Here is a 72,089-nt window from a genome sequence, read left to right as displayed (position 1 = left end):
CTTTTAAGGAAGCAAAACGTCCGAAGCATCCTATTAGACTAAACAATCTCCTACAAAATTCAATATTCTACTTTTGTGAACTAAATATTTCAGGTAAGTTGTTTTTTTAAAACAAGTAATTCTATCTATATGTGAACGTGAATACACACGTTTTTTTGTTCATTATTTTTTAAAAAAAATTTAGATTCATATGCCACTCTAAATTTTAGATTTTATCTAAACCTACGCTATCTAAACCTACGCATGATCGGTAACCATCGAGAACTGCCCAAAACTGACTATGCCAACTTCTGTTTCTTCCACTGATACTCTATACTTAAACCAAAGGCAGACCTATATCAACAATTCAACAAAACATAGGGATTATGCAAATGAACAATTCAACAAAATATAGGGATTATGCAAATTATGGCTACTCACAGTGATTTCATCAAAGATATAACAATGCTATGGAAGTTGAAAGTGCCATGGAAGTTGAAAGTTCGATTGTTCGTATGTGGGAAGTCCCAGATCGTTACAATTCAGACACTACTTTTTCGATGAAAAGGTATTAAAACAAATTTTTTTTTCTTACTAATTCGTTTTGCTTCTCTGTTTTTTAAGTTGCAAATCTAGATAGATTGCTCAGTTCTTCATAAAAAAAATTAACACTACTTTCTCGATTCAATTTGTTCTACAAACAGTTAAAAAACTGTTCAAAATCACTTTTTGCTTAGTAATTCGTTTTACTTCTCTGTTTTTTAAGTTGAAAATCTAGATTTGTTGTTATGTTCTTCGTACATTTTTAATACTACTTTCTCGATTAAATTGGTTCTACAAGATTAAAAGGTATTATAAATCACTTATTTTTTCTTACTAATTCGTTTTGCTTCTATGTTAATTATGTTGCGAATTTGGGTTTGTTGTTCTGTTCTTGATATATTTTTTAACAAATCTTTCTCGAAATCATTGGTTCTACAAGATGAACAGGTATTTAAATTCACTTTTTTTGTCTTACTAATTTGTTTTGCTTCTCTATTTTTTAAGTTGTAAATCTGGAGTAGCTCCGTTCTTCTTACATTTTTTTATTACTATATGTATGTATTTAATGGTGTCTTTGAAGGGCGATCGGACAACTAGAAAGGGATTAAATTTTTTGGCTTATCATGATGGTGGACAAATAACTACTGAAGCTATAAATGTAGTATTTAAAAAAGTTTTTCGAAATTTAATATGACAATTGTTGAGGATGTACGTTTCTTATGTTTACTTTTAAACTATTTAATTACTAAGATTTTTTTTTGATGATAATGTATTATGAAGTGCTCAGAATTTGAATTCTGCCAAATTATGCTTTCAGTGGAGTCTTAACTCACCAAATGAAGCTTATAACTTCTCTCATGTTCATGTCAATGAGTATCAAGTCTAAATTATTCTGTCTTTTATCAAGTTATGTAAACTTATATTCATTGTTCAGAGATAGGTTCATCTAGCTTGGTTGGAGCTGCCTGCTGCACTTTCTTTCTATATTTTCATTGCATTTGAATGTGTAATATTACCTCAATTCATAATTAGATATTTATTTCATATGTAGGAACAAGGTCTTTGAAATATGGTTTTGTTACACCAAAATACTTATTTATATTTTCATCTTGCGAATTGATGTTACATGTTTAATTAGTATTATAAAGTTTTACTTATTACATGCAATTCTTGTGTACAAGCAGGAGTTCCAATTCTGGATTCACAACTAGTTGACAAAGATAAACGAGAAAGCTATGGGTGCTACAGTTCCATTATCTATTTCTTTCCCCTTATGAGTAGTTAAGAAACTACTGCAATTGGTCGTTCTATGACCAATTGAATTCACTGGTGATGATTCCGCACTTTCATAAGTAATTACATCTTCTTATTACATCCTCTCCCTTCTTTGCCTAAAGAGTGAACCTATTTATTAATCGTTATTCTTAGAAAGTTAAAAATTTTGTTTCTTACCATTTAGTTGGCTAATGTTTGGTTATGCAGGGTGTTATGCTGGTTGGGGCATATCCTTTTGAAGACCAAAAGGAATCCAAAGAACTTAAGGAAAACCATTCAACTCTATGTTCATATATCCAAGGATTTTACAGGATGTTTAGACTTCTTAATTTGGCTATGATGTTCCTCTTTCCAAAGGGCACAGAGAAGATAGGTACACACTATTCTATGTTATTTGCACTTTCTTTTTCCCCGGTCCTTTTTTTAAAAAGTAATTCACTCTACAATGAACTTTCATGGAAATAATGCTTCCTGATTATACAAATAGTATGTCCTTGCAAACACGTAGAAACCACGATCCATTTCTGCCATTGGAAAGATGATTTCTAGAACACAATATATACGAAAAAATTGTACAGATTATTTGTCGATTTATGCATATATGCCTTTGAATTTTGTTCTGAATTTCCGCTATTCTAATTTTCACAGCTTTGCGCTTCCTCACTAAAAATATCATATTTCTATACAGATATGTTGAAATTACGATCCGCTTGTGCCATTGGAAAGACGACTTCTGCAACTACAATATTTAAAAAATGCAGGTTCAGATTCTTTGTAGATTTATACAGATATTCTTTTAAACTCAATTCTAATTTTCTATCTTTTCGCTTTTCACAGCTCTCTGTATCCTGACTAAGAAAATTATATCTCTCTGCAGGCACGCCAAAATCACAATCCGCTTATGCCGATGGAAAGAAGATTTTTAGAACTACAACATATACAAAAATAAGGTCCAGATTCTTTGTAGATTAACACATCTATGCTTTTGAATTTAGTTTCGAATTTCTGGTATTCTACTTTTCACACATTTGCGCGTCTTGACTAAAGAACCATATATCTCTGCAGACACGTCTAAACCACAATCCGCTTATGCCGTTGGAAAGATGACTTCTAGAACAATAATATATACAAAAATCAAGTCCACATTATTTGTATATCTACAAAGATATTTTTTAAATTCCTATGAATTTCCTTTATTCTACTTTTCAAAACTTTGCGCCCCCGACTATAAAAATTATGTATCTCAATAGGTACATCAATAACACGATCCTCTTGTGCCATTGGAAAAGGAATCCTGGCACTAAAATATACACAAAATTATGGTCCAGATATTTTGTAGGTTTGTCCCCTTTCTTTAGTAATATCCATCTTTCTGCATATGTTGAATGTTTTGTGGTTGTTCTGTATTCAATGTGATTCAACTATATTTTATACTTTATCAGTGTCATGATGGATTACATATCAATAGTCTTTTAATTAATTCATCCATATTTTTGACCATCACTGCTGAAACTATCATTTTTATTGGTTGAGTTCAACTCAGTAATTGTGAGGGTGAATTTTGTACCTTTTTATTAATTAGCCAAAATGCCTCATTCAAGTTCACAAGTAGTAAAATATTAGTCTGTATGTTTTTGTTTTGCAGGCTACTCTTAAAAGTGTTCAGATATAATCATATTATACCATGCCTCAGTGTGAGTTATGGAGAAAGAGTTTTGGTGCCAATACAAGTGGTCGTTCAATTAAGTACTATAAGGTTTGTGTACCAAACATTTCATAAAACCATCAAACTTGGCTGTCCACGAATTGTTCTCTTTAAGGTTGTGATAGGGATTGCGCACAAATTGTAATCGGGTCAAAGGAAGATTCACTTCTGTGCCTTTAGGAGAAACTTTGTTAATAAATTCCATCCGCATGTGGTTGCCATCAGTAATCTTATAAACTATGGAATATCCCCATATATTTTAGCTGCTCAATGGCATGGGCATGGCATATCACATGCCAAATGGGAAAGTCTGAACTCCGGCGTGCCTCATATTGTTTGACTGAATATTGAAGAGCCGTGGTAATTTCATGAAATGCCTTACATTAATATTTTTTGGTCAACCACTTATGAGATATCTGACAAAAGATAACTGGTAACTTATAGTTTAATCAATATGCAAGACTTCTTAGTTATATACATCTTTTATGTAGGAATCTCCTTCTATCACAATAACAAGTAAACTGCCTCGTGACCCTCTAAAGCTTATTAACCGACCTATTCTTTTGGATGAAGTGAACGCCAATATCATTCTCATATTTAAGGTATACTCTTTGACAAAATTTAGCTGAAAATTTTAAATTTATTTTGATTCGTAAATGTAGCATTCACCGTCGAGTAAATAATTATTAATCTCATGGTCTGTCAAAGGTTGGAATAAGTTTGACCTTTTACATAGCAAATTAAAGTTTATTTGAACCATTGATTAGCAATTAAAGTTTATTTGAAGCACTGATTGGCTTCAGTATAAAAGGCGGCAGTCAAATGAAAGTAGTTGAGGCACGATCATTTTTTAATTAATTCAGCCAATTCCAAGTCAAATGATACTTATGGAAGTCACCCTGACCAAGCAAGTTTGCAATGCAAGCACCAATATGGACCGTGGTCCTTCCTTCCTTGCCAACAACTATTCGAGCATAAACACCCAAACCAGATTCAAAAATCTGTAAGTTGTTTAATACATAAAAATTAGTTTTTTCGGGAATAAATTTTAGAAACTGAGACAATCAATGTTGAAATAAAGCATCACACTGTTTAAAGGTTTCCAAACCACATAACCACAAGCAGAAGTATCATTTACAGCAAAGGTATTAAAGCATCCACCTTTAAATTGGCTTATTTACAACAAAGGTATTAAAGCTTCCACCTTTATATTTTTTATACTTCAAAGTAATACAACAGAAAGGGAAACCAAATAAGAAAATAAAATGCAATTATGGAGAGTTTATGCAATAATTTGACTGGTGAATACAAACAAAAGCCATGTAATGTAAACTTGGCAACAATTTTATATAAAAACAAAACGAAATTCCTCCTTTTGTTTTTGGTTTAATTCTTTTGAATGTTGTCGCTAAATTTAGTATGCAATATACGTCCAATTTTTTTTATTGACTCATCATTCTCTTTTTTTAATTCTCTGCAGCTTTGGACATGACACTCCTTGTCAGATCAGAAGAAAGGCTCTATTACTTCTCTATTACTTCATTTTTTTGTTTCTCGATCCAATGGCCCTGGAGTGGCCGCCTTAAGTGAGTCGTCGTTCCATAAAAATATATGCTCTTAACTATATCCATCCTTACGTATTTACCTTACTGTCATTCCTCTCTCTTTTCCCTTTTTGGCTTGCCTTATAATATTAGGGACCTTGAATCTGTTACAATGAATTGATATCTATTAGCTACATTATTGTAAATGATTCAAATGTCCTTTGATGTTTGACCTGTAGGATCTCAATGTGATGACTTTAGTTTTGAGCATTAGACTGTATTTAGAGTGCAACTTAAATTCAGCTAATCAAAGAGTAATTACTCACTTATGTTTTTTTTTCTTTGTGAGTACAAATTCGTGTTAACAAAAAAGCTCATTACTAATGGAAGTTTGTCTTAAGTTTTATTGTTATCATTTACATTAGCAACCTACTTAAATTGAGAATTTTTTTATCTGTTTCTCAGCCATATCTTGATTTAAACTTCATGAGGGGTAAACACATTGAGAACTTTGATCAGTTGAATGCCATCTTTGACTGCAATTCTTCATCGTAGCGCTCAAAGCAGCCCTTAAAGAGGAGGTGCAATGAGAACACTTTGATCGATGATGAGTGTCATTGCTGCAAATAGCGAGAAGATTGCAAATGCTTCGATAGAGAGGGTGGTTGGTCGAGGTGTTTGTCATGACAAAAAAAAATCGGGATTCGATGATGATTTAGCAATCGATGCATGTGAGTTTCTTTCTCTCTACGAGAGAAGAGCAAAGATGTTCCTCAAAATTGATAAAAACATAGTTAGTGCGCCAAGTACTTGTTAATATTCTGTATTGTTGTAATAAACAATTAAACTTTCTGGAAAAATAAAACAGAAAGTTAGTAATACTTATTTAACGAAATAGATTCTGGAAAACAAAAAATAGTATAGGAATAAATCGAGCCCACTGAATACACAGTGTGTCCTTAAGGAAATTATTCCCCTCAAGTACCCGAGGTGCTGGAATATATCCTCCCAGGATAGAACGATTTAACTCACCAATGTATTGGTACCAAAAACTCTGATGAACTGCGAACCATTCAATGGTCGTAAAACACACTGGAAAATATTGTGCAGAAGAAGAAGAAGAAGAAGCTCAGAAAATTTCGTAAGGAAAGATTCTGGGATTCAAACTCTATTTATAGAGTTGCTGGCATTGTTTCTCAAAAGGTTTGCAACCTTTCAGAAACAGCCATGGCTGTTGGAAAAAGGGTGTTTGAAATATTACGGAAAAAATATATTTAAAATAATCCGGCCTGACCGAACCGGGAGCCGAATCCGAAGCCGAAGCCGAAGTCGAAGCCGAGCGAGCGACGACGACGACGACGGCGCGAGGCTTGCCTTTTTCTTAACTCTTTAAGAGCTAGAAGAAGAGCAATTATATATATACCCATCAAAAGCCTTTTCTTCCTCCGATATGGGACAATGTCCCTTTTCCCAAGGGAAACTCAAATATTTTATTTTTCCTCCATTTCTCATTCACCTTCTTTAAACTACACAAGCTTAAAATCCCAACAATCCCCCACATGAATGGGAAATGGCTATAAAATAAAGGAATGCACGGACGCGTGTGTGTTTTACATGCAAGAATTAATTGCATCTGGATAAGTAGGTTTCCCTTTGAACTTTCCGTAGTGAACTTATATCGGATATACTCAGTCAATCGGTAGATTTGATATCTTTGAACCGTCGAGCTTTGTTGTATACCTAGACAACATAAGTCACACAATCAATCCTTAACCATCTATGGTTCTCACGGTTGTGTTCGTTTCAGCCATAAACACCGCCTGGTTTCATGAGTGCTTAGAGAATGGGCCTTTACTTTCATTCCCCTTAAAGCGGCTTACACTTCACACTCACATAAGTGATTTCTAAACGTGTAATCCTATAGACACACTATCTGGTCATATCCTGTCAGACTTAGCAAATCATTAAAAAACCTTTAAACTTTGTTGACTCATCAAAAAGCCTTAATGCTTTACTTCGATTTCTGAACATTGTCTTCATCACGAGAATGGGTTGAGTTATTTGACAATGTTGAACCGTTATTCATAACTTTGTTTGATCTCTTTGAACCTAGCTCATGGGATTTCCAGTCTGCTAGGTAGAGTTACCGTCATGATGACTTGTCCTAGACCTTAACCTCATTCCCTTTGATGATCTTTCAAATGCCTCTCTAGATAGGCCTTTTGTAAGTGGATCCGACACGTTATCTCTTGACTTTATGTAGTCAATTGTGATAACACCACTAGAGAGTAGTTGTCTAACGGTATTGTGTCTCCGTCGTATATGACGAGATTTTCCGTTATACATAACGCTCCATACCCTGCATATTGCCGCTTGACTATTACAATGTATACAAATAGGTGCCTAAGGTTTGGGCCAAAATAGAATATCTTCCAAGAAATTCCGGAGCCATTCAACTTCTTCACCGGCCTTATCTAAAGCTATGAATTCAGATTCCATTGTAGAACGGGCGATGCACGTTTGTTTGGATGATTTCCAAGACACTGCTCCACCCCCAATTGTAAAAATATATCCACTCGTGGATTTAACTTCAGATGATCCAGTGATCCAATTTGCATCACTATATCCTTCGATCACGGAGGGATATTTGTTATAATGCAAAGCGTAATTTTGAGTATGTTTGAGATACCCCAAAACTCGTTTCATTGCCATCCAATGTATGTGATTGGGATTACTTGTAAACCGACTCAGTTTACTAATAGCACATGCTATATCTGGTCGTGTACAATTCATGATATACATCAAACTTCCCAATACTCTTGCATAATTCAATTGTGAGTCACTTTCACCTTCATTCTTTTGAAGTGCATAACCCACGTCAATTGGAGTCTTGGCAATTTTGAAATCCAAATACTTGAACTTGTCAAGTACCTTTTCAATGTAGTGAGACTCTGATAATGCTAGACCTTGTGGAGTCTTGTAAATTCCGATTTCTAAGATCACATCAGCAACTCCTAAGTCTTTCATATCGAATTTGCTAGCCAACATGCGCTTAGTAGCATTTATATCTGCCATGTTTTTGCTCATTATCAACATGTCATCAACATATAAACAAACAATGACTTCATAACCTGGAGTGTTTTTAATGTAAACACATTTGTCGCACTCGTTGATTTTAAACCCACTTGCCAATATTGTTTGGTCAAATTTGGCATGCCATTGTTTGGGTGCTTGTTTAAGTCCATAAAGTGACTTAACAAGTTTGCACACTTTCTTTTCTTTACCAGTTACCACAAAACCCTCAGGTTGTTCCATGTAAATCTCTTCCTCTAATTTTCCATTTAAGAAAGCTGTTTTAACATCCATTTGATGGATTTCAAGACCATACACGGCCGCTAGTGCCACTAACACCCTAATAGATGTTATCCTCATTACTGACGAGTAAGTGTCAAAGTAATCAAGGCCTTCCTTTTGTCTATAACCTTTGACAACAAATCTTGCCTTATATTTGTCAATAGTGTCATCAGCTTTCACTTTCCGTTTAAAGATCCATTTCGAACCTAAAGGCTTATTTTATGGAGGAAGATCTACCAATTCTCATGTATGGTTATCCAAAATTGATTGAATCTCACTATTGACTGCCTCTTTCCAAAACGCTGAATCAGAAGATGGCATAGCTGCTTTAAAAGTTTGAGGCTCATTTTCAAGCAAGAATGTCACAAAATCTGGTCCAAAGGAAGTAGATGTTCTTTGACGTTTGCTACGCCTTGGATCTTCTATACTTGGAGTATTTTCCTTTGGTTCTTCCCGAGGTCGTTTAGGTCTTTCACTTAACGACTCACATTCAATTTTATACGGATAGATGCTTTCAAAGAATTCAGCATTATCTGATTCCATTACCGTATTAATGTGAATTTCGGGATTATCGGATTTATGAACCAAAAACCGACATGCTTTACTGTTTGTAGCATATCCAATGAAACCGCAATCAACAGTTTTTGGTCCAATTTTAACCCTTTTAGGTAAAGGAACTTGTACCTTTGCTAGACACCCCCACACTTTGAAATATTTCAAGTTGGGTTTTCTTTCTTTCCATTTTTCATATGGAATAGATTGCGTTTTGTTGTGGGGTACTCTGTTGAGTATTCGGTTAGCTGTAAGGATAGCTTCGCCCCATAAACTCTGCGGTAATCCGAAACTTATTAATAAAGAATTTATCATTTCTTTTAATGTCCGATTTTTCCTTTTCGCAATTCCATTGGATTGAGGTGTGTAAGGTGCAGTAGTTTGATGGATAATTCCATATTCCGAACATATTTCTGCAAATGGAAATTCATATTCTCTACCCCTATCACTTCTAATCATTTTGATCTTTTTATTCAATTGATTCTCCACTTCATTCTTGTATTGCTTAAATGCTTCAATTGCTCCATCCTTACTATTAAGCAAATAAACATAACAATATCGAGTGCAGTCATCAATAAAAGTAATAAAATACTTTTTCCCACCTCGAGATGGTGTCGACTTCATATCACAAATATCAGTATGAATTAAGTCTAAAGGATTTGAATTCCTTTCAATAGACTTATAAGGATGTTTTACAAACTTAGACTCAACACATATTTGACATTTTGATTTATTACACTCGAATTTAGGCAACACTTCTAAATTAATTATCTTCCGCAAGGTTTTGTAATTGACATGTCCTAAACGAATATGCCATAAATCATTTGACTCCAATAAATAAGAAGAAGCTGCAATTTTATTCATACTATCAACAACCATTACATTTAGTTTGAAGAGGCCCTCTGTGAGGTAGCCCTTTCCAACATACATTTCATTCTTGCTTACAACAACTTTATCAGAAACAAATACACATTTGAATCCGTTCTTAACAAGCAAAGAAGTAGAAACTAAATTCTTCCTAATAGTAGGAACATGAAGAACGTTGTTGAGCGTTAACACCTTGCCGGAAGTCATCTTCAGGAATATCTTCCCATAACCTTCAATCTTGGCTGTTGCAGTATTTCCCATGGAAAGCTCTTCTTCGGGACCAGCAGTAGAGTAAGTCGCAAATGCTTCCTTGACAGCACAAACATGTCGAGTGGCTCCTGAGTCAATCCACCACTCCTTCGGATTTTCAACTAGGTTGCATTCCGAAAGCATTGCACACAGATGATCGATGTCATAATTCTTCTCCACTATGTTGGCCTGTCCCTTCTTCTTATACTTTTTCGAGAGACGACAATCAAGGGCTTTGTGACCGATTTTTCCACAATTGTAGCAGCTACCCTTGAATTTCTTTTTGTTCTGCTCCTTAGTCTGTCCAGAAGACCTCTTTCTCTTCTTATTTTTTGGAGCAGTCTCCTCAACGATATTAGCTCCCATGATCGTTGAATTTCTATGAGACTTCTTCTCGGCTGTTTTGTTGTCTTCCTCAATCTTGAGACGAATCACAAGATCTTCCAGCTTCATTTCTTTGCACTTGTGCTTAAGATAGTTCTTGAAATCTCTCTACGAATGAGGTAATTTTTCAATCATTGCAGCCATTTGAAATGCTTCATTCACGACCATACCTTCAGCAATAAGGTCATGAAAAATAAGTTGAAGCTCCTGAACTTGGGTTCCAACAGTTTTACTGTCTATCATTTTATAGTCTAGAAACTTGGCAACTACGAACTTCTTCAAGCATGCATCTTCAGTCTTGTACTTCTTCTCAAGTGCGTCCTATAATTCTTTCGAAGTATTCATCGCACTGTACACATTGTACAAGTCATCCTCTAAAGCGCTTAAGATATAGCTTTTGCAAAGAAAATCTGCATGCTTCCACGCCTCAACAATCATGAATTTCTCGTTGTCCGGCATGTTTGCAGCAGGCACTGGAGGTTCTTCACTAGTGAATTTTTCTGCATACCAAGTGTGGTAAGCCAGAAGAACACCCTTTGTTGCCATCCTTTAAAGTTGGCTCCGAAAAAATTTTCCGATTTCTTTGTCGGTGGAACAGCAGTCCGGCTTGACGAGGCTATCGTCGTTGCCGCAATAGTCGCAGAAGAATTTCCGTTATCAATTGTCATTTCTCACTGTATACAACAGAAGAGTTCAATTAATGGCAAAATCGGAACAGTAAACAATACTGTTATTAACAAAAATAGTATGTATAATAAATAAAATCGAAGTTTTTATATACTGTTTCACAGAAAAATGATGAAGTTTTTATGTTCTTCAAATCGTTTTACGAATTTCAATACTCTGATGAAGTTTTTTATATCTTCAAATCAGAATAGTAAAATTCAGAAGGAGTAGAAAACCACAGAGGTTTTAATTTCCACAAACAAAATACGGAATATAAAAAAAAATAATTTCCTTAAGAATGTTAATATTCTATATTGCTGTAATAAACAATTAAACTTTCTGGAAAAATAAAATAGAAAGTTAGTAATACTTGTTTAACGAAATAGATTCTGAAAAATAAAAAATAGTATAGGAACAAATTGAGCCCCCTGAATACACAGTGTGTCCTTAAGGAAATTATTCCCCTCAAGTACCCGAGGTGCTGGAATATATCCTCCCATGATAGAACGATTTAACTCACCAGTGTATTGGTACCAAAAACTCTGATGAACTGCGAACCACTCAATGGTCGTAAAACACACTGGAAAATATTGTGCAGAAGAAGAAGCTCAAAAAATTTCGTAAGGAAAGATTCTGGGATTCAAACTCTATTTATAGAGTTGCTGGCATTGTTTATGAAAAGGTTTGCAACCTTTCAGAAACAGCCATGGCTGTTGGAAAAGGGGTGTTTGAAATATTGCGGGAAAAATATATTTAAAATAATTCGGGAAAGAAAACAGGCCTGACCGAACCGGGTCGCGGGTCATGGGTTATTCCGGATTGAATTTTTCGTTAATTATTTAATTAATTAATTAAAAGGAATTTTATCCAAAAAGATTAATCAATCAATCTTTGACCAAATCCGAAGCCGAAGCCGAGCGAGCGACGACGACGCGAGGCTTGCATTTTTCTTAACTCTTTAAGGGCTAGAAAAAGAGCAATTATATATATACCCATCAAAAGCTTTTTCTTCCTCTGATATGGGACAATGTCCCTTTCTCAAGGGAAACTCAAATATTTTATTTTTCCTCCATTTCTCATTCACCTTCTTTAAGCTACACAAGCTTAAAATCCCAATAGTACTTGTGTAGCATTACTCAAGTATGTTTTAACAGCTCTTGGGAATTTGTGGTCCCTATAAAATAATTTAGACAGACATTCCAATGAAATTCATATTTTTGTTTTTGGTTTAGTTCTTTTTAATGTGGTGTATAAAATTATTCTTTAATTTACGTCTGTTTCCAAAAAATTTAGACAGCCACTTTTTAATGTGTATTTAGTTTTTATCCATTATTTTTAACGCTGAGCAAAAATAGCAACTACTCTATTAAAATTAATATGAAAAGACGTTTTTACCTTTTTTTCATGAGTACTATGTAATATTAAGGACATCATGTCCTTAGGGGTTGCTTGGTAGCCGGTTAGAGAGGAGTTATCCATGTATTAAAATTAGGATAACTTTATACATTGTTTGGTTAAAAGAGGGGGGAAAAATAAACTCCACCTAGAAGCTAGTATAAGTTATACGATGTTTGGTTATTTTTTCCTCTTTTTCACATAAAATGTAGCATTGCTAATACAATGTTTGGTTCATATTTTTCTTTTCCGCATAACTAATACATGTATAAGTTATGAGGGAATCTATGTATAATTTATGCATGATAGAAGGTGAAATAACTTATACATGTTGTAACGACCCAACTTGTCGTTTTAAGAATTAACGCCCTGTTCAGTGACTTAAGGTCTCGAGCAGCTTCGTAATATGTATTATGTCCCGCGGGTATGGTAGAGTTTAATTTTTGGAAGATTCGAAATTTAATTAAAAGAACAATCCTTAGTTAGAAGCTTAAATGGAAAGAGTTGATCGGAGAGTTGACTTTTGAATAAACGACTCCGGAATAGAATTTTGATGATGTCAATAGCTCCGTATGGTGATTATGCACTTAGGAGCGTGTTCGAAAAATTATTTGAAGGTATGTAGAAGAATTTGGCTTGAAATGGTGAAAGATGAATTTTTTGAGAAGTTTGACTGGGGGTTGACTTTTGATATCGGGTTCGGAATCCGATTCGAGAAATTTGAATAGCTTCGTTATGTCATTTATGACTTGTGTGCAAAATTTGACGTCATTCCGGGTTGGTTTGATAGGTTTCGGCATGAGTTTTAGAAGTTGGGAGTTTTGGAAGATCATAAGCAAGATTCGTGGTGCGATTTGTATTTTCGGCATTGTTTGATGTGAATTAAGACTTGTTGGTAGGTTTGGTTGAGGTCCCGAGGGGCTCGGGCGTGTTTCGGATTGATTTCGGACCATTTTCCCTTCATTTCCACTGTTGTAATCTGCTAGTATCTAGTGCCTCAAATCCTTCATCGCGCTCGCGAGGCAAGGGTCACGAACGCGTAGTGTATTTGGATGGCAGTAGCATTTTCTTCACCGCGTTCGCGAATATTGGTCCGCGTTCGCATAGAGTTGGGGCAAGTCTTCTTCGCGTTCGCGTACGAGTGATCGCGTTCGCGAAGAGGAACTGAGAAGCTGGCAATATTTGCTCTTCGCGTTCGCGAATATGAGGACGCATTCGCGAAGGGTGGTTAGGGTGTGCATCGCGAACGCGAGAGGTGTTACGCGTTCGCGAAGAAGAAAAGGAAGCAGCTGGGGACCATATGCGTTTGGCCTTCGCATTCGCATGAAGTGCGTCGCGTTCGCGAATGAGGGGGACAGTAAACCTTCGCGTTCGCGAGGCTTGTGTCGCGTTCGCAAAGGGTTAAATTCTGGCAGTCGAGGTTATGCTTCGCAAACGCGAAGCAATGGTCGTGAACGTGAAGTAGGCCTATCTGGGCAGAATTAAAAGTCCCAAAAATGGGGGTTTGAGTTCATAACACAAAAATCAAATTGGGAGCTCGGTAGAAGGCGATTTTTGGAGAGATTCTTGCGTGGGTGTTTGGGGTAAGTGATTCTTATCCAGTTTTAATTAATTTTCATGATTATGCCTTTGAATCCATCATTTAATTCGAATTTAAATGGAGGAAAATCAATATTTTTGTAAAATCTTTCAAAAACGAAAATTTAAGATTTGGAGGCCGATTTGTTATTGGAATTCGATAAAATTGGTATGGTTGAACTCGTATCAGAATGGGTGTTCGAATTTCATAAAAATTATGTCGGTTCCGAGAGGCGGGCCCCGCGTTGACTTTTGCTGACATTTTAGAATAAATTTTTAAGTCGGTGTTTTATTATTCGAAATTGTTTCCAATGAATTTTAATGAAGCTATACAATTGAATTGGATAGATTTGAACTGTTCGGAGGTCAATTCAAGCGAGAAGAGGATTTTGGAATATCGGCATAACTACAATAAAGTAAGTATCTTGCCTAACCTCAAGTGGGGGAATTACCCTCTAGGCATTGAGTCTTATGTGAAAATTGTGTAATTGAAAACCATGTACGCGAGGTGACGAGTACGTACTTGGTTTATATTTGCAAATTATATCGGTTGAAATTCGTAGACGCCCCTAAGTATTAAGTTAAAAAATTGTTGTAACTTATTAAATCCCTTATTTGTTATGTCTCATTCCTTGTTTGCCGAGGTTGTTTTATATGATAATTTGGTGTGATTGCCACTTAGATTTTTATGTGAACTTTGTGTTTGTTTGAGTTACCATTTTTATGAGAAACACTTTCATTATTGATTTTACCTACAGATAATTTTAAATAAAAAATTTAGTTAATAAGATAAATTACTTTTCAGTTTACGTTGTTGAAAATTTGGTATTAAATTATAAAGGCCGTGAATCATATTGAGGCAAAGTGCCAAATTGTGAAATATTATTCGGTTGAGTTGTTCACTCCCGACCACTTTGTTAAGATGTTGTGCACATTATGATCGAGTCATGGCTCCTTATTGTAGAAAAATAATATGTTGTAATATTTGATCATTTGATGTGCAATTTGTAATATGTTGTAATATTTGAGCACTTGATATGCAATTTGTGATATGTTGTAATTTTTGAGCACTTGATGTATAATTTGTGATATGTTGTAATATTTGGGCACTTGAGGTGCAAGTTGTATGATGCTGTGATATTTGGGCACTTGAGGTGCGATTTGTTAAATATTGTGATATTGATATGCATGCGGTGAGATAAGGGTGGCTTGAAATGCGTGGCTAGTAGGGGAACTACTAAAAGTCATGCGGTGATATAAGGTCAGGGTGTTGAAACGCATGCGGTGAGATAATGGTGGCTTGAAATGCGTGGCTAGTAGGGGAACTACTAGAAGTCATGCGGTGTGATAAGGGTAGCTAAAACGTGGGATGTTATTTCGGAAAAAAAATTATTTCTTTAAAATTAAATATGAGGGCTCCCGCGGTGATATAAGAAAATGAAAGATTGTGAATTTATTTATGATTTGGGATTACGAGACAGTACCTCGGGAGTGCCCTTTTGTTGATATTTCTCTATGGCTGCACTTGCCTTTGGTTATTTTGTTTTTCCGTAATTTGTAAATTCTTGTGTTCTCCGTGATGTATTATTTTATTTAATATTAAGTGGTTTGTATTTCTTGATGTATTGTGTTGACCTTGACTTTTTTCGTACGAGACTTTGAGGATTTGTATTTTTGGGTTGTACTTGTTTTGATGATTGAGTTGTTTTAAATGAAAGAAATTTTTTTAGTATGTTTTAATTTAATAAATTTTATATTCAAATCAGTAGTTTATCTTTTGCTTTATTTTAATGGAAATTTTATTTTCTTCACTCAAACGATTTCTAAAATAAACTTATCTTTTTGTTGATTTTTTACTTGATTTATAGATTTTTACCTTACTTTATTGGAAATAAATTGATCCTGCGGATATTATATATAATGATGATTTTATTATTGACACGTGAGTTGTCCGTGTGATGGTGATAGAAATATGGGTACAAGGTGCCGTGAAAAATATAAAAGTGGGCTGATACCCGTAATTTTTATGATTGTGAAATGAGATGTCACATGGTGACTTTTACTTGAAAATATATTTATTGGAAAGTATTATATCCTGAGAATTTTTATTTGAAAAACATATAGACGGAAGAATTTATATTTGAAGGACTTGATAAATTGGTTGTACTTGTGTTTCCTTATTCGTCTGAGCAATAATTATGATGTTCTTGTTGCCTTGTTGGTATATCACTGGTTGAATTTATTGTTATCATTGCTAGTTGTTTTTCAGTACTATTGTATGCTGCTATATTGCACAGGTTATTTGACTAGTGAGTGTCTTGACTGTACCTCGTATCTACTTCATTGAGGTTAGTCTTGATACTTACTGGGTACCGACTGTGGTGTACTCATACTACAATTCTACATATTTTTGTGCAGAGCCAGGTATTGGAGATATCGGACTTGAGCAGAGTTAAAAGCGGGATCACAAGGATTCAAGGTAGAGCTGCTTGATCGTTGTAGTCCCTTGGAGTCTTTTCATTTCATTGTATTGTTAATTTTTAATCAAACAATATTATATATTCGGTCCTCGTGATCATTCCATGTATTCGGTTAGAGTTCGTGACTCAGTATTACCAGTCTTGGGAGGTTGTTATATTTGTAATTATTTTCGCTGTTAGTTTCTATATATATATAAACAAATTAGCTTGAATTGTATAAAAATCGGCTTACTTAGTCTTAGAGACTAAGTGTCATCACGACGCCTGTGGTGGGATTTTGGGTCGTGACACATGCATTACTAATACTTGTATTAAAACACAAAATGACAAGAATACCCTTTATTCAAACTTATATTTTTTTTGTTTAAAAATATATATATATTTAAACTATACTAACAATTTTAATAAAATAAAGTAAGCTAATAATAAATAACACTCACATTACATTTATATTACTAATCCTTATATAACTACCGCATAACTAATCCCCGCATAACTTAATCCCAACATAACTCAATCTTGCATAACTAATACATGCATAATTAATCCATGCATTACTTATTCCTGCATAACTAATACATGCATAACTAATACATGTATAATTAATACCTGCATAACTCTAATCGGCAACCAAATGACTCCTTAATATTTGCACAACACTCATGAAGTTAAGGACATGATGTCTTAAAGTTTAACAACATAAGGTAAAAATACAGGACACTTTGTTCTTAATATTTACACATCACTCACGAAGTTAAGGACACCATGTCCTTAATATTTACACAACACTCATGCAGTTAAGGACACTATGTCCTTAACATTTACACTGCACACATAAAGTTAAGGACAACACATATGAAGTAAGGACATGATGTCCTAAAGTTTAACAGTAAAATGTGCAAATACAGGACACATTGTCCTTAATATTTATACAATACTCATGGAGTTAAGGACACCATGTCCTTAAAATTTAGATAACACTCATGGAGTTAAGGACATGATGTCCTAAAGTTAAAACAGAATATGCTAATTCAGGACACGTTGTCCTTAATATTTACACATCACTCATGAAGTTAAGGACACCATGTCTAGTACAGGGATATTTTCGTCCGGACGAATAAAATTTTATTAAAGCATTAGCTAAAGAGTAAATACATTTTAAACATTGGCTTAAGAGTAAATACAACTTTAATTAGTGACTAACTGTGAACTTTCCCCCTAAAATTTATGGATAACAGGCCAAAAATTCAAGGCTTAAACAGGAATAAGGCCGCAGAAACGTCACTATATAGTCGCTTTTAGGGACATTACTAGTGAGGTTATGTCCGGGCTAAGCGCGGGACCAACGGCTAGATGAATCTTCACGTTAGCAGATCCATGAACATTTTTATTTCCATCAAAATTATCAAAATGAATAGCATAAGCAACAACTACCTCTAACATTGCTGTTACTGTTCTTGCTAAAGAAACTATAGATTGTTTGCTCCACTTTTAGCAGAGCCTAAACTAAAACATGGCAATACTAAAATCTATTAAGATGTATTTGTGAGCTTAACACATATTTCAAATTGCAAAAAGTTTGTAAAGTTTTTAAATTTCATCTATAATAAAATAAAGTATAGGTGTTCTATCTTTCTTCTGAATCAAGTATTTGAGAAGACATGTGATTTAAAATGTTTTGCAAAAGCATAGTGTTTAATGTCAATTACTCAACATATCTTTGCAACTCAGAAATTATTTGGTAAGATCAATTTATGAACTTCACATAAGAACGAAATAGGAATTATGAAAATTGTGAAGGTTCCATCCTTTCGATCTTATGCTCAAAGTATATCACAAAGTATTCCAAATTTTTTATAAAATCTAAACCACAAAGCATTTTTCTTCGTTGATAAGTCATTAGTTAATAATATTAAATAAGATGAGATATCTTTTTTTTACCGTAAGAAAAAATATGTGTCATTAGAAGTGGACCTGGAAATATAAAAACAAACATTTCTAAAGAAATACTAATTATATCCTTTCTTTTTATAGACTTTTATCATTAAGTGCTAGAATTAAAGATAGTTGTTTGAGCAATTTTTGAAATATTTACTTAACATTCAAAATAATCATGAAGATTCAAATGGTCAAGTTATTAGAGTTTGAATAATAATACCGTGAATTCTAAATCGACTCCGTATCGTTTCCTAATCAAATTACTCTTTTCTTGTTCTATATATTAAAAAAAAGAACATAATAAATTTATTATTAATATTTAAAATTAAGCCGAAGCATGTTTTTACTAAATGAGAATAACTTAATTAAGTTTTAGTTTGAAATGACATAGTAATATTTACAGATTAGCCTTTTGTAAGTAATTTTGTATTCTGCTTGGTTAGAATACTTAATTATTTAGTTTGTTCTTATTTTTAAAATAGACTATTACTGAAAAGGAATTTAGTAAATAATTTTGTATTCTGCTTGGTTATAATAGTTAATTATTCAGTTTGTTCTTATTTTTAAAATAGAATATTAAGGCAAAAAATATTTACTTGCTTCTAGATATTAAATCAAGAGAAAAGAATATGTAACACACTTTAAAATTACATAGTTAGTGTAATACTTAATTAGGGTTGCCGTTTAAGAGGGAATTGGATGTGAGATGATAATCATTAATAGTAGCTATTTAAGTGGGGCTCATTCTAATAGAAATATGTAGAGAGGAATGTGTGGAATGACAAATTTATGCAGGCCTCATATTATAATAGCCTTTAACCTTGATTGATCTGTAAATTACAAATTTAATGGGACCTACTGTTGCAGCAAACTCACAGCTGAAATATTAAGCGGTATGACAAACTGTAATATAATTTTGGGCCAGGCAGACATGTTGACCATGAGCTGCATGATTATTCCTACTTATAATATAGATATAGATATAGATTTAAAATATATTTAGAATTTTGAAGGTATTTACAGTTTAATCAGATTTCAAATTTCAGATCTATTTTCCTCTTCCATCTTCACAACTTAAAAGAAGCAATACCTTGCTATGCGTTGTTATAAAACAATGAACAGACTGCAATCAAACTGAGATAACTTTGGAATTTTTTTTGATAGGTCCAACTCTGAAGGCTTTGAATTGCCATAGCTAAACGTCACTCCTAGTAAGGTTGATTTTGAGGCGGCTAATTTTTAAATACTTTATAATTTTTAATTATAATTTAAATAATGGTCCTAAAAGAGACTATTTATGAACTTGGGTGATAAAGATGATAGCTTCACTTTTTGCAAGTGTTAAACCCAAACCTTAGTCCCCTATAATCGTTCAAAGAAATATTGCCTTGAGGGACAAGTTCCAACTTTATCTTGTAAACATTGCTTGAATGCCAGTGTGATTGAAATAAAATTCGACAGTGTTATCTCCTTTCATCATCAGTTCCTTGTAATCTTTCACCAAATTTCTCCCCGTTAGATAATTTTAACTAATCATTTTAGATTAATTTTTTAAAATAAGCTAGTTTAACTATACATAATCAAACCTGACGGTTCTAATCTTACTCGAGGAGAAACACGTACAATCTTTTGTTCACCAAAACATCTGCTGCCCCTTTCAGCTGAGAATCTTGTTTGGTCATTGCTCATGCCAGCTTCCAAATCCAAAACCCTAAGCTCTATGTTTCGCTCCGCCAGTAAAATATCAAAGCAATGGAAATCCGCTGCCCCTTCTACCCCGGCTGAGGATATTGCCCTAAAACAGTACGTCTCCTCCATTAAATCGCCATCTTCATCTCGGACTACTGATTGTTCCAAGTCTCTCAGTGAAATAGCCGCCGAAAGCCTGAATTTTAAGTCAGCTGCTGATTCTGGTACCACACTTGTAATTCTTCTTTGCTGGAGCATTATAAACACTTAAAATTGCTTGATTATTTATGTTCTTTGTTTCGTTCAGGAGAATCTGCAAAAGTGCTATCAGGAGAAATATCGTCGATACTATGTGGTATGCTTTTTATTTCTGTGTTAATTTGATAATTCAGGTACATTTGTCATAAATTTTAAATTTTGGATAAGTTAAAAACTGAGGAAGGACTACTAACTTATGCTGGGATATTGCCTTCTTTTTGTTTATTCTTTTATTGCTCTGTTATTCTTTTGGTTGTTCTTGTTTTACTTCGGCATATCACATGGACTCATTTGTTAAAGTAGTAAAGAGCTGTTTAATATGAATGAACATTATGATAATTGTTAGTTTGCTCTAAAAAATGAATGCACATTATGACGAATCATGTTCTGACCTTTGAAGTCTTAAATAATAGTGGGAGAGCATCTAAATGAGTTCCTTCTAAAAATAAAAAGCTCCTAAACGAGTCACCACAAATTTTCAGTTGCCAAATTGGAATATATCAATAATTTTCAGTTTAGCTGTTCATCTAATACAAAATATAAGTGCATTCCCTAGTTTAGAATTTGAATATGTTGTGGTTGTCTAGGAATTCTTGTAATGATATTTAATAGCAGAGGGTTGAACAAATGTGTGAACTATGATCGTCCAGCTACTGTTATCCTTATATTGATATTTCTGCATTATCCAGAAGGCTTAAAAGATGGGCTTCAGCAGGTGGGATCAGAGAGGACTACCTGAAATAATTCCTATCACAAGATCCACTGTGATGTAATTAGATGTGGGGAAAAAATGCACGACTTGGAATATCTATTTGTTTTTGCATATGTCGTCTGCATGCTATTGCCTTACAAACCTTTTTATCTACATATTCTTCTTATTATCTCTTATTGTAGGTGATTTAGATTATGATTTGATCGATTCAGAAACGAGTAGCAACACAAGTTGTTTGGAAACTGTATTGGATGTACCATGGTTATCAAATATAGATAGATCCAATAAGTCATTACGGCGGAAAGAAATAGCACGAGAAAGGAAGGAAATATGGACATTCAAGAGTAGTCAGACAAGCCGTTTCCACCAGTTGGTTAAACAATGTGCCTGTAAATTGGGGACTGATACTACCATTAAAGTGTTTGGTAAATTGGGACGAGAAACTGGCCTGAAAGAATATAATGCTCTAATAAGACTCTGTATAGAGAAAGCCAGAGAAACAAATGATGAAGAGGTGTCGTTGAAGCAGCTTTCAAAAGCTTATCAACTTCTTAAATCAATGAAGGAACAGGGTTTCCAAGTAAAAGAGGAGAGCTATGGTCCAATTCTTATGTATTTTATTGATTTTGGCATGGCACAGGAGTTTGACTTTTACTGTGAGCTCATAATAGATAGAAATTCTGATTCACTTGCAAGATTAGCTTACTATGAGATGTTGCTTTGGATTAAAGTTGAGAATGAAGATAAACTAGAAGAACTCTTCTATCATCTTTCACTTTATGATGGCGACGATAAATCCTCCTTTCAAGGTTTGCAATTTACTGGACACATGTCCCTATTACTATTTTATTTTTTTTATTCAAATTCGTTTGATCCTACTGGTTATTAGAAGCTACTTGTGGCACCTTGTACTTCAATGAGTAGATATTAAAATGATTAAGTTGCATGTTTCTTTTTCTCATATTTATTGTACATTATGTTTGTAATGCATATGCAAATTGTTGATGAATTTGGAGTCTGTCTTTGCAATCAGATACCATCTTAGAATGTCACAATTTTTTCTGAAATGCATCTTATGATGAGTTCTGGCAAAGGCTGTCTCTGCACCAGTGTCATACTTTAGAATCTCACAATGTTGTACATGTTGCAGAAAACTATCTGTTAGCACTGTGTGAAGAGGACCGTGTTAAAGGTTTTGTGAGGCTCCTACACACTGTTGATATAACAAAAATTTCATCTATGAATTGTGTCACAAATATATTCAAGTTCTTGGGGAAGTTGCAACTGGAGTCCTTCGCAAAGAAGTTACTTCAGGAGTTAGTAACAATAGGTAAACTTTTCAGTTTTCTTTTGTTTAGAGGCGCCTATATAGTTGGTTCATTTGTTAATTCACTGGCCTCATGTTAGGCAAATCTTTTCTAATTGCATTGGGTACTATAACATGAAGGTTACCCATTATTATTTAACTCATAGGATGTTCTCTATGTTGGTATCTTATCCCAATACATCTTAGAAAGGGTTAATATAAAATTTTGCGAATAGATATACTATATACAATTTTCTCAAAAAAAAAAAGAAAAGGAAATTACTATATGCTAGAAACGTTTTTGAGTATTCACATCATTTGTAAGGAAATTGACGATTTTCCTTTTGCTGTTCCTGTTAACAAATCCTTAACTTCTGACAAAGTGCCCTAATCTCTTCCACTTACATTCCCTTCTCATGCATCCTAATGTAATCTCTCTCAAAGCAGATATTGGAGCAGAAAACATCTCAAAGTTCATTTACAATTATACAACTAGCATGCCAAATTTTGCGGTGAGGAACTTCTCATGAATGCTGCTGGTAATCTCCCTTGGTATACAAGTCACATGACGCTTGCATAAACAACAACAACAACAACCCATTATAATCCCACAAGTAGGATCTGTGGAGGGTAGTGTGTACGCAGACCTTACCTTAACCTGTGGGGCAGAGAGGCTGTTTCCGATAGACCCTCAACACAAGAAGATGAAAAGAGACAACAGAACAGTAACAACAACCAACCAGGGCCAAAAAGATAGAATTAGAAAAATAAATGGAAAAGATTGTTGGATAGAATATCTAAGACGCTGTTTTTTTTTAAGTCACAAGTTACATAAACATCTTAAACTCTGCGTGCAGTCAAATGGTGTCAACTGATGTCACATGAACTGGAACAATGGAAGTTAAAGGGAGTTCAATTTTTTATTGTATTTTGCCCTTCTGTTTATGTTTTTTCCTCTAGATACTGATTGACTCTGGATTGCGATTAGCATAACTTCTTTACGTTGCTAATGTAAAGTTGGTTGTAAATTTTAAATAAACTATTGCTGTTGCCAAGTGGATCTGTAGCCATGCTAGTTCTTAATATGTGTCCACCTGTGAAATATTGCTCTGATTGCTTTGTTATGTTGTGGAAGCTTGAAGATGTGATGCTTGAATTCAAAAATTTACATGCTGAGTTGGAGCTTACACCAACATCTTCCCAATATCAGAAGCTTATTATGTACTGTTGTGAGTTATTTAAGGTATGAACCGATTGTTTACTGATGTTTTAGATATACTCTATGCAGTGATTGGAGATTTCTTTGTGCAAATAAGTCATTGCATGTTATGGTTGATATCTAAACTTCTCCAATGTACTGATACTTGCAACTTTGCAAATAGGTACATGTTGCACTTGATATGGTTGATCAGATGTTTGAAGCGGGTGTGACGTTAACGTTGGACACATTTAATTCCATACTAGATGCCTGCGATAGAAGCTGTGAGTATAATTTGGTAGGTTGGCTTGAATCTTTTATCTTTTTTTTGATGTTTTAGCTCATTAACTTAAGTTATGAGGAGCTGACGCATAGTTTGGGCTAGGACACATCAATTATCTGAGATTTTACGGTCATAAATGATCCTTGCTGTTCTGATAATTTGTTACTCATGTATATGGTTACAGTAAACAGTTTTGATGCTCCAAAGCTGAACCTGGATAAAGAATCAAAGCATCCTGGGCAGCACGTTTAGATGAAATACTAATGTACTAGTATAGATTGTGATATCAATCTTTAGGGGCAAAAGATAAGAATTTGTTCTCCTTCTCAAAAGAGAGAAGAATTAGTTCTCATAATCTGCTCGTTAGAGCTTTTAACTCTTAGGAACAGCAAAGTTGGAGTCTCCAAATAGGTTAAGTATTAAATAGCAAATGGGCTTAACAAATATTGATATATGTCTTATCAGTAGAAGAGCTAAGTTTATGATGTCAAATCCAAGTAAAAGGTAAAATCTTCATGGCTGTGATAGATTTTCAGCTGAATTTAACCCGTCGGTGTTCTTATATATCTGTTCAAGATCCACTCTAGTCCCTTCTCTTTGTCCTTTCTTCTTTCTCCATTGTCAACTGAATTTTTTGCTGCTTCTTTGATTCAATCACTTTTAGCGGCGAAATATTTCGAGTTGAAATTTACATAAGTAATTTTTCCCGAAGTACCAGAGCATTATATATTTGCAAATTATCCATTGCATATCTCTTGTATCTTTGATTTATTTCTGGCCGTCACAAATCAAGTTTTAATGTGTATCCTCATGAATCTTAGGTTCATCGAATATATTCAATGTTACTTCGCCATGGTCTCAAGCCAGATAGCGAGACCTTCAGGATAATGATAAATATGACTGTGAGAGCAAAAGATGTAAGTTTTCTCTTAGGGAATGTATTTGTGTATGGGTGCCTAACTACAAGAGCTCAGTGTTCTTTATGTTGTCCTAAATGCAGTTTGAAGGTGCATATGGCATGATCGAAGATTTGAAGAAATTTGACGTGATGCCTACCACTAGCATGTACAATTGCATAATGGCAGGATATTTCCGGGAGGTGGGTACTCCTTTTATCATGTTATCTTCTATGCTTGAGTTGTCATAATTTATCTATGTGCGGAACGACTAACTTCCACTCTCAAACCTATTTATTGCTTCTTGTGGTCTTCACTTGACCACCGCGTCTCTTTCAAAGTACTTATAGAATGTCTTTTTGAGTAAAAGGGAAAATACATCAAAGTATATTGCTCAATTTTAAGTCGCTACATTTGAGAAGTAAGGTTTACCTCTTTAGTGGATCTAGACATAGTAAGAAATCTAGCAACTTTATCTAAATAATTGCACTAAATTATGTGGGCAAAGTTGTTTGTTTCTCTACAAGAGTTGTGAAACTAGAGCTAGGGGTCGTCTGGTTACTCGTGTTATTGGAAATAATTCCGGATGAATTCTGCGTCAAATGTCAAGTGTTTGGTGATTGTATTTTGTTTGTGTATTGTTATTCAGATGTTTGGTTATCAAATTTTGTTTGCGTATTAATACCCACATTGGTTATGTGCATATTCATATCGTTGTGAATAACAATACACATATTAGTAATATATGGAGGAAATGATTTTCTATGCTTACAGTTTGAATAGAAGAAAATGGTCCTTCAAAGATCTCCTGTGTTAAATATAGATCTCTTTGTTATTTTTCACTGATCTCTTGTGAAAAGGGTTCTATAACTAAAATAACATTTGTAAAAAACTACAAATTCAAATCTCCTGTTGTTTTGATATTGGTTAGCTCATAGTCTGATACAGGGTTTTTTTGTAATAGGAGCTAACCTTTATCCTCTTTTGTATTCTTCCTGTAGTTTTGATATTGGTTAGCTCAGTCTGATACATTTTTTTTTGGTGGTAACAGGAGCTAACCTTTATCCTCTTTTATATTCTCTTGCATCTTCTTGATGCCTTTTACATAACACGGTACTACTTCAAAAAAAAAAACTCTTGTTATATCTGCATACGAGCATGTAATGCAGAAACAGTGCTTTTTATCTTATTAATTGTTTAGCTATTATACTCGTTGTATCTCATTTATTTTATGTAATGCTTGTACTTCTGGTTTAATAATTCGAAACAAACTGTTTAAAATGGGTCTTCCATGATTAAAAGAGTAATGCAATGTTCATTATTCATTATCTTATCTTATCTTCCTTATAAAAAAAAAATTTCATTATCTTATCTTTTTTGAGAATGATAACATTTTATAAATATAAAACAGCACAAAGTTTGTGCTGCTATAAGTGATAGAATACATCCCCCAAAAAGTAAAAGAATCCCCCACTACAAAAATATACAAGGATTCTATGATATCAAGTATGGAGTTACTATCATTTACAGGGCATTCTTTACACCAAAAAAGAAAAAGTCCTAAACAGTTCATTTTGATTTTCTGAATGGAGTTGCTAACATTCTCAAAACATCTGGAGTTCCTCTCGTTCCAGACTGACCACCAAATGCAGGCTGGGATCTACTGCCACCATTTCTTCTGTCTGACTCCACCTGTCACACCAGCCCAGCATCTCAAGAGGTCGGATGTATCTTTTGGCATGGCCCAGTTCATTCTGACAATACTTAGAAACACGTGCCACAAATGATTATTTTAAAATTCTTATCTTTAAGATACATTCAGAAAATTCTCTTAAAACTGTTCATTATTTTGAGATAATTAAGAATTGATTATTATGAAGTAAAGTTATTATAATTTATAGTTTTGTTACACACACACACATGTATATAGTACCAATTATTTTCTTCTTTTATGATAATAAAGCATATAGTTGATACATATATTGGATTAATTAGGATCAAAGTAGCTATCCGAGTAAGAGTACTTATGGGATTTAGAGAGCTCCGAATTTGCTTAAATTAACTAGTATTGCAATGAAACGAACTTGAATGGACAGGCTGGATATAGATAATTCATATAGTTGACCCCAAATGATTTCAGATCGATGCGTATTGATTGATTATGTTAATAAACCAAATATTTCAGTGGATAAATAATGTAGCAAATTTTCATTAAATTTAAAATATTTCATTGGATAAAATATTATTGGTAGCAAATTTTCAATAAATTTAAAACGTAATACATTTATTATATTATACACCTTATATATTTATCAAGTTAAACATCCAATGGTACAAACTATCTGGTGATTGTTATTCAATACATCCCTGTAAATATAATTTGTTTTGTATAATTGGTCGGCGAACCAAACCACCCTTGCAGAGACATGTCTGGATACTTACTCCCCCAAATTCTTGAATTTGACCAATGTTTCTGTAAATATAATTTGTTTTGTATAATTGGTCGGTGAACCAAACCACCCTTGCAGAGACATGTCTGGATACTTACTCCCCCAAATTCTTGAATTTGACCAATGTTTGTGCGTTACAGGTATTAGAAAACAATCTTTCTTTATGTCCATCCTTCTCTATATTGGGAAGGGAAAATCAAGTGATGCTTCCATCATGATTCATGGTCGATAAGTTGTCTTGTGCATGCATTTTAGGTACAGAAACAGCCCTTTTTTGGGTGTGAAAAGCCATCCAATCCACGTGAAACATACAATTGCTTGATGGCTTTTACTAATATATTGAAATTTTGTTGCATGAATTTCCTTATCGCCGGAAATGATAATGGCTGTATAGTGCTTATTACTTCTAATTTTTTCTGCTTTTGACTTTTCCTATTTGCTGAACTTTCCGCAGAAAGACATTCATGCTGCACTAAAGGTTCTCAAACAAATGGAAGATGCTAATGTGAAGTCAGACTCTCAGACTTTCAGCTATCTGATAAGCAATTGCACAAGCGGAGATAACATATCTAAGGTCCTTTTGTTTTTCATCTTAGTTCAGTACTCCTTTGTGATACGTTCTATTCTGCGATCTGTGATAAAAGAACCTGCCCAGACTTGGCCAAATTATTTAGCACCCATTGTTGTAGGAATAGGATTATAAATCTGGACTTGCATTTCTCATTTGGGAAATAGCCGCTCTACCTTCACAAGGTAGGGGTAAGACTGCGTACACACTACCCTCCCTAGATCCCACTTATGGGATTACACTGCGTTTGTTGTTGTATTGTTGTGGGAATAGGACTATGAATCAGGGCTTGCATTCTCATTTCTCTGGCTGACTAAGTTTGATAATTTGAGTGGATGCATTATTTTCATTGTACTAGCTTATTCAAGATTATGTGCCCTTTCATATTTCTCGTTATTATAGAAGGCGGTTCAGTAATCGGGAGTAAGAAGGTAGAATGGAGATGATATTCTAACTTCTTGCAATGGAAATGATAGAATGGAGATGATAGTATCCTTGATTATAGAAGGAAGGCCAGCTTATGTTGAGCTTAATTCCAATTTAAGATTATAAAGCTAGTTCAATTCATGTACTATCAGAAGTCGTGCAAGCATATTGACAAATCCTTGGATTCCTTTGCAGACAAGTATGGAAGGGCCACTGTTGAACTCCTGGGTAGGAAGGAGGATTTGTGGATTGTAGTTTGCCATATTAAGAATCATGAGGTTTCAGGTTCAAATCCCAATGAAGATAAAAATTATTAGGTGATTCTTCCCATCTATCCAAGCCTTGGCGGGCAGAGTTACCTGGTACGTGTGCTGGTGGGAGTTAGCAGGTACCCGATGGAATAGTCGAGGTGTGGGCAAGCTGGCCCATACACCACCGTCATCAAAATGAAGAAGTTGATAACTGCCACATAGAAGTGGGATAAACTGTGTATTGCAAATTAACTAGTGCAACATAAGAAAATTCTTGTATTGACCCTCATATCAAAAGAGAGGAAGGCCATTAAGGCCTCATTTGTTTTTTTTAAGATTAAGACGTCTGAATCTGAATGCACGTCTGAATATCAAGATGTGTATTAAGATTAAGATGTTTGAATCTGGATACACATTTGAATGTTAAGATGTGTATTAAAATCTGAATACTAAATGATTAAGATTGTTTTTTTTCAATATCTGAATGAATAAAATTTATCTTTATTTAAAAATTAATAAATATAAAATTTAAATAAAATACTAATTTACTTAATATTTTATCAACAAAATATTTTTTTAAAAAAAATGGTAGTTGATGGTGGTGATGGCTAATGGTGGTATTTGTAGATGCCCACTAGAGGTGGTGGTTGGTAGTGGTGGTTCTAGGTAGTAGCTAGTAGTGATTGATAGTGGTGATTATGGTTGAGAATGGTGGGTGGTAGTAGTTGATAATGGTGGATGGTGATGGTGGTGGTTGAGGAAGGTGGTGGTAGTTCATTACGGTGGGCACTAGCTATTATGGTTAATAATGGTGGTGGCAGTTGAGGTGAATGTGTGGATGGTTGTGGTTGTGGATGATTGTGGTGGTGGCGGTGGTAGTTGATAATTGTGGGGATAGTAAGTGGTGGTAGTCAACAATGGTGAGGTGGTGGGTGGTGGTAGTCAATAATGATGGCAGATTATACTTGAGGATGGTGGTGGTCGGTGGTGGTGGTTGAGTATGGAGGTAGTGGGTGGTGCATGGTGGTAGTTGATAATGGTGGGCAATGGCGGTAATTAATTGTAAATGTGGATAGAAACATTTTAATGAAATTAAGTCTCTGTTATAGATCTTAATTGTTCACACCTATTCAGACCTATTAAGTAGTTGTGAAATGAAAAAAATAAATACACTTAATAATCAAGATCTGAATGATTCAGTTTCAGACTTAAAAAACAAACGCACTTAACATGTGAAATCTTGAATGATTAAGATTCAGACCTCCATTAAGTGCAAACAAATGAGGCCTAAATGATTTTTTAATCAGGATAAAAAATTTAACGATGTCTCGTGAATACATCCATCATCACAGTGCTAGTCTTTCCATTTGATGTAAAAATTGTCCTTTATGTGACTAAAATTCTCTTGAAGTGATCTACCATAAAATTATCATAGAATTTTTGTCAGTGGTAATTGGATTCATAAATCTGATTCCTTTATCTAATTTATCGAGGCATAGACTTTTTTGCTCTTTTGTTTCTTCTTTCCATATTAGCGCAAAGATGCTTATTCTATTGACATTGACTATAAATATGCACAATAACAATTGGTAATTTGAAAATCTGTAGTTTCTTGATGAGATGAAAGATTCTGGAGTTCAATACACAAAGCATGTATATATGGCCCTAATAAATGGATATACAGCGTCTGGACAGTTTGAAGAGGCTAAACAGGTACACGAGTATACCCAGTTCAGTTTCTTGTTTTTACAAGTCTTTGATTGCCATATGTTTCCCTTTTCTGCATGATAAATTCTTTATTAGATCCACGAATTCTTAATAGCTGGTTTTCCCCTTCAAAATTATTTCAGTTGTATGCTTTTCTATATTTAGACAAGAGTAGGTTGCTCTAGTGGTAAGCACCCTCCACTTCCAACCAAGAGGTTGTGAGTTCGAGTCACCCCAAGAGCAAGGTGGAGAGTTCTTGGAGGGAGGGAGCCGAGGGTCTATCGGAAACAGCCTCTCTACCCCAGGGTAGGGGTAAGGTCTGCGTACACACTACCCTCCCCAGACCCCACTAGTGGGATTATACTTGGTTGTTGTTGTTGTTGCTTTTCTATATTTATCTATTTATTTAATCTTGTTGAGGTCTCTGGTGGCACATTTTTGGTGGATGCATATGTGAATATTAAGAAATAAGTTTAGTGCATAAAAGATGTAAATTCATTGCTTTCTTCGAAGCTAAGTTGCATCTCAGTGAATTCTCTTGGGGCTTTTTATCTTGGCCAATCGGAAGCTTTCATGTGAAATATATTCTTTGCAGCAAAATGGAATTGCGTTCTAACTGATAAGCTCAATGTAGAGCATTCATGCGAAAGTATTTTCTGTTCCTTTGTCTCCTCGGAAGAGGCCAAACAAAAATGCTATTTCTTCTGATGATTTAGAAGCATCAAAATATGTGCAGGTAATCTATGATCGAAGAGTACCTGTAAAGAGCTTCAATGAAATCAGAAGTGCGCTTATTTCAGCTCTTGCATCACATGGACAAATGCTTGATGCCCTTAAAATATATGAAGAAATGAACAAAGCTCAATGCAAGTTGGAGCCAAAAACAATCATATGTCTCATTGTAAGTGCTTTCTTGCTCATTTTCTCTTTCCCAAGATCTTATCTTTAAGCACCTTCCGAATTCTTGACACTTTTATTCTTTTAAATCATAATTTTATAGGAACACCTTCAGTCTGAAGGAGAGTTGCATAGATTGCTGCACTTGCTTGAGCAACTAGATGGCCTGGATCGTTGGGTTGATGCTTGCTTTAGGGTCATAACATATTGTGTTCGGCACAACCACTTGAGGTATAAAGTCAAAACTGTTTCTTGAGAGTTATTGCTGAAATTTGACTCGCTTAAAATTTCCCCCTTTGTGTAATAGATCTGCTGTTGACTTACTCAAAAAGCTGGTAGATGCATACAAGAACGATGAAGTGGCTAAAGAAGTTCTGTTTGATGAGGTTTTGCTTTTGTTCCTTTTCTCTGCTTTTGGTTGGAAATTATAATTATGGATCATGGATCTTAGTACTTTTAGGGCTCCTGCCGTTGATATACTCTTATCAGTCCTTGTGTGTAAGATGGAGTGTCTTGCTCCTCACTGCATATAATATTTTTACTTGTCAAAATTGTTGGCTCTCATTATTTATGGAGACCTTAATTTAGCTCTGATGTGTTAAATTCTTGTTTGATACTGATTTTTGGTAATCATCGAGCAGGTTTTCTGCCAGATTGCGATAAATGAACCAACAAATTTGCAGTTCGGCTTGGATCTCCTTCAGGCTATTAAGAAAGAGATTGGTGTCCGCCTTTCAAGAAAAAGTCTTGATTTCCTCCTCAGTGCGTGTGTCAATGCCAAGGATTTACAAGCTTGTTCTCTGGTTTGGAAAGAATACAGAACAGCTAGTCTTCCTTACAATGTTTTAAGTTTTGTGAGGTAAATTTTGAATTACTGATATTTCTCAATCTTGTTTGCTTGCCTGAACATTCTGTTCTTAGGAAATTCATGATAGTTACTCATATTCTTTATTTTAATTTCTCTACAGTTGCATCTGTTGAGAAACTATTGAGTCAATCATTCAACTCTAAAGATTTAAATAAGCTTGACTAGTGCATTTTCATATGTTTGTTGCGTTTTTTCCTTCTTGGTTAGAGTGAAATGCAAAGGTATCCATCTAATACAACTTAAAGTTAAAGTTGGAAAGAAGTTAGAAAAAAGCATCGAACTCATAAAGCTTCTGAACTACAGATAACTAAATGAATCATTTATATCAATTTTCATACAATAGTTATTTTCACTGATTCTAGGAGTTAAATTGTAACAATTATTCTGACAAAAGCTGCACTTTCCCTATTGGTGACTACCGAAGGATGAAACAATTGATGTATTTTGACCTTATGTTTGGGCTACTTTTGAGAGGAAAAGCCCAAAACCATACATGATCTTTGGCTTTAGATTCAAAGTCATACATATTCTTTCACATGGAGCACTAATAGTACATTTACTTTAACAAAGTGGTGCACTTTTAGTCATAACACTGAAAAAAGCCCAAAAACATACATTATCTTTGGCTTTAGACTCAAAGTCATACATATTCTTCCACGTAGAGCACTAATAGTCCATTTACTTTAACACAGTGGTGCACTTTTAGTCATAACACTAAACACATTTTAATTTTTAACAGAAATCTAAGATCTGACAAAATATTTGTTCCCTTTATTTTCTTATTTACCAAAAGAAATAAAGATGACAGATTTATCTAGATAGCAAATAGTAAAATGTTTCTATATCTAGATAGCAAATAGTAAATATGTGTAAAGATGACAAAAAATAAATATTATGTTTACTATACGCTGACTCCCATAAAATAAAAAAATCTAATAAATATATATTACGTATATTTATTTTAGTAATAAAATTTATTTATTCTCAGCAATGATTTTACGTATATTTATTTTATGTCAACGTATAGTAAATATTATGTATATAATAAAAAATCTAGATACCATTTGAGGTTATCTAGATAAAAATCATTGCAAATAAAAATTAACGGTGTTTAACATTTCTTAGTAAAATGTATATTTTACGTATAGTAAATAAATTCTATGTATATTTACTATTTGCTATCTAGATAAATCTTTTATCTTTATTTCTTTCGGTAAATAAGAAAATAAAGGGAACATATATTTTGTAAGATCTTAGATTTCTGTTAAAAATTAAAATGTGTTTAGTGTTATGACTAAAAGTGCACCACTTTGTTAAAGTAAATGTACTATTAGTGCTCCATGTGAAAGAATATGGATGACTTTAATTCTAAAGCCAAAGATGATGTATTGTTTTGATCTTTTCCTCTACTTTTGAGATCACAAATGTTGTTTGTCCTTTTATGTTTTCCTTATTTGCTCTAATACCCCGTTTGATGCAGGATGTATCAAGCCTTGTTGGCATTAGGGGACTACAAATCTGCCGCAAATATTTTCAATAAAATACCAAGGGATGATATTCACGTTTGCAGTGTACTCCAAGCTTGTCAAGAAACTTATGGAAAATCTGTTTCCGCAAAGGGGAAAAAGAAGAAAAACAAAATTGGAAAGAGTGTGAGATGTGAACAGTGGAGTTCATAGATGATTTAGAAAATTCTTAGGTGTGTATAAATTTTGAACGTGCCATCTCTGTATGAGAATATTCTTTGCAGATCATTTAGTTTATCTATTCCTGCTTGGTACTTTATTTTCCCCCCCTCTGCTCATTTTTCTTCGTCCTTTTTGGTGCAGCAATTGCTTGAGATCAACTTTTTGCAGATCATGTAGATGTACAACTTTTAGTGCTGAGAACTCATACATTGGGCGTAGAGCTCTATGTTAGTCCAGCTTTAGAATTGCCCAGAGATTCAACATCAAGTTGGAAGTGGATCAAGAGAAACGTGAGACACTTATTTTGACTTCTGTTATCATGGATTTATAGCCTATGATCATTTGAAACATTGAAGGGAACTTGCACTGGAACGTATAAAGGACTAAGAATCAAGTGGTGCAGATGTCTTGTTTCATTTTGAAGAGCAAGGAGAGAATCTGAAACATGTGTCCTCCCGAGGTTTTAGTTCTCCCTTTTCCCAAAAAACGAGTTCTCTGTAGAATCATATGTTAATTTGGAAATCAGGTGTATGATAGTTTCGTATTTGTAATTGGTCTATGATACACACATTTAGCCTTCAAATTTCCTACCTGATATTTTCGATGGTTTAGTAGGCCTTACCTGTATTTTCATTTTGTAGCTAGTCATCTTGTCTGGTGCTAACATTTCAGACCATTTGGTTTAAACCTTATGTTAATGGAACGATTGTGAAAACACCATAGCCTGTAAGGTATAAACCCACATGGAGAATAAGAAAACAGGGCATATTGGTCTGCCTGTGGTTTTAAGCAGAATGAGAAATCCTAGTCGAGTAATGCAAAAGGGGTCAATTGTAGACTGTTGAGCTCTCTTATTATTTTCATCGTCAAATAAACCTATAAAAGCAATTGTTCTTCTCTGTTTTCATATCTTCTGAATGAAACAAATATGAAGTGATTAACAGCTTTGTAATAACATTTCTTTACCGAGTCTTGTTTTGTTCTTTATCAAAATTTCTTCATTGCTAATTGTAGCAACTTGAGTACAATATTTATACGTGGATTTGATACTGAAGTCTTTCTTACAGGTAAGGTCTATTCAGTACCCACATATCTAACTTTCAAGGAAATGCTAGTTTGTTCTTGCAATAGTGATGTCCTTCTGATACCAGATAAATATTTGATTTTTTTTCTTTTTTTGGTGAGAAGAAAGTTTACATACCCATGTGTCTAAAACAGTATTTTGTTGATGCAATTGTCCATCCACATTCTTAACCCCCGAGGGAGTATGTTGAGGAGGGGAAAGAGCAAGGGAAAAAAGGAGGTAGAAGGTTTTGCTAGTCCAATACTGTAAATTAAACACTTGAATGCACTATAATTCTATAAGAAGTGGTCAGTTAACTGAGAATCCAATACAGAAAATTGCTTTTATAATGAATTTTCGGTAGAACAATTTCTTGTACTACTGGTAGTTATTATTACTCTTAACATTAAAGAAGATTTGAGCTTCCCATTAGCAAAATCTTTCAAAAAGAATTAGCAACAAGAATTGCTTGCCTACAACGTGCCTTAGCTTGTTCAAGTCTCTCATTCAGTGTCTCTTCTTTCACTGCAGCACTAACCATAGCCAAATCCATCTCCATTAACTTCAAGACTCTGGACAATTCTGTCACCATTCTATCTTCAACTTTCCCTTCTTCCCTTAACACTTCTGCTTCTTCTCTGGCTCTTTCTGCCACTATTTCTCCCACTTTAGCCAACAATGCTGTCGACCCAAAATCTCTAGCCATCAACTCCTCCAATTTTTCTAAAAAATCCATTATCACATATCCTACAGGCTTCTCCAAATTAATAGGCTTTGTTCTCTTCCATCCAATCTCAAAGTTTGGTGGATCCTGCTTCACAAGCCCTGTTCTTGATTTTCTATCGCGAATTATCTCTGACTTTCTTCGTTTCTCTATTGGGAATTTTTCTGGGCTGATTGTTGTTTCTGAAGTTGGAGTGGGACTGAGGAAATTGGGGTCTGAAGACTCAGGTGTGGGATTGGAAGTGCATTTGATTGTGAACTGCTTTACATGGATATGATTTGTGAGTGGTTGTGATGTTGGAATTATAGAAATTGGATTTGAGGGAAGATGAATTGAAGGGAGAGGGTGGACATGGTGGAGTTGGAGGATATTAGAAGCCATGCTAAATTGCCCAACAAGTTGATAAGGTCTATTTTGTCAAGTGGTGCCAAGTATCTCGTTTGTTACTACTTTACTAGTAGGGAGGGGCTAAATATCTTGCCAAGGCTTTTGCTTTCAATTGTAGAAAATTAAGGTGTTCCATTTTGAGTATTTTGTTAAAGGATTTAAATATTATGTACACCGGTAGTTAGTGTAAATTTTTTTCTATTTTTATATCAATTTAGATTAATAAAATTGCAGCAAATATATATGCCGAAGATGTAGAAAATTTGTTAATATTCTACTTTAATTGGTTTTAGCAAATTATATACACTAGCTATATATATAAAAAAATGTTTGTGTCAGGTGAAATTTAACGTGTTCTATTGTGTTCCTTCTTTCACACTGTATCCCTTTTGTAGTTTATCAGTCTCCCTAATTGCGTAAGCTTCAGCATCATTAGGATTTCTCACATCAAGTAAACTGTAAAAGACAACCCCAGGCATGAAGCAAATGTTGCCACAACAACCAAACCAACCTTAAATATATTGTATGTTAAATCCATCATCATTTGAGATAATCTTCAAGCTGATTAAAGGATAATCTCACGAAATTCAATGTATCATTTGAAAAAGAATTTCTGATGCCTTAATTCTTAATATTTACTAGTTCCTCCGTCCAAGTTTACTCGCCCATTATACTAAAAATAGATATCTACTTTTACTTGTTCACTTTGAAAATCAACAGATAATTTATCACTTTTTCAACCTATGTATAACTAATACAAACATTAATTACACACCCGATCTGGTATTATCATATGTAGCTAATACATAGCAAACCATGGTATTAGCAATACCAAGATTATTAATACATGCATAACCTTAGTTAAAGATAGGGGTGTACGACAAACCGCACCAAACCGATAATTCGAGTCAAATTGAGATAAAAAAATCGACTATGGTTGGGTTTGGTGTTAGGAAAACAAATCCGACCGTAACTGGTTTGGTTTGGTTTTAACTAAAAAAAGTCAAACCGAAACCAAACCAACCCGACATTACATGTATACAAGTTTTAATATTATTTTATAAGCCCAAAGCAAATTCGGGTTGGTTTGGTATTATTTTATAGGAGGTTCTCTCTTTTAATGTATTATTATTTCAAATGATCAAATATGTTTATAGCCCATAAAAGTTAGTAACTCAAATAAGCCCAAAGTAAATTCAAATCAATACTAATGCTAACAAAAAAAATCAATTAATACTAGGAATGACAATAGTATTGGATATTTATTTTTTAAGTTTTGCATTGGTTTAGATAATGAAAATGCATAACTTACTTTTAATACTATTTAGTCATGTAATTAATACTTAGTACGTATTCTCGTACTTATTTTAGTATGACTTAGTACTTTTAGATGATGTTTATTTTTATTATGGCTTATTAATTAGCAATATTTATTTTATGCGATTTTTTGAGTATTCTAGTATAATCACGACTCATCTCACATTATTTTATATTATTTTATTGGGTAATATATTATATAGTTTTATCATACTAGGACCTAAGAAATATTAAAGCACAAATTATATATTTTATACTATGAAGATTTTGTCGGAAAAAAATCGAAAAAATTGAGATTGAAAAATCCGACTTTTGTTGGTTTAGTTTATAGATTTAAAAATTCGAGACGGTTTGGTTTGGTAATTAAAAAACCCGAACAAATCTGGCCTTTGTACACCCCTAGTTAAAGACAAAATTGATTTTATGCTTGATTATAATTCTTTTGACATGTTTTTCATTAATGTATATAAGATACAAGTAGACAAATTCGCCTTTTCTAATTTTTTTTCCACCCTATTTTCTAATATTAAATTCTTTCAATAAATCATCCCTTCTATTTAAAAATCATATTTAAAAGAAAAAAGCCTAGAACACGCAATTCCTTTTCTGAAAATTAAAATACTTTTCTCTACAATTGTAGGATTCTTCCTCTTCCTCTCTCTCATGTGAGGCCAATTGCTCCATGGACACACGTCTTGGATCAACATTTGCACAAACTGTATAGACCAAATTAATGCAATTATCCTTAAAGAATTTGGCGGTTATTTTAATAAACAAAGAATTTTCTAAAATAATTATGTAATGTATATAATTTTAATACACCAAACCAAATAGTTGATAAAAATAATCTCAACATAACTACTGCATACATAACTAATACCGATATAATTAATATCCGCATTATTAATACACTCTATTCAACATTATTCTTATACATTTATTAAACGACCCCGTTTTGAATTAGGAATTGCTTTTGGATAAAAAGTAAAGAACTCGTATGATTTGGATTTTTGGATAAGAGATTCTTGACAATCAACTAAAGATTGAGTTTTTACACAAATAGCTAGTCATATTAATTATTTATTTTTGTTTAAATTATATATAATTATATACATATAATACATAAATTATACGTATACTATAATTCATGAGCAACTATTTGTGTTAATACTTGTTAAAAGGAGGATTTACTACTTCCATTAAAAGACTAACGAAGGAAGATAGTGGACGCCCAGCGACAGGGGTATAATTGTTGTAAGAAGCAAAGGAAGTGTTCGTGCGCCGTGTCTGGCGGAAACACAAAAACCTGTCGCTGACGACTGAGCTGAGGAGTGATGGCGAGGATACCCATAGGGTGCGAGCCGGTGGTGGGATCGTTAACGCCGTCAAAGAAAAAAGAGTACAGAGTCACTAACAGACTCCAAGAAGGCAAACGTCCGTTATACGCCGTCGTTTTCAACTTCATCGACTCTCGCTACTTCAATGTCTTTGCTACCGTCGGCGGAAATCGAGTACTATTCCTCTTCCTCTCTTCTTCTCTTTTTTGTTTCTCTTATTTTTTTTTGGGTTACCTCCTATTTTGTTTTTCTCTGCTCAGCGGTGTAGTTAAATAAGCCCTAATTTTCCTTAAAGACGAATCTTTGGATATAGAGCATTCATATAGTTGAATCCCACTAGTTTGGTATTGAAGCTTATTGTGTTGCTGGAAATTATTTAGGATTTAACTCACGTTCTTCTTTTCATTTAGGGATGACAAGTACATGAAAACTCACGAGCGTGCTTCGCCTTTACTACTTGTTTACTTCTTGTTGACTGTTATATGGGAGAAGGTGTAATGTTTAGATAGAAAGCATCAATCTTTTTCCATCTTGGTCATTTTGCCTATTTGTTAAAACCTCAAGTTGAATAATGCTCTCTATTGTTCATTTCAATTAAATGTGCCAGATGTAGCTCTGCAAGTTACTTTAATATTGAAGGCTCGAGAATGGAGGACCCCAACCTCTCCCACACATTCATTTTTTAATGCTTAGAAGCAAAAATGTTTAACTCATTGCTGAAACCTTCTTATTTACTTAGGATTGTTATGCCTGCTTTTAGCTCACGTTTACCTTATACACAGTAACTGTTGATTGGTTCTTTTGTTTCTCCGTATTTGCAGAGTGCCACATGTTTTACAGATTGCAAATATTTCCCTATTGCTTTACCTTGCTAATATACCCTTTGTTCATGCCAAAGATAATGATTGTATTAGAATTGCCTATAATCTAGAAATCTTGTATAATTTCTTATCAACGTGAGAATGATGGAATTATAAAACTTGTTGTATTTCTGTTCAACTTGAGAGTTATGCATGAGGCAATCTTTTATTGCTTAAAATAAATTCAGAATTTGGAGAGGCTTCATGTTCGTGTAAATGAGGTGTCTTTTCTTAGTGTAGATTATGCCATCTGAGAATTGTTAAAAAATAGGGAAACTGAAAGAAGATAAACAATAATAGAAGAATAGGAGTGCTGATATTTATCCATTGTATGCCAATAGTGATAGCTCAGACTCAAGTCTTCAATTTTTCTGTTGGCTTGTCAGGTGACTGTTTACCAATGTCTGGAAGGTGGTGTTATTGCTGTGCTGCAGTCTTATATTGATGAAGATGTAAGAAGTTGCAAGTTCTGTGTTACTGCATTTATACTTTACATATGTGATTTGTATGCTTAAAAAGCTTTTGGCCTTTCCATGTGCTTTGTAGATCAGAAAGATGAATCCTTTTACACTGTAAGTTGGGCTTGCAATATTGATGGGAGTCCATTCATAGTGGCTGGAGGAATAAATGGAATTCTCCGTGTTATTGATGCTGGCAATGAGAAGATACACAAGGTCTTGTACATGAAACTTTGGCTTGCACGTTTACATGGTTAAAGAAGACTAGCTGCTTGTTTAATTTTTGAGTGAATTTCTGCAAATGATCATAACATCCATCTAATTAATTTTTATCTGACTGGTAATATATTTCTTCTCCTCCATGATCCAATCCATCTTATTCATTGTGATACTACAACAACACCAACAACGACCAAGTAAAATCTCACAAGTGGGGTCTAGGGAGGGTAGTGTGTACGCAGCCCTTACCCCTACCCGAAGGAGTAGAGAGGCTGTTTCCGAAAGACCCTCGGCTTAAGAAGACGGAAAAGACGAGAAGAGAAGGGAAGGGACAATATATTAGTACCATCAAACAGAAATCAAAGAAATAATAACAACATTATAAGAACTAGAAAATAGTTGAAATGCAATAACAAAATCAGAAAATAAGCCCCGATGCTATGAAATACGGAAGGATAGTGTGAACACAATATTAACCACTAGCAGTCTAAGGCCAACCCTATCGAACTAGCCTCACCCACGGACTCGGCTACGTCCTAACCTACAACCCTAATGCTCGACCTCCACACCTTCCTAACAAGGGTCATGTCCTCGGAAATCTGCAGCAACGCCATGTCCTGTCTGATCACCTCTCCCCAATACTTCTTAGGCCGCCCTCTACCTCTTCTCGAACCCACCAAGGCCAAACTCTCGCACCTCCTCACCGGAGCATCAGGGCTCCTCCTCTGCACATGCCCGAACTATTTGAGCCTCGCTTCCCACATCTTTTCATCCATAGGAGCCACACCCACCTTCTCCCGAATAAGTTCATTCCTAATCTTTATCCATCCTATCCATCCTAGTATGCCTACACATCCACCTCAACATCCTCATTTTGCCACTTTCATCTTCTGGATATGAGAGTTCTTAACCGGCCAACACTCTGCCCCATACAACATGGCCGGTCTAACCACAACTCTATAGAACTTATCTTTGAGTAACGGTGGCACTTTCTTGTCACACAGGACTCCTGATGCTAACCTCCATTTTAGCTACCCCACCCATATATGGTGTGTGACGTCCTCGTCGATCTCTCCGTTCCCCTGGATAATCGACCTCAGGTACTTAAAACTACTTCTCTTGGGGATGACCTGTGATCCAAGCCTTATGTTCATACCCACTTCCCCCGACTCGACGCTTAACTTGCACTCCAGGTACTTTGTCTTAGTCCTGCTCAACTTGAAACCCTTAGACTCAAGGGTATGTCTCCAAACCTCCAGCCTGTCGTTAACACCGCCTCGCGTCTCATCAATCAGAACTACGTCGTCAGCGAAAAACATACACCATGACACCTCCCCTTGAATATGGTGTGTCAGTGCGTCCATCACCAGCGCAAGTAAGAACGGGCTGAGCGCATATCCTTGGTGTAACCCCATAACAACCGGAAAATGCTTTGAGTCGCCTCCCACTGTCCTCCCATTGTGATATAAGCAAGTTAAGTTTTCCTCCATGATTCAATCCATGTTAAGTGATATCCAGTTAAACAATACAAGTTTGAAAAAATGAAGATGCTTTTGAAACTAGTTACATGTTAACTTAATAGCATATATCGATTCACCTTTTTCCATTTACTTGTTTATGATTGAACAGAGCTTTGTGGGACATGGAGACTCAATAAATGAAATTAGGACTCAAGTCCTGAAACCATCTCTTGTAGTATCTGCCAGCAAAGTATGTACCTTAAGTATCCTTCTCTCTGTCTTATTTCTTCTTCCACGAGGAAATTTTATTTCTCTTAAATGGGTTACTTCTTGCACTGTTGCAAGATGCATGTAGAATAAAGATCAATTTTGGAACTGTTTCATATGGCATATTTTAATCATCGAGATTTGGCCAGGATGAATCTGTTCGCTTGTGGAATGTTCATACTGGAATATGCATTTTGATATTTGCTGGTGCTGGGGGTCACCGGAATGAAGTACTCAGTGTGGTAAGTTACTGTATTTACTGCAGTCCCACTCCAAGGATGGAGCTGGTAGCAAATTAATGTCTTTCACATCTATTGTCAAGAATACTGTGAACTAGGATGTTGAGCATATCAGCTGGTTTTGATGGTTGTAGGACTTCCATCCTTCTGACATATATCGTATTGCTAGCTGTGGAATGGATAATACTGTTAAGATCTGGTCAATGAAAGGTAAATATGTAGTCATTTTCATTTTCCTATAGATTGTTGAAATGACATATGATATACGACTAAAGGAATGTCATCACCTACTAGAACATTGAAAAAGAAAAAAAATGAGTGATCTCTAGAGGAACAACTTGTGATTGTTTTTGTTCTCAAGGTTTGTCCTGAACCTTCATAATGGTATTAATATTGTCGTTGATGTGTTCCTGTACTTTTTCCAAATTTGATGGTGTCACCTATATTCTCTGATCCTGGCACGACTTCTGGGAGGTGCTAAACTAATGACTTGCACCCCAATGTATAGTATAGAATACGTTGAATTTATTAAGAGATATTTCCATGAGGATATCCTTGTTTCTGTCACAAGTGTGAAAATGATGTCAATAAGTCAAAGATTTGCTTGTTATAAATGCACCAAGAAATGCACCAACTACCTAGAAGGAAATATGAGTCAGCATGCAGTTCTCCTAGACATTGCATATTCTGGTGTTGAGAATGCTTGTCATCTAGACTACTTTACTACCCATATATGGTCATATGTATCAGCAAATAATCTACTGTTCCTGGTAGGAGGATGCAGAGTTGGTTGTGGATCAGATTTGTACTGCATCATCTATTCCATTGATGCTCAGTGGTTTCGAATTTGAAAAATAAAATGTAACATCAATTTAAGCTAGCAATTCTTTTCTGATGACCTTGTTGCAGAATTCTGGACATATGTAGAGAAATCGTTTACTTGGACTGATCTTCCTTCCAAGTTTCCCACAAAATATGTACAGTTTCCAGTGAGTATTCTTCTTGTAGCTTCTCACCTTCTCCGCTTTGTTTTCTTCTGAAAGTTTTATTGGGTAACTTTTGCTTGCTGTAACCCCCTCTTTATCATTTCAGATATTCATCGCATCAGTTCATTCCAACTATGTTGACTGTAACAGATGGCTTGGTGATTTTATCTTGTCCAAGGTGAATAGCATGACCTGCTCATGACCTGAGTTCTTTCTTTCTTTTCTCTAACTGTTCTGCTATATGAATTCTTGATTGGCATTAGCTTCCTTTCCCCTTAACAAGAGAGGGAAAATCGGAAAACCTGAGAACCTCTGTAAAATCAAAGACTAGCTTGAATCACTTTTTTTTTAACCTCCGAGATGTCTACCTCAAGTTGGAAATGACATGTTAATTGTTTGATTATATCTTCTCTTTTTTTAATATATTGTTGTCATATTTTTACCTGTACTGATCCATTAAATTTGTCGGAACTCAGAGTGTTGACAATGAAATTGTATTATGGGAACCAAAGATGAAAGAACAGTCTCCTGGAGAGGTTAGAAATCATGATCCTGGAATCTCTTTTTGAGAACTATATTAAACATTGACACTCAACTTCCTAATGTATATTGCTCTAATTTTAGGGCACAGTTGACATCCTTCAAAAGTATCCTGTCCCAGAGTGTGATATTTGGTTCATCAAGTTTTCATGTGATTTCCACTACAAAGCAGCAGCTATAGGTAATACGAAGTGTTAATCAAAATATTGCATGTCCCGACTTAATGAGCGTTTGTTATCATTGTTTCTACTAAAGAATTTACTGCTCGTGCAACACCATGTTGTTGCTGAGGTTGGCGATTAGTAACTTGTGACCATCTGGAATCAAGATTATGAAAATTTGAGAATAAGATACAACGCGAAAACAACAGATGCGCGGTCTGCATGCATGCTATGTTTCTCCTTGCAAGTTTCCTTCCAAGCTTGTACTGGAATGAACCCTTTGACCTTACATCTAACAGGGAATAGGGAAGGCAAGATCTTTGTCTGGGAACTACAAACCAGTCCACCAGCTATGATTGCAAGGTTGATCTCCATCCATGCACCCTTACCTAGTTTCTGATCCTTCTCATTTATGATTTGGATTTCAAGTGTTTGTGCTTCATTTTTGCAGGTTATCTCATGTTCAATCTAAATCTCCAATTAGACAGACTGCCATGTCTTTTGATGGGAGGTTAAGATCCAAGAACACTTTAATTGCTTCTTCTGTATGTTTTTCTTTTTTGCAATCTGTGCATTAATTAATCGATGTCTTTTTTCTTCAGCACCATACTTAGCTGCTGTGAAGATGGGACTATATGGCGCTGGGATGTGGTAGCAACTTCTTGAGTTTTTCATTAGGTGTTTGAGCAGGACATGTCTCAATGTTTCAATTCACAGCAGCTGCCAAAGACATCCGACAGTGATGGGAGACTTTGATTGAATATGGTATTTGAAGGATCTAGAACATATCTAACATGCAAGCAAACCTGCCAAATGCTACTTTAAGTTTATTTCTAACCTCTTTCTTGTGAAACTAACTTAATGTACTAGTGAATTAACTTGGTACTTTTACTGCTGAAGATGCATGTAGTTGTTAATTTTGGTAGTGGCAAAAATTCAGTGTAGCCTTGAGTGGAAAGTTCTGAGATTTGTTTGCTAATTAGGTGATACTGGTCTTAGTTTGTTGTCTGAATTGGCGCTCTCTTCTGATCGACTTTTTCCAGTTTTTCACTCTGACGCCTTGCTAAAAGAAATTTTAGAAGTCGCATCTAAGTTTACGTATGTACTAGACATATTTGTATCGGCTCACTCTTGCTTAGTGGGCTAGCTATAAGGTAGGACATCTGTAGGGGGAAGTTCACAGTTAGCCAGTAATAAGACATGTATTTACTTTTAAGTCACTGTTTAAAATGTCTTTAGTCTTTATCCACTGCTTTAATAAATTTTTACTCGTCCGGACGAAAATACCCTTCTGCTCATAAAGGTCAGGACCAAGTGTCCTTAACTTATGAGCTTGTTACTGTAAGTTCAGGACTAGCTGTCCTTAATTTATAAACTTGTAACTCTAAGTTCAGGACTATATGTCCTTAACTTATGAACTTGGAACTCGAAGTTCAGGACTACCCGTCCTTAATTTCTGTGCTTGTAACTCTAAGTTAAGGACCAAGTGTCCTTAATTTTTGAACTTCCAATTCTAAGTTCAGGACCAAGTGTCCTTAAATTATAAGCTTGTTATTGTAAGTTCAGGACTAGCTGTCCTTAATTTATGAGCTTGTAAGTCTAAGTTAAGGACTATCTGTCTTTAGTTTTTGAGCTTGTAACTCTAAGTTTAGGACTACCTGTCCTTAACTTTTGAACTTGTAACTCTAATTTCAGGACTAGACTGTGACTTGAGTGTAAAACACCTTCCTTTGATATCTAATTCAGAAGATTATAAAGCAAATTATATACACATCAAGATTTGGTCAAATATCCACCAGGAGAAAATGTCTGTTCTTAATATGCCTTTTAATCTTTTGTTAAATATTATGGTAGCATATCGTGTTGATGTGTCAATTCGTAACATCTCCTTTTCCAATCCAAGCTTGGGGAATCTATAAGTGCTTGATTGCATAGTATTTATGTCAGACTTGTTGAACCCTCCTGCCGAGCTCGAGAAGACATAGAAGAAAGGAAGAAAGGGTAACACCGTCTTTTCATATTAATTTTAATAGATTAATGGCTACTTTTGCTCAGCATTAAAAATGCTGGATGAAAAGTAAATACCACTTTAAAAAGTGGCTACCCCATGCAATTTTTACGCGAGACAAGTATAGATTTTCAATTTATAAGCCCATCATATTCAGTATTCACACATCACAAGTACAGATGTGCGCAGGTTGTCCCGTCCATTAAAGAACGACTTTACCCTTTAATGATAACAATCCAAATTATTGCAGCAAAAAGGGTCCCAGGATTTTGGTTTATTGGTTAAAGTGCGTATAATGTGAATTAGATGCATGTCATGATCTTGAACTCTATCATAGACAAAAGCTAAAGGTTTTTAATGAAAAAAGGGTAAAAAGATGGACTCATTATCCATCGAATGTCGAACTGTATGTCACGATTATCCAAAACAAAAGTACTGTGGCAAAGGAAAATCAATCTGTGTATCACTGACTCGGGCATTTCTCGATTACCCAAAACAAAATTATTGTAGCAAAGGAAAATCAATGTTGCTCTATGTGGCCAACATAATGATCTTGCATTTACTGTTGGCAAAATACAACAATATAATGTAAAGACACCCTTATATAAGTGGGTGATGAATTCGATCATACATCAATACAAAATTTTCTATGCAACTGCGGTGTCTTTTTTTACATTTTCTCGCTGTGCTACATGCTCAACATATTTTAGATAGTACATATCTACAACAAAGAATGGCTGACCTGTATGAAACTTGAACTATAGAAAAACAACCTACTACAGATAGAACTTTGGGAGAGGAGAATTGAATCAAACTTGAGTTCGCAATCGCATCAATAGTTTCTGCATATTCTCCAGTTTCTGACCCAGCTCTTTAAAATCATCGACAGAAGATGCAGAACTACCTAGTTCAACACTTAGAGCAGCACATTTGGTCTGTGATTCCTTCATTATCTCTTCAAGAGAAGCTACTGTTGACTCTATACATGAGTTCCGGCTTCCACCAGTTAAATTTGACGATGGACTTAGTCCTATACTACTGCTGCTACTATCCCTGCTGAGTTTTTCAGGGGTAAATATTCTATCGAAGCTTTCAGTTCCTGCAAGAATTCATTGGTCCAAGTCACTAATCCTCAACCAAAACAAAGCATTAGAACAATTAATCTGACAAGTCCAGAACAAGGCCATGATATAGCATCATTTACTAAATGTCTAGTATGCGGTATCCTACAAACATGGCCTTGCTCTTCGTTCAAGGGGACTTTTTGGAGCCGAGCTCAGCTATCTTACGGCAGAGACTTCTATTTTAGCAATTATACGGATAAGTGCTACTGATTCAGTAAACTTACGACATTTAGGTTTAGAATCTCACACTACAGAATGAAGAGATATATGGTGAAAAGAAAGTTTCAAATAAGATGCAAAACTTACCTAAGTTACTGAGTTGACGGATTGCTCCTGGGCCGATAGAACCTTCTAACTTAAGTACCCGCAGGATTCCAGCGGCAATCCGACCCATAGAGTCAACCTCAGACTTGCACAAGAAAGCAAGGTACTGGAGCTCAGCCTTCGTCACCACTGCCTCAATCTGCCAAATGCAACATACTTTATACATATTCAGAGCAGGGAGATAGAAATCAAATGACAAACTCACAAAATCTTCGTACCGGCTGTTTGACAGAGAATTTCAACTTTTCGACAATCCACTTTCCCATTCCATCATCAATATTGTCTTCGGCATTCACTATGTCTACTTCGATGTTCATACCGCCAAATGTCTCAGCAGTCTCTTTAATAGGTCCTTCAGGACTAACATCTCGCAGGATACTCTGTCGAGAGCGCGGTTTTAAGATCTGCAGACCTTCCACACCAACCTGCAGCAGTTCCTAGACTTGTTACTTGTGAATTGAAAATGATTGAGAAAAAGAGACAACAACAATAACAACCCAGTAAAATCCCACAAGTGGGTCTGGGGAGGGTAGTGCGTACGCAAACCTTACCCCTACCCCGGAGGAGTAGAGAGGTTGTTTCCGATAGACTCTCGGCTCAAGAAGACAATTGTGAAAAAGAGAACAGCAAATAGATATTTGCATAAAAACCAAGGTAGCATAGTAATCTGTTCATGTGCTCACCTCAAGAGACCAGGGCCACAACTGACAAAAGTAACCCAAACATAAAAAAAACCCTAAGAAGTATTTGGAACCTCTGAAGCTATAAAGATAGGTGTAAAACTATGAAATAATTGCTATGTTTCTTGTCTAAGCACTGTTTTAGAGCTACTGTAAAAAATCTCAACATGCAATAAATGCTCAAAACAATAGCTACCCTGCAAGATATAAAGTACCTTATAACACGAGGTCAAGTTTTATCAGTTTCCACTGAGGCAAATACATTGCACAATAGGAATAAAGTGCTTACAGTAATCAACTCGAGGGGGTATCTTTTTTTGCCAGACAATTTTCTGCTGCCATCTGTTACATGCTTAGAGCTGCTTGCTTTGACACAAATGTTGTGGAAAGTTGTGTGCCAACACCTCTCTTCGCTGATGGAATCTTCATGATCACAGAACCACCACTTTTCTGCTGCTTCTTGTGCACCTTCCAGAGCAAATAACCAATCTTTGAATTCGATTGATATGTCCACATCATCAGGTGTTTCCAACTGTAATCTTCCAGTGTCCTTTCCATCTGGAAAGAAGAAAAGTATGAAGAAATGAGATGACCATCGAACAAAAAGATCACAAGCAAAGTTAATCACTGAACTCATAGACGACAAAGAAAATGAATTCTCCATCCATCCCGAATTGCCTGTGCCTAATTTATAAGTTGTTTTAATTGCCTGTGCCTAATTTGTAAGTTGTTCAAAAACACTGCGCACTTTCCTTAAAGGGAAAGTTTTAACACATTCAAAATAAGACAGATTTGTGGACCACCTATACTCTTTTACATATCATTTCTTCCTCTAATTTATTCTTTTTAAGCATAAAATTCAAACTATGGCTCCACATGTTTCCTCGCAAGTACTAAAAAGCTCATATTTTCAACTCTTCTCTTAATGATCATACCAAACCAAAAGTGCAAAACCGAATTCGGATGGCAGGAGTAGATAACATCATAAGTTGAAGAGTCTAACCGTCTTCAAGCTCATTGATGGTAGGAGGTGTTGCTTTCAAAAGTTTAGACAAAGGCCCAGCAGACAAATGCTCCAAACCTTTAGTAAGCCCTTCCCCAGGACCACCATCTGGCCCAAGAATTCCAAACCTGTGAAGCAAGGCTTCTGTGTAATTCATTCCTCCCCCAAGGCGGACACCAGCAATACAAGCTGAAACATTTAGACTGTGACACTCCATGTCCTGTGTTTTATATGGAATCACCTGTACCATTTTTATGTCCAAGAAGGGAACTAAAACAAAGTTACCATTTGATTGATTGATCTTCCTGTTTTGCACCCAAAAGACAGATCTAAGTTGACATCCATTCCCCATCAACTGGCCATTTTGGTTTGAAGTCCACGCCAAGCCGTTCTCACATGGCAGGCTACTCAGAGTATCTGCACAATCAACTTCAACACTTTCCCAAAGCAAACTTGATGAAATGGCTATAGCACCACCCAAGGTTCTATGAGTAACATTGACGGACAGCTCTTTGCCTATAAATTGAACCAAAGGCATTCCTGAAATGTCAGTGGAAGAAGACTCCAAAAATCTTAGACGCAGATCATTCACTGCTAAACTTACAGCAGTATCACCCGGAACTTTTTCACCTAATGATCCACCTGAAGATTTTTGACTTACTTCCTCGTGCGAATTGATCCTCCCAACTACTGCCATCTTTTCACTTATCCTCCCAAAATATGTGTAAAAATCTAGGACAAAAAATAATTGCTCAACCGAAGTGTTGGAGAAGTACTGCTGACAGGCAACTCCCATTCTGACAATTCCTCCAGGGGGTGGGACATTTGTTAAAGGGCTTCCATCTGCAGTAACCATAGCTATTTCAAGGCAAGCACCTTTCAGCTCAACACATCTCCATAAATTTGAAGATAATGTAAGAGAATTTTGGAGTCCAGTTGCATCATTACATGTTTGTAGAGATAAACTAATGACTGAAGCACCAGCACTCAATTTCTTCTGGCTACCATCAATTGGTTGATCTTCCCATAGACAGAAGCATGCCGGATCCTTCTCGAGGTGTAGTAGCCCAAGCTTAAGAGCAGGTGACTCAGAAAGGACGAAATCTTCAATATGAAGTCTTGCCCCACCAAACAAACTCTGACAAGTGTTATTTTCACCTGAAACAGTATGATTTGGTGTTCCCGTGTCTAATGGGACAGTAATATCTATCCCCTTAAGATTGAATGTAAGGGAGTTAATAGAGAAATCTGATAGAACTACTCCAGGATTCACTACAATTCCATCTGCTAAAAAGGAACATATCCTCAAACATGATTCTTCCTGAAGATGAAGCTGACAACCAATCAAGAAGAACAACATAAGTTCATCAGGTAGTCCAAAGAAAAAGACAATATGAGGTTGTTATCTAGAATAGAATATGAATACCATAAGGGGCTGACAATTGATAACTGTGGTAGAAGCAAGAATTGGTGGAGATGGTGAAGGCTTGAGCTGAAGAGAATGGAGAGATATCAGGGGGACCCCAGCACTGAAGTTCCCCTGCTGGTCCCCTAGAGGATATATGGGAGGACAAAAATCTTTACCTGGATTAAGCAACAAGAGAAATACGTCAAATTCAACCATATATTCTAGACTAAGCTTTCTATCCAGACATAACGTATTTCCTCCAAAATTGATGACAGTACCAAAGTCCGGAATGAGCAAAACATCATCAGAATCCGCCAGCTCTGATGGCTGCACCAAGGTGCATGGAGGGCGTGAAAATGTATCCCTGCATTTCAAGCAATTGGTGCACTTAGAACGTGCTATGGAAATTAAATTCAACTCTGGGAAGACTTTGTATCCACTTAACCAGATCGTTATGAAATAACGGATCCCTAATCTGACTAAATTAAAGTTTACTTTTTTCCAGCAAAACATTTTGAGATCCTTGGGTCCGTATTCCTCTTGCCATAAGGGTAAGGTAAGAACTGTTAAAACTTACTGCATGAACTCCACTACTCCAGACAAGTAGATATAGTTTAGCAATAGAACAAAGAGAAACTACATTTACCCCGTTGTGTTGAGGGTCAAACCCAACAGTATTTGATGAACATAAATGGTCCAAATACAAAAATATATTAACAAAGCACTTAGCTTGCTCAGAGAATCAATACATTGAGCAGTAAGGTGTTGCTAGTTCAGATTCAGTTAAACTCTCCATGAAGTACAAAACATAATACGAGATAGATTTAGTGAACTGAGGCTCCTAGCCTCGCAGTCATTCACAAGGTAAACTGTCCATATTTGAAAACTAGCATAATTCAAGCTATAGCTATAATGCCAACAGCATTTACAATACACTTAATTAATTCAACTCTTGTATGACTATGAAGGTAAAATTTCTCTCAAGACATCTCTGAGCCTCATAAACTAATGTTAAGCTTAGAAAAATGGAGTTACCAGAGTCCTATACATAGAATGCATAACATTCAAAGAAAACACGGTTATTTGGTTGCAACTACTGATAAACAATAAAATCTTATTGCTGAATTAAGCTAAAGTTGCAGTCAATGATTTTTTGCAAATAGTGTAGTATGTGAATGTGTGAAGTGATGACAGAATCGTGGAAACTTGCCTTAAAAAGACTCCCCCTATCATAAGACGAGTCAAGCATTTTGCACTTTCTCCACCTGAGATACTTCCCTACAGAGGGGAAAATCCAATATAAAGGCCCTAACAACAAGTAAAAAGAACAGCTGGTTCCACCAATATACAATGTGTTGCATCGTTTCAACTTTCATGAATCATTATAAAAGATAAGAATATTTTATTTTTATTTTTTAAATAAGAAGCTATACCCGAGAAAAGATTAAAGACTGCATCAACAGTTCAAGCTGGAATTCTGCAAAGCAAACTGACACATATTAGTGGAATTTTGAAAGAAATAGAAACCTTACAGAATCGATTACAATATCCTCCATGTAAATAAATGACTTCGCAGAGAAGGCAAGCATAACATCCAATAATAGATCTTCAAATAAACATATGTATCATAATCATTTTGAATATTATATATTGCTTGAGGGGTAGCTGATAGTTGATGCACTGAACTACATTGAAGCATTACTTTTTTCAGCTGTCTTCTAGCAAAGAATAGGAAACCGCTAAGTGACCCAAAAATTCTTTGAAGTGAACTCATGCACAAGATGTAACACTCTCGTCTCCATGAACCGAAATTCAGTGTTTTCAAAAGCAAAAAGTAGAAAAGAACCACATGTTCATCGGTGGTTTGAGCACAATCAAATGGTACGGGTGGAGGCTGGCTGTCTGTTAGTGTTTGGAGTGGCAAGTTATACATAGGCAATGATGGGCGAATATTTAAGAGCAGATAGTTACAGAATCACTCGGGAATAACCATTGAGGACTGAAAGTGGAGGAGGTTGAAGTATTTCTATACAAATATATGATAGGCCAGTCGGGAGGACAAGATGGTATTGGGGGGAGGGGCTATGCATGGTGAAATCACTTTTAAGGATATATACGAGGGTGGTGTAGAAGAAAGTGAGGCACAAAAAATGTAGCTTTTTCCAAATGGTGTACAGTACGCAGTGCAGTATTTATGGCATATAACTTAGGCAAGAGGAGGCAGATAATGGTAATTTTGTCCACTTGTCCGAGGAGTTCAGAGAGGAGACTAGTCATCTGCCCTTGCATTGTAGTTTTGTTAACATCTTTTTTGAGATCAGCATTCTCGCTGTTCAACATAGCATGGGTGTTAACTAGGACTGTGACAAAGGCACTCGCAAGTTGGGATGTTTACAGAGGATTGGCAATGAAAGGAAGGAAACGGAAGAACGCCTTTCCTGAAAATTTTCGGCCAACTTGGAGTGAAAGAAATGGAATGTCCTGTGAAAGAGTGCACAGAATGTAAAATGTACAAAAATCTCTTCTCATTTTCTTTTGTGTAAAATATGTATAGATGATTTGAGTAATAACAGATGTATGTGGTCGACCGCACACACTTTCTACATACTTTGACACCATTTGGTGTTTATTAATGAAAAAACCTTTTAAAGAAAATACTTTAGTCAATGAAAGATCCCCACAAGTCCGGGAATCCAAAGTGTACTTAAAATCTTAAACAAGGACGATGGTGAATTGTGCGAACCACCTCCTCAGAAAGTTTAAACTATTAGAGAGGACACAGCCTCCTTACATGCGGACCCGGTTCATTTCTTGAGCCAAGAACTGGATGATGGTGAGGCTCGAAGCAAAGATCTCTGCCCCTCATCTAAGGGCTTAATCTATTAGGAGGTGACTCACTTTTATTTATTTGTATTAGGTTTGTCTGAAGACTGAAGTTTACTTGAAATTGAACAAAATCAAACATTAAAAGATGAAAAGATGAAGCGATAAAAAAAGATGGAAAGATGATCCAACAAAGAAAATTAAACAAATAAGATCATTAGAAAGGCAGACAAGAGGTAAATATTACAAACTACAAAGCTGTTTTAGAAATCTTCCTCTACCAAAAATGAACTCCAACAAACTATATATGCTTTTGTTTATCAAAGAAGATGTTACATTTTGTCTATTTACCCACCAAATTTAAATCTTGATCCATACATTTGATTGATAAAGTTCATCGTGTGTTGCATCCTTGAAGTTTGACTATGCTTTTACTTTTAGATTGTACTGTTTGAGTTATTCTCCTTAAAGTAAACTGTACAAATTTGAATTTCTATTCTTTTTTCTTCTTTTTTTTTTTTGTTTAATTGGTTTAATCAGATAGATGTATCATTAGCTTTTGATAGCTAGTTATCCTCTCACTGCCTGTGCAATTACTGAAAATAGTACATGTACTTGAGGTGGCAACCTAACCTATGTCCTTTACACGCAGAAAAATGTGATCCACAACAATGGAGACCAAAGACCGCCCTGCTGCTTCTGTAGAATGCTGCCATAGTTAACAACCCATAGGAAAAGTCAGAAAGGGTGATGTACACATCGGTCTATAACTTTCTAAGATAATGTCAACATTTGGAACCAATTAGCAAAAGTTTTATGACAGTTGTGTCAGTCATACTTGCTGATTTGGATTGACATCTCCTCTGTTAATACATGCATACAATCCCGTCAAGAAGCGAAGAAGGGCTCGTAATCCTGCAGAATCGAAATAGTAATAAGTAGATTGTAAAAAACAAGACACAAGAACATCCAAATAATGCATAATCTTTTCAACATGCCTGGCTCACTTAGAGCTGGACAAACAGCTTCTGTGATATGCAGTTGAACTTCAAGCCCTAGTGGACTATTTAGTTCAGTCCTCTGAATCGTAATCTGATAACAAAGTAACAGCAAGAAAGGTATCAATATCAATGGCATGTATGCCTCAAATCCATAAGCTAGGCTCAATTGAGAAATAAGATTCATAGAAGAAAACAGTGTGCCCAATTGGCATTACATTAGCCTCTCCAGATATTCCTTCAATGAATCTCTCCCCGCCAAAAAATACTCGCTTTGCTCCATCTTCATCCCTCTTGTTACGTCCTCCTTGAGAGCTCGCAAAATGTGCATCCGCGAACATATCGGGATGAGGTAACAGGTCAATAGATAGATGTTCCCATTCAAGCTTCTGTTATTAAGAGAAAAGTAGATGATGCAACATTATATAAGATGCAAACATGAGTAATAAAGGGTTTAGGACACTGCACAAAAAGAAGGTACCCAACACAACCCTGTAGAGACTGTCTTGAGAAGAATTATAGAATCCCATTCACGTATACAATATGGGGAAAGTAGCCAAATATTAGAAAAGGAAATGTAATTACTTTGAACACATATATGAACTCCTTGCCACTAGAGAAATCCCTTGCTTCCTTCAGATTTACAACCTGCAACAGCAGATTGTTTGAGCCATTCTTGAGCAACAATCATACAAGTCTTATCCAAAATAAATGCAACCAACCTCCCAGTTCTCATTTGTAGTATACAGAAGAAGATTACGTATAGTGATTGAAGCCATAGGTGATGCCCTGGTGAAATAGACAAACTAAAAAGTAAGAAAACTATCTAACAGGGAAAACTAAATCACATGATTGCAAGAAACCACAGCTAGCAGATAAACAAAATTGCTCAAGTCACAAGTTTTTGCTAAGCCCCGCCAAAAGATGCAAGGGGGTCTGAGCATTAAACAATAGCATGTGATTTACAAGTTAGGAGCCTTTAGATATACTGTTTTGCACACTGCTGATTAAATCTTCTCTAGTAGAGTGCACTTATAGATTGGTGTAGAAAAACGTTATGCAAATAATAGCGTCAAAGATCTTCCTATATAAGTGGCAGCCCTGATCGACTTAAAACTAGAGTTGAAAGGTTTCTGTACATTATAGTGAACTTCCTAGCAGGAATAAGAAGCTTGCAAATCACTGAAACCTACTGGAGAATTTCTATCATCTTTTGGAGTAGCTTTGTCGCTTTAGCAGCCTCATCTTAAAGGTCATTCTTACACTATATGTGGTTGGACCTATAAACCTTTGATTTATGCATCCTGCTTCTATTCTCAATTTCTGGGGTTAATTGCTGCTATCATACAGAAAACAGTCCCCAACTTGCACAGGGATTAATTTCTTTTCCAGTAAGTACACCAGGATGCATGTAAAAGTATTAGGGTACACTGAGAGGGAAGTAGGTAACAATGTAGACAACCAGCTGCATTCTAGTTTATAGGCAGCATAGAGGGAACAATCATCCCAGAAACCAAAGGTGATCCATGTATTAAGTACGTCTAATTAGATAAGAAGCTCATTAGGACATCAAATTAGTAGAGGAAGCCAGTTAATTTAGAAGGAAAAGCGATTGGAGAGCTTGGGACGTTAACCCACTAGTACATACGTGGATCCTGTGGAAGGAAAGAAATAGGAGAGAGTTCGAGAGGATGGAGAATGATTATGTACTTTTGACGAATAGCCACTTTCTTTTCCTTTTTTTTAGTTTCTTTTTGGTGCACCCATGACATAAGCTTCCACTTTGTATTGAAGATTGGTTGTCTTTTTGCCAGAGAATATATTATAATGCAAATTCTCTACTTTTTTGCCAGTGTTGTCAAAGGCGCGCTTAAAGCGAGCTTGAGCCCGGAAGCAAGGTGCAAAACATATTGAGCGTTTTCCCTCGCTTAGCGGGCGCTTCAGTGTCGTCATCAAGGCTCTAAGGCATACTTATTCTTGCCAATGAGTGTAATGCTGAAGAGGCGACACGAGACAATTGATATTTCATTTTATCGTATTTTATTTCAATGTCTTTGTCCATATTGTTTTTATTCACGCTTTTAACTATTAGTCGTGGAGTACACATACATATTTGTGTTTTTTTCCTTCATTTGCGCCTTTCATCATTAAAGCTCACGTTTAATTTGCGCTTTACGCTTAAAGCCCCAACAGACCTTAGAGCTTTTTTGCACTTTTCACCTTTAATAACACTGCTTTTTTTTATACTGCTTGTATGCAAGAGATTTTTCCATTATTAATAAAATTATTTACCTTATCAAAGAAAACAGATATGCACCTTGCACGAATGTTTGGTAACTAGATGATTGATACATTAATGCCTTTACTTAATTTTTTGACAACATGGATTAGAAAGCATCCAGGAGTGTGTATATATATATATGCTCTCTTTTTTTATACTGCTTGTATGCAAGAGATTTTTTCATTATTAATAAAATTATTTACCTTGTCAAAGAAAACAGATATGCACCTTGCACGAATGTTTGGTAACTAGATGATTGATACATTAATGCCTTTACTTAATTTTTTGACGACATGGATTAGAGAGCATCCAGGAGAATATGGGAAGTTAGTACATATATCTATATTATTATAAAAGCATGAATACAATGTCGGTTTACAAAAATAACCTTATAATTTTAAGCATAATAACTCATAATAAAAGGACATAACCGGAATTCTAGATATTAACTTTATAATCCTATTAGTTTTAGGACATAATACTACACGTTCGGAATCCTACATGATTACCTTTAAGAATCCTATTAGTATAATTATTTTCGGGTTGTCTAATCCATATAAAATTGAACAAGTAAATATATTTAGTCATGTAATCATATTACTTTTAGGATATACTTATTAAAAATTTCTATTAACAATTTAATTTGAAAACGTATTATAATGTTCTATTACTAATTTAATTTGAGAATGTATTATATTGTCCAAATCCATTTAGAAAAATGAGAGCCTATATTATTATAAACGCATAAATACAATATTAATATATCAAAATTGCCCTAAAATATTAAACGGAAGAACTCATAGGGAAAGGACATAACTGCAATAACCTATTTTTTTGGACTACAATATCTTCTATGCTAATTTATAATATATAAAATTTTAAAATTAATAAAATTTTGTCTATTAAATTCTTATTTAAAATATGTATGAAGGTTTAATAAAATCATTTTCATAAGAATCCTCCATATTGGCAATACATTACCATTACATAATGTCCAATACGAAGAAAAAATAAAAGTAATATTAAATAGAATGCATAAAGAGTTAAAATTGAGAGAAAAAAATATCACCACGATAATATATTTTTATATTATATTTGAACTATTTTCCTACTCAAATAATATTTTTTTTATCAATTTTTTGTGTAAAATACCCAATTATTAAACAACAACTAAGAAAATATTTAAGAATATAAATTTGTGAGAAAGAGGAAAAAAATGGTCTTAAGAGTCAATACCACTAATGATTCTACAAACATAAAAATCTAAAAGTGAAATGTAATATCAATCTTTTACTCTTTGAAAATAAAATCTATGATGGATAATAATATAATTAAGATTAAATATTCAAAACAAGAGATGAACTAATATTAAGATCTGAATCAACATAGAATAAATTATTTTTTATGTTAAAACCAAATAATTAAATCTTTTAATTAATTATTTAGCAAGAGAATCCAATTCAATTATTTTTTAAATTTATCATATGAGTAAAATTAAAAAAAATCTCAGGGTACATAAATATTTTCCATAAAAAGAGCACTAGAACACAAAGTAAAAAGGTTAGTATATTATTAAGTATCAAAATGCTATACAAGTGTCTGAGGAAGCACAATCAAAGCTAAATCCTAAACAAGAACAAGTTTTCAAGACTATATTATAAAGAGTCGACTCTGGTATAACAGGATTATTCTTTGTAGATGCCACCGGCGGAATCGAAATAATATTTCTATGTCATGCATTACTTGCAAATATCATATCAAGAGGCATGACACTGTTAGCAATAATAGCAAGTGGTGTACAAACAACGATTTTATTGTGAGATCACCCACTTTAGATTTGATATACCTCGTCAAACAACTTAAATAACCATCACAAATATATCAAAGCAGAGCAATGATGCTAAATTTATAAGGAAATCAAAATTGATAATATGGGATGAAGCACTTTATGACTAAGTGTCAAACGATCGAAATAATTGCCCGGAGTTCTAGAGATATATTGGATATTAATGAACCGTCTGGTGAAAAATTAATGGTTTGGGAGGTGATTTCTGTCAAGTACTACCAGAGGTTCCAAAATCGACAAAAGCAGAGACTGTAAAAGCTAGCTTACCAAAGTTATACTTCTGGCCTCAACGAAAAAGATTCAACTGACAATAAATATAAAGTAAGAACATATCCAATATTCAGTGTTTTCTTGCTTCGTGTCGGAAACGAAGAAGAGCATCCAATAAAAGATGATTTGGTTCTTCCCGAACACTTGGTTATCAATCCCAATGGTAATAGTAGTGCATTTAATAAAAGAAATATTTCTATCATTAGATTAAAACGCAATTTGTGCAAATCGCATGATAGAATTAAAAAGATATTTTAGCTAGCAAAAATGAATATGTTGATCAACTAAATAAAAGGTTGACTGCAAAATTTTATAGTAAAAACAAAATGTTTTTCACTTTTTGACTCAGCAGAAAATGATACTAATAATTACTACCAAGAAAAATACTTAAATACTTTAATACCAAATGGCCTTCTACCATACATGTTTGTTGTGATGTTTCTTATTTCTTACTTATGTTAGTGTCACCGTATATATAGTAGACTAAGTTAAAATTGATCTTCCATTGTATATAGGTTAATTTTGAAGAAAAATATGTCTGCCATGCTACTGAAAAACTTAGATACGCCGAATAGCTTATGTAATAGCACACAGATGGTATATAGAAGTTTTGACAATAACGTCATACATGCAAAAATTATGATACTGGTTAATGTGTTTCTAAGTATATTCTTATCCCTGAATTCAACTTTCGTCTTCCGAAACTAAGGAATGTCTTTTTAAATTTGTGTGAAAATAATTTTTAGTATGTTTATGTTTTGCAAATATAATAAATAAAGCATAAGGACAAACATTCTAAATATTGGACTATATTTACCGCAATATGTTTTCTTACACGAACAACTGTATATTGCACTTTCAAGAGGGATATAAAGATCGACAACAAGAGTTCTGGTTAAGGCAGAGCAACCAACGCATTAGGAGGAAACATACACAAAAAAATACTGTCCACAAAGAAGTGTTCGTTAAGATATCATCACTTTAAATACTTTTAAACTATAATATATAATTATCTAACTAACATGACAAAATTGATCATTTGTGTAAGTTTTAACGATGTACTTTTATTTTAAATTCATGTATTATGCTAATGTAATAATATTTTTCGGCATTTAGATGATTGTTGTAATATTATACATAAAATTTCTCTCTTTAATTAAATTTTATCATTCCTTTATATAAATAAATGTTTAAATCATCACGTGTCATTATTAACGTTTAACGCACGTTCATAGATATTAGTATACATATATATGAGGAAAGTTAGAATTCCATATAAAGTGACATGCTTTATGTGTGTGTATATATATGTATATGAGGAAAGTTAGAATTCCATATAAAGTGACATGCTTTATGTGGTTGGTAGTTAAAGACTAAAGAGGCATGCTTAACAGACGAAAACTTAAAGAAGAGAGGCATACAGCTATGTCCAAGAAGCCATCTTTGTGGTAAGAAAGCTGAAACTGTCATCTTTTTTTAAACAAACTGTGAGGTGACTTCCCAAATCTGGAACATCTTTTTGTGCATGAGAGGTATCAAATGGGCAATGCCAAAAGGTTCTTTGGAGCTATTAAGATGTTGGGGAACGGAGAAGGAGGTTTAACCAGGCAGAAGAGCACATGAAAGATGACACTATCCTGCATTTGGAGGACTGCTTGGAGGGAAAGAAAATTTAGATGCTTTGAAGGCACAGGTAATCCAATTCAGAAGATCAAGATGAACTCCCTTTTGATATTTCATTTTTGGTGAAAAGAAGAAGCCCTAGTGAATATGGAAGTTATTCTAGAAATTTTAGAAGCTCTATAAATAGTTAAGGTTAACGTTTTGTTTAGCTCCACAACTCTACATATGGTTTTGGCATAGTTTTTTGCACTGATATATAAAATTTGTGACCATTCAAAAAAAAAAAACCATTCAGGAGTAAGAATATCCAGTCCGATTTTGAAACAGGTGCAGAGTGGAGGATTGATCTCGGGAAGAGAAAGAAACGGGAAAAAATAGGATTAAAAAAATCAGAAGTGAACTTCTTGAACACTTACCAGCTTGCTCCTCCCCGGCGTCGAGCACCTCCATGAGTTTCAAGTAGAAGATTAACAGTATGCACTTGTAATGTCATGCCATCTGCAATCTGACAATAAAATGCCAACATACAAGATCACTCATCCCGAAGGATCGCCCCACCAAATCTCTTTACAAGTATATGATCTTTCCAGAATTGAGAATTTAAACACAAAGACAAGGAAAATAAGAAGACTGGTGATGGCTGTAGTACATATAGGAATCAGTCAGTGTAGAATAATGAAAGCACTCGACCTAAAGTAGAGTAAACATGATGTAATAAATTTATCTATACAACACAGTCTCTGCTTTGAGTTTTCAGCGAAAGAAAAATTGAAAATGAAAGAACATAGACGTTACATGGGTTTCTCAACAGAAAAGAGCAATTCTGCGACTATCAATTCGTTGCATGTTGGATATCATATGATTTCACTAGTCGAAGAGCCCTATGAATATACGCCTTTCCTTTTCAGTCTGGTGATGGACAATATGAAGAAACAAAAGAATAATTACAACAGGGTGAAACAAGAGCTTAAATTAAGACCTTTATGCTTTAACTAACCCACTTATTCTGGAAGATATGATCATCCACAGACCTCTAAGGTTTAAGCTGATTAAACAATACTAAGGGTCTACTGATTCCATTGGATTATACTATACATTAGCTATCTTCAAACTTCAAAACATTTTTCAGTATTTCATCCTTCCTTGGAACACCTATGTGATGGGAATCATTGGATTGCCAGTATTTCATTGTCAACTTTAAATTGTTACATTCTAAATTGTGCATGAATTCAATCAAATCTCAACAAATTATGTATACAAATTCCCATGGCAATGTAAACAATTAACTCGAACACTCAACCATAACATTAAAACCAAGTAAGCTGATTCTCTAATGTTGCTAACCTTGTCAGCAAATCCATATCCACTGCCCTTCGAGGAGCTACCAGATGATGCCGCACTGACAGAAAGATATGAAGTGAGACAACAATAATCAAAAGAAGCTCCTCAGAGAGTCGTATATTAAATGCTATCCAGGTACCTGCTAGAGCTCCTAGATGTATCAATATCATCTCTTTCTTCGAGAACTAAGTCGAGCCTATCAATTTGCACGACTATTGGCTCTATTTGCACATTGCTTACTGATGGAAGCTTTCAATTTAAAAACCAAAGTATAGGTCAAAAGCAGTTGGAAAAATAAACATTTGACTTAATAAAGATTAAAATTTTCAGAAAGACAGAGCTACTAACTATGATCTCCAATTTTCCGACTTTTGCGGTTGTAACATTCAGTGCCGGTGGTAATCCCGCGCTCGCATGCAAAGCATCTCCATTTATATCTACCAAAATCACCAAATTTGAGCTGTATAATCAATAAACAAGCTTAAATAATTGTAATTAGATGAAATTTTTACCTAAATTGGAAAGTTGGGCCGTACGGCCCTGCAATTTGAACTGATCTCGGCTAAATGACTTTAGCCAGTACTTCAATGTGTACTCCAAAGCTCGAGCCAGAATTGACTCCATCTATAGCCTATCGCCTTGAGTGAGTTGCAGATCTACAACAACACCGAAGAACAGAAGAATTTCACCGGTACCGGAAAATGACGGCGTCGATAGCAGAAAACCGCCTGATCAAGGACGGAGCTGGTAGACGCGGCGGCCGGCTCTTATGAGACCTTCTGCTAAAGGAATTCAGGCGAAAATGGATGGATAGTGAACGGAAGATGGGAAATTAGCGGGCAGAACGGCGTGAGTCGGTAGCACGTGCGAATCACGTGAAAGAGAGATTCTGTGGGGCCGTAAGTGTACTATTAATAACTTTCGGTGTGATTTAGTATGTATGTGGTCATTTGATATACTACTCGATAGGTGTTTGATAAATGTTGGGGAATGATGTAGATGATCATAAGAGGGGTATTGGATCTCGAAAAACAACTGATATATGTCAGGAATAGCACAACAGATGAGAACGGTGGGCGCAAATGTCAGTATTACTCATGAGAGATGTTTTGTCCATGACTTTTGAATTAAGGTGGTGGAGCATATGATATGAATTGTATAATATAAAATTGATTTTTCCACGTCTTAGTTTTTCCACTTTACCATTCCACTAATCATGCCTCCGCATCTATCTGTAATTGTTTGCCTTTTACTCCTTTTTCCTGTTGTTCATTTTTTTTTTTTTGGGTGAATTCGGATTGAATTTACTTACATGTTCAATATAGTTTGATTTGCAGTAATATGTTATTTTATTTACTCTGTTTTAAAAGTTATCATCTTACACGTAGTGGTTAGTGTAATATCCTTTTTTAGTAAATTTTCGCAACCCAATTCTATAAATATTATTAAACTTGTATAAATATTATTATGCTCGAATATATGTGTGTAAAACTTGATTGCGCATGTACTTATTTCTATTGAAAATGAATTGCAATGTCCTACTCTCTCTCTTATGTTATAGTTAGTAGAAATAACACCAAGTAGTCACTTGTTGCTATTTAGGAATTAGTCCATACGTTCTGAATTTTAGTTTTTCAATTTAATTTTTCCCGACAAAAATATCTCGAATTATTCTGAAGTTAAGATTTTTAATTTAAAATTTAATAAAATAAGTGCTAACTAATCCCTAAATAGTATGGCTCAGAATGTCTATCCCTTTACTAAAGGCCAGGTTGGAAAAGACCCAAAGTATAATAAAGGTAAATTTGATCAATTTTGTGCAGTAAGGTGTTAGTAAAATATGTTTGAAACACTTGCATGTTTTCTTGTGGTGCTTTGCTAATGCAAAACGTTTAACAGAAGAGCTCAAACACGAAGTCAGGTCAATCAGCTTGGCCTTCAATGATTTCAATCTGTTATTGCACGCGCTCTTGAGGAACTTTATCTCCAAATATGCTCAAAATTTTCAGAAAATCCATGAGCATCTTAAATTATGCTCATGTCACATCGTGTAGACTCTGCAATAGGATGAAATTATTCTTCTTGCATTTTAACAGACACACAATGTATAAATTTCTTCAATCTCTGATTTCAAGTATGTGTTATGGACTATGGATTCAATAGCATGAAACCACATGTGAAGAAGAAGCATTCAGGATATATAGAGATTTTCTTGGCTTGATTGTGGTTATTCTCAGTTTTGAGTCTTTTGAATTTGAGCAGCCATCCTCTAACCTATGTTAAACATGAATGGAACTGATTATGCGAACGTAACAATTTTCTTCTACTAATTTTAAGAGGCTAACTTCAGCTGTAAATTAGATGTCCGATATTCTGTTTTTTGATTTCTCACCCGGTGTTCGGTACCCGCATTGGAGCCCAACTATCCGGATTCGCGCCCCATTGGGCACATTCAGCGCTTCCTACCAAGAATTTTTTCATATCCAGGGCTCGAACCCGAGACCTCTGGTTAAGGGAAGAGCAGCCCCATCCGTTGCACCACATGCTTTGGCGATAGATGTGCGATATTCAAGTACAAAGTGGCAGATATTATGTGAAGATTATCAGCGTTAAAGAATTTTGCTTGACTAGTTAGCAGGATACTCTGGCAGTGAATTCAAGATCTCACTGTACAGTAACAACTAACAAGGAACAAATACTTGTTTGTATTGATCATAACCAGTACTCAAAATGTCCTTCAGTTGAATGCATACTTTTGAGCTGTTATCTTTTCCTTTTCTGGTGAAGTGGTGATATATCAACTTGTTTATGCAATGGCTATCTCCAGCAAATAATATATTGCCCTGCCCATAACAATATGTGCTGCAGATTGGCTCCACAACCGAATAATTTAATTGCTGTTCTCAAAGCCTTAATGTCACCCTTCTTTTCCAAGTTTCTTTCCTTTTGTTATTTTTAATATTTTTAATAAAATTGTTCCACTAGCTAATTCATTGTAATATGGCCAATATTTTGGCTAGTTGAGTCCATCTCACATAAGCATAAGCATATTTGCAAAGTGTAGACTTTGTTGGCAATATTCTTTGGGACCTAAAAATATTGCATTGTGTGGTGTATATCATTTGCACAAGTTGTATCTTTTCTTTTACAACTAACAGGCCAAGACTTTTTTGCCTATAAAAGGAAATGACATTAGTTCATTTTAATCACACCAACAAGACTTGAGTCTTCATTTCTTGTTTCTTCCTTTCCTCCTTTATTAAGAGTGTTTTGTATGAGATTTGAGTGTTGGGAAGCACTTGTGTGAACCCTTTTTTTGGAGTGATCTTGTGAGGTTATTCTCTTAGGGTATTTGGGATTAATTTAGAGTATTTACTCTAATTTTGTACTCTCTCTTGTTCTCTTGTTGGTATAGTGAAATTGCTCCTCTCCACTTGTGGACGTAAGTCATTTTGATCGAACCACGTTAAATTTGTGTCTTCTTTATATACTTTAATTGTCGTTATTATCAACTTGCATTGTCTTTGTTATTGTTATTATAACGTTGTTTGGCTAAATTTCGCACTACACATATTTCCGATCCTAACATTCATGTTAGGGATTCCCTTACAAAAGATAATACTCCCTCCATTTCAAATTAAACGAGGTGTTTTCCTTTTTAGTTTGTTTCAAAATAAATTACACATTTATAAATTTGGAAATAATTCAAATATCATGGCCTCACAAAGCTTTTACCTCTTAAGCTTTTAAGACAACAAATTTTAAAAGTCTTCTTATTTTTTCTTGAACTCCGTGTCAAATCAAACTATGTCATCTAAATTGGAACCGGGAGTACTTGCTAAGGAAGTGTAGTTTATTAGAACTTTTTCGCAATAGAATCAGGGACGTTTGTAGTCTAAGATGAGAACAAGCATTATGTCTTGTCCAAAAAGAAAAACTGTAACAACTAAATACAAGTCGTCCGGTAATTTCACAGTGAATATAAAATCAGTATTTCTTCACATAAACATAAAGCATTATACAATAAGTTATACCTACTTTCAATTAAAACTGACTAATGTTGATACCATGGGCAACCAAATGATTCATGGTCAATTCGGAAACTTTTTCACTCATAACATATACATCTGATACTTACCAACCCCAAAAAAGTTAAAATCAAATTTCCAAGAAACAATGAAAACTACTCGCACTAGATAAAATTGGAGACCTCTATTTAAAATCAGAAAACTATCCTAGAACAGTGGAACTTGAGACCTGATCTTGCCCTTTTTCTATCTTTTTACGAATCTCTTCCCTAAGATATTTTCCAAATATTCCAGTTCGGTCTCCTCTGATCGAGTCTACACGTGCCGCATATAGAGATTTTGTTGCCAGCAGTATACAGACTTGCTTCCTTAAAGAAGGAGGTGTACTCTGAATTATGTCTGTTTGCTCAATATAACCTGCTAAATTGTTCTGCCTTTTGGTACCAAGATTCAATATATTACAAGCAGGCATTTTCGCCAACGACGAGAGACCACCAGCAGAAGTTATAAGTTTTGCAGCAACTGCAGTCCCAACAATTGCAGAAAGATTTGGCGCAATATTTCTCTGTACTAATTGTTCGTCGAGAACAACAGTTTGGGACAGTTCCTCTATATCAGCTTGGGACAATTCGTCCATATCAGCTTGGGACCTTTCCTCCATATCTGCTAGGAAAAAATTAGTAATAGTTGCCATTGTATTTCTACAAAAACTCCGAAAGTATAAGAGTTGTCGCTAGACTGAGTTTAGAAGGTGCTTTTATATAGACGTGCAGTGTGCTTTTCTAATCTATGTACGAGTAGGATTAGGAATATGTGGAGCGTTGAGTTGTTCTAAAGGATTTAATTTATTTTATTATAATTAGGGTTAAGACTTAAGAGCGCCAAAACCACAAATTTACAATTAAATTCAACAGAAATATAATTTAACTTGATTTTTCAAGGGTAAAAAGTAAGAACACAAATTTCTAACATGAAATTTTAATCGACGTTTTTTTACTCTTCGTGAGTGCATTCATGTCGGGTGAAGTTGTAATTACAATTAATTTTACTTACATTAGGATTAGTTGTTGGAAATGTCTTCTATTTGGAGTAGGGATATCCATGGTCTAATTTGATCTTTTGGTTCGCTTTTTAATCGAAACCAAAGCAAATTAACTAGAGATATCAGTTCATAAAATACAAATCAAATCAAACCAAATAGAGTTGGTTTTTTTATTTTGGGTTTATCGATTTTTGGGGATTTTCACCTGAAATACAATTACAATTCATTCAATCTATTAGAGCTAAATATATAATTTCTTATCGGTATATGTTTAGCAAGAATCAAACAAATTGATTTTTCTTATATCAACTGCAACATGTGTTCATTGTAAGATATAATAATTATTCATTCTCATAAATCAAACAACAAACTTAATCTATATTTTTTTTCTATTGTACCTAAGATTAATGAAACAATATATAAATTAATCTATAACTTCATACAAGAATAGAATATTCAAGCAAGCACTATGAATATGTGATACAACCTTTCGCGGCAAAATTATAAAGTATTTAAAATATCTCTATATTAAATATTTATATTTACATAAATTTATAAATTAATCGATAATGTACCAAGCCAAATCAAAGTACATGCCGATTTTTTACTTTGGTTTGGTTTGATTTGACTTTTGATTTTTTATTAAATATCCTACCTTGAAAATAATTTTATTATTTCTTGAAAAGATATTATATTTATTTATTTACATCTAGGTATGTGTTACAGATGGATGCTGATGCTAAGTTTTGAAAAGTTCCTCACTCTCCACCCTTCAACTGGAAAATAAAGTAACTTTTTTAAAAAAAAAATCCATCTTTATGATGGAGGAGTTAGGCTAGACTCCAACCTGTTCATTCCAAAAGATCATAATTACACGGAGGAGGACATACACACTTCTATTACATGATGAAGGTTGATTGAAACCAACCTTTGTAGAAACTGAGAGACTTTAATAGACAAAAGATTGAGGGCCTCTTCCCTAAGCCTAGGAAACTTGAAGAGTTTGTAAGTAGGAATTATATATATATATATATATATATATATATATATATCTCCATTAGTAATGATATAGTGCTTCTTTCTTGTTTTGAACTTGAACTTGGGCATCTCATCTTGATCAAACTTCAAAAAAGTTCTAACTAGACTAGGCATAGAAACAACTTCATTGAAGACATCATGAGTTCTTGTAACTACCCCCAAGTTTGCCAAGAAATCCGCAGTTGAGTTACTTTCTCTAAAGATATGTACAAACAAAAAGTTGCCAGTTGTTATGGCCTCCCAAATCTGATCCACAATGGGTTTGATCTGCCAATGAGTCTAACTCTTCTTATTGATCATGTTAACAACCATAAGGGAATCAAATTCAATCACAATATTTGTAAGGCCTATAGTCTTGCACATATGAAGACCTTGTAGTATGACTTTTGCTTCAGCAATATTATTGGTTCATTGCCCATAAAAACCAAAGAAAGCCTTGAGCAAATTATCATTGTGACTTCTGATTATTCCTCTTCCACCAGCTAATCCAGGATTACCCTTGCTACAACCATCCATGTAACGACCCGGCCGGTCGTTTTGACTATTACAGCCTCGTTCCCCCATTTACTGCTCAATTTATGCTTTATAACTATTATGTAACTTGTCGGGGTAATTGATTCGGGTCTGGTAAGGTTTCAGAATGAATTGATACACTTAGTCTCAAGGATGAAAGTTTAAGTTGAAAAGGTTGACCGGATGTTGACTTATGTGTAAACGACCCCCGGAATAGAGTTTTAATGATTCCAATAGCTTTGTATGGTGATTTTGAACTTTGGAATGTGTCCGAAAAATTATTTGGAAGCCCGTAGTTAAATTAGGCTTGAAATGGCTAAAATAGAAAATTAAGTTTGGAAGTTTGACCAGAGAGTTGACTTTTTGATATCGGGGTCAGAATCCAGTCTTGAAAGTTTTCATAGGTCCATTATGTTATTTATGACTTGTGTGCAAAATTTGAGATCAATCGGACTTGATTGATAGGTTTCGGCATCGAATATAGAAGTTGAAATTTTTTAGTTTCGTTAAGCTTGAATTGGGGTATAATTCGTAGTTTTAGCGTTGTTTGATGTGATTTGAGATTTCGACTAAGTTCGTATCGTGTTTTAAGACTTGTTAGTATGATTGAATGGGGTCCCGGGGGGCTCGGGTATGTTTTGGATCACTGATTGAGAAACTAGTTAAGTTAAGGATTTGGAGTTTGACCATGGTCAATATCAGGTCAAGATGACCTCTTTTCGGTGTTTTGAGTGCGCGAGCAAATTCGTAGCGTGTTTTATGATTGAAACGCATATATGATTTGTGTCTGGGAGATTCCGAATGAGTTTTGGATGCTAAAACAAAAATTCTTTAGCTGCTGATTTTCTGGTGTAAAATAATTACGAAAATGCTATTTTTTATCCATTAAATTTTGAGACTTCATTTAAATCTTCAAACATCATATCTCCTTCATTTTAAGGCCAAATTGGGTAATTCAAAAGCTTAACTTGACTGAAATTTTACAAGGAATGCATTGAAGGTATCAAAAGAGAGTTTCGAGATTGTTTGGCATACAAACCGAGGCAGATCAATTGGGCAAAAAAATATTTAATATCGAGGGTTTGTTTATTTTCCATTTTTGTCGAATTGGAGCTCGGGAAGAGGCGATGTTCGGGATATTTTCAAGAAAAATAATGGTGTAAGTGTTCTTAACTCAATATTGGTCAAATTACCCGAATCCATAGTTGTTTTTAACATTTAATTAGTGAATTAAGTTGGAAAATTTAGAAAACCCTCTTTGTTTAATTTGAGGATTTGAGGGTCGAGTTAATGTCGGAATTTTGTAAAATTGGTATAGTTGGACTCATGATTGAATGGGCATTCATATTTTGTAACTTTTATCGGGTTCCGAAATATGGGGCCCACATGCGATATTTGAGTGTAATTTCTGAATTTTTAGAGAAAAATAGTATTTTGATATGGAATTAATTCCTATAATTTGTGTTGACTGAATCGAATTAATTGTGACTAGATTCGAGTCGCTCGGAAGTTGATATGCGCATAATGGAATTTTTGGAGCATTATTTAGCTTGCTCGACATTGGATTCGGCTTGTTCGAGGTAAGTAACTCTTCTAAACTTGGAGCTGAGGGTATGAATCCTGATTATATTTATTATGTGAATTGTTTGGAGGTGAAGCACATGCTAGGTGACAGGCCTGTGGGCGTGCACCGTAGAAATTGAGACTCAGTTGATTTAGTAGAGCTATATAGTCAATTAACTTGTATTTTTCCATGTATTTTTATGTGTTAGAGAAACTGAGTTGTGACTCATGTTAGAAATCATGCTTATGGAAATGTTGGTATTATTGGGATCCACTGAGGTCATTTCTGCTGTCGAAGTATGTTTAAATTGTATTTTCGGACTCAGTCATATACATTCATTGCATATCATACCTCAGTCTCTGTTGTTATTTATTGATACATCATATCATCATTTTAGGCTAGTTTCATGACACTGTGAGCCCGAGAGACTGGAGAGATTGATGACGGAGTGAGGCCGAGAGCCTGATTTTTAAGATATTGATCCTATAGCACGTGAGTTATCCGTGCAACACGTGAATTGTTCGTGCATCACGTGAGTTGTCCGTGCGCATTCAGATATTGATACTATAGCACGTGAGTTGTCTGTGCAACACGTGAGTTATCCGTGCGGATCCAGATATTGATACTATAGCACGTGAGTTATCCGTGCGGATCCAGATATTTATACTATAGCACGTGAGTTGTCAGTGCGGTTTATAGCGCTTGGGCTGAAGGAGCCCCTCCGGAGTCTGTACACACCCCCAGTGAGCGTAGGTACCTACTGAGTGCTGAGTGCCGAGTGTCGAGCGATTGGGAGGATTGAGTGACTGTGAGGACTGTGTGACTGGGGGAACTGAGTGAATTGATACTCTGAGAGTATGCATATGGTTTTATTACTGAGATGTATCGCATTGACATGCACACTTGACATACATGCATAGAGATGCATTTTTCCTCGTGTTGTATGATATTGTGTTATTCATGACTTCACATACTCATTGACATGTAGGCATAGAGATGTATTTTTCCCATGCCATTTGAAAATAAAACATCCTATCTGTTATTGAAAAGTTTTAGGGAAAATCACAGTTTTACAAAACATACTAATATTTTGGTGATTTCGTTAAACGATTCGGGTTTTCACTGATATACTTGAAAAGCAAGCCTATTTTTCTGGAACTGTGAACGAGCTGAGCATTTTATCTCTGAGCTACTTCTTTTATTACTTCTATTATGTTGTTATGAACTGTTGTTGGCTATTGGTATTGGACCCTGACCTTTGTTCCAGCTCGTCACTACTTTCAACCTAAGGTTAGGTTTGTTACTTATTGAGTTCATGGGGTCGGATGTACTCATACGTGTTATGTGAATTATTTGGAGGTGACGCACATGCTAGGTGACGGGCGTGTGAGCGTGCACCATAGAAATTAAGACTGAGTTGATTTAGTAGAGTTGTATAGTCAATTAACTTGTATTTTTTCATGTATTTTTATGTGTTAGAGAAATTGAGATGTGACTCATGTTAGAAATCATGCTTAGGGAAATGTTGGTATTATTGGGACACACTAAGGTCAGTTCTGCTATCGAAGTATATGTTTAAATTGTAATTTCGTACTCAGTCATATACATTTATTGCATATCATATATCAGTCTTTGTTGTTATTTATTGATATATCGTATCATCATTTTGGGCTAGTTTCATGACACTGTGAGACAGAGAGACTAGAGAGATTGATGACTCGGTGAGGCCAAGGGTCTGATTTTTGAGATATTGATACGATAGCACGTGAGTTGTGTCACGACCCAAACCGATGGGCCGCGACGGGCACCCAATACCTTACTCAACCGAGTACCAACATAGCATATCATTCTTATCGTACTTTTATTGGAAAATGGGCCAAACGTGCCATCATGGGCTAACCAGAATGAACATGGGGGAGTACTCCATATAGGACGACCCAACCTAATATAAAAACTTACACATGTGACATATGGGTCTATAAGGTGACAAGGCCATACAAGTATCTGTATACATGATATTTGTCTATAAGCCTCTAAGAGTACATAAGTATCATAAAGGTCGGGACTGAGCCCCGCCATACCAATCAATACATGTCCTAATTATTCTGACCAAATAAGCAACTCCGGAGCAAATGGAGCGCACTAACATCTTCCGTTGAGCTGATAGCCTACTTGGAGGACTCTTGACCTGTCTATCGGGACCTGCGGGCATGAAACGCAGCGTCCCCAGGCAAAAAGGGACGTCAGTACAAATAATGTACCGAGTATGTAAGGAATGAAAATCAGTAAATAATAGACATGAGAGAAACATGAAGTAAAAGACTCGACATGTACGTCTGCATAGCTCTGTGAATCATTTCATTTTTATAATGTTATGCATATGCATATAAATGTCATACCATGCATAGGTATATGCGTTCATAACATCATCAAACCTCTGAGGGCATCCCA

General features: G+C 35.0%; 4 protein-coding genes across 4 annotated transcripts; 2 read left to right on the top strand and 2 right to left on the bottom strand.

The window, feature by feature from the left end:
• The first annotated feature begins 19,836 nt into the window (after nucleotides 1-19,836).
• On the top strand, nucleotides 19,837-34,421 carry LOC107766653 (pentatricopeptide repeat-containing protein At4g04790, mitochondrial). Its single transcript, XM_016585461.2, has 17 exons — nucleotides 19,837-20,422; nucleotides 20,506-20,553; nucleotides 21,351-21,977; nucleotides 22,319-22,498; nucleotides 22,922-22,986; nucleotides 23,610-23,717; nucleotides 23,857-23,970; nucleotides 24,777-24,872; nucleotides 24,956-25,054; nucleotides 27,756-27,875; nucleotides 30,155-30,259; nucleotides 30,990-31,154; nucleotides 31,254-31,381; nucleotides 31,458-31,536; nucleotides 31,792-32,009; nucleotides 33,499-33,717; nucleotides 33,848-34,421. The coding sequence occupies exons 1-16, from the start codon at nucleotides 20,197-20,199 to the stop codon at nucleotides 33,695-33,697; spliced, it is 2,577 nt and encodes an 858-aa protein (XP_016440947.1). The 5' UTR covers nucleotides 19,837-20,196; the 3' UTR covers nucleotides 33,698-33,717; nucleotides 33,848-34,421.
• A 642-nt stretch (nucleotides 34,422-35,063) lies between these two features.
• Nucleotides 35,064-35,943, bottom strand: LOC107766654 (protein CHLORORESPIRATORY REDUCTION 41, chloroplastic). Its single transcript, XM_016585462.2, has one exon. The coding sequence runs from the start codon at nucleotides 35,872-35,874 to the stop codon at nucleotides 35,212-35,214; it is 663 nt and encodes a 220-aa protein (XP_016440948.1). The 5' UTR covers nucleotides 35,875-35,943; the 3' UTR covers nucleotides 35,064-35,211.
• Nucleotides 35,944-38,426: 2,483 nt separating this feature from the next.
• On the top strand, nucleotides 38,427-44,691 carry LOC107766652 (polycomb group protein FERTILIZATION-INDEPENDENT ENDOSPERM-like; the record flags this gene model as incomplete). Its single annotated transcript, NM_001324923.1, is given in 13 exon segments — nucleotides 38,427-38,708; nucleotides 39,781-39,846; nucleotides 39,946-40,068; nucleotides 41,701-41,781; nucleotides 41,948-42,040; nucleotides 42,172-42,247; nucleotides 42,947-43,026; nucleotides 43,130-43,201; nucleotides 43,500-43,559; nucleotides 43,648-43,744; nucleotides 44,024-44,087; nucleotides 44,176-44,235; nucleotides 44,327-44,691. Coding segments are annotated over 13 exon segments (1,113 nt in total). The 5' UTR covers nucleotides 38,427-38,531.
• A 1,577-nt stretch (nucleotides 44,692-46,268) lies between these two features.
• Nucleotides 46,269-62,587, bottom strand: LOC107766651 (uncharacterized). Its single transcript, XM_016585458.2, has 20 exons — nucleotides 61,966-62,587; nucleotides 61,802-61,890; nucleotides 61,593-61,702; nucleotides 61,457-61,511; nucleotides 60,529-60,617; nucleotides 54,815-54,881; nucleotides 54,678-54,740; nucleotides 54,311-54,481; nucleotides 54,093-54,186; nucleotides 53,933-54,009; nucleotides 53,728-53,803; nucleotides 51,705-51,748; nucleotides 51,482-51,549; nucleotides 50,550-50,635; nucleotides 50,290-50,447; nucleotides 48,864-50,196; nucleotides 48,150-48,418; nucleotides 47,399-47,605; nucleotides 47,163-47,319; nucleotides 46,269-46,831 (listed from the first exon to the last, which is right to left on the bottom strand). Exons 1-20 carry the CDS (start codon nucleotides 62,075-62,077, stop codon nucleotides 46,542-46,544), a joined length of 3,615 nt encoding a protein of 1,204 aa, XP_016440944.2. The 5' UTR covers nucleotides 62,078-62,587; the 3' UTR covers nucleotides 46,269-46,541.
• Nucleotides 62,588-72,089: the final 9,502 nt, after the last annotated feature.

This window comes from Nicotiana tabacum, chromosome 2 (assembly GCF_000715075.1).
Source record: "Nicotiana tabacum cultivar K326 chromosome 2, ASM71507v2, whole genome shotgun sequence".
In the NCBI taxonomy this organism is placed as follows: Eukaryota; Viridiplantae; Streptophyta; class Magnoliopsida; order Solanales; family Solanaceae; genus Nicotiana; species Nicotiana tabacum.
This window is presented reverse-complemented; position numbering and strand designations above follow the sequence as displayed.

What these genes read in the sequence shown, in the direction of transcription:
- LOC107766653 (XM_016585461.2), top strand. Translation starts at nt 20,197, where the DNA reads ATGCCAGCTTCCAAATCCAAAACCCTAAGCTCTATGTTTCGCTCCGCC. An exon ending in GCGGAGATAACATATCTAAG is followed by an intron (nt 27,876 to 30,154) that starts GTCCTTTTGTTT and finishes GAAAATCTGTAG; the next exon opens with TTTCTTGATGAGATGAAAGA. An exon ending in AGTTTGAAGAGGCTAAACAG is followed by an intron (nt 30,260 to 30,989) that starts GTACACGAGTAT and finishes AAATATGTGCAG; the next exon opens with GTAATCTATGATCGAAGAGT.
- LOC107766651 (XM_016585458.2), bottom strand. Translation starts at nt 62,077, where the DNA reads ATGGAGTCAATTCTGGCTCGAGCTTTGGAGTACACATTGAAGTACTGG. An exon ending in GGCCCAACTTTCCAATTTAG is followed by an intron (nt 61,891 to 61,965) that starts GTAAAAATTTCA and finishes TGATTTTGGTAG; the next exon opens with ATATAAATGGAGATGCTTTG. An exon ending in CCGTCAACTCAGTAACTTAG is followed by an intron (nt 46,832 to 47,162) that starts GTAAGTTTTGCA and finishes GAATTCTTGCAG; the next exon opens with GAACTGAAAGCTTCGATAGA.
- LOC107766654 (XM_016585462.2), bottom strand. Translation starts at nt 35,874, where the DNA reads ATGGCTTCTAATATCCTCCAACTCCACCATGTCCACCCTCTCCCTTCA.